At 34.0% G+C, this 72,089-nt stretch overlaps 1 pseudogene; it reads left to right on the top strand.

Annotated features, from left to right (window-relative positions):
- The first annotated feature begins 42,858 nt into the window (after positions 1–42,858).
- On the top strand, positions 42,859–58,502 carry LOC128126926 (uncharacterized; annotated as a pseudogene).
- Positions 58,503–72,089: the final 13,587 nt, after the last annotated feature.

The raw sequence follows: 72,089 nt of genomic DNA, 5'->3' as shown, positions 1-72,089 counted from the left end.
CGGTGCAACAATTACTAGATGTAAGTCTTCCTAACTCGGGGGAGAATTGATCTCACGCTTCTATGCGTCAATAGGGTATCACATTCGAATCACGTCAAATTCTTGTCGATCAAACGCTACTTCTATTTCTACTATTGCTCGATTGAAGACGATTTTTTTTATTTCTTTTTCATCCATACAATTACTCGTGTGTATTTTTATTTAGTTGACGCCAACGTTTTTTTATTTGGTTTCTAGTTTGCTTTTTTGAAAAAGCCATTGCTCATAGGAATATTTTTTTGTTAATGGTTTGCGTAGATACTTTTTTATGGTACATAAGATTTCACATGGTTGTTTTAATATTGCAATAATTTGGAATTACAATGATTTCGACATAGGTCAAAGGTGTTTTAGTATGCATTAATTTTCGAATTTATATGTGCATTTTTATACGAATACCTATAAGTAATTTAGGTTTTCAACTTTTCATATTTCATTCAATAATAATACATATATGGCAAATGACATCAATTTTTTGTTAGGATTGTTGTCTTTTGTATTCATTATTTGGTGTGATAATATTATGTTTAATGGTTGAATTACTATTTCAAGCATCTACTGTAAATTTTTTTGTAGGCATGGCAGGGCAAAACAAACACACATGGACTACTGAAGAAGATGCAAAATTGATTGAAGCATTGTTGGAGTTACATGTATCCGAAAAGGATAGTGGTACTGACAACGGATTCAAACCTGGTTATTTGAAAGCGGTGCAACAATTACTAGATGTAAGTCTTCCTAACTCGGGGGAGAATTGATCTCACGCTTCTATGCGTCAATAGGGTATCACATTCGAATCACGTCAAATTCTTGTCGATCAAACGCTACTTCTATTTCTACTATTGCTCGATTGAAGACGATTTTTTTTATTTCTTTTTCATCCATACAATTACTCGTGTGTATTTTTATTTAGTTGACGCCAACGTTTTTTTATTTGGTTTCTAGTTTGCTTTTTTGAAAAAGCCATTGCTCATAGGAATATTTTTTTGTTAATGGTTTGCGTAGATACTTTTTTATGGTACATAAGATTTCACATGGTTGTTTTAATATTGCAATAATTTGGAATTACAATGATTTCGACATAGGTCAAAGGTATTTTAATATGCATTAATTTTCAAATTTATATGTGCATTTTTATACGAATACCTATAAGTAATTTAGGTTTTCAACTTTTCATATTTCATTCAATAATAATACATATATGGCAAATGACATCAAATTTTTTATTAGGATTGTTGTCTTTTGTATTCATTATTTGGTGTGATAATATTATGTTTAATGGTTGAATTACTATTTCAAGCATCTACTGTAAATTTTTTTGTAGGCATGGCAGGGCAAAACAAACACACATGGACTAGTGAAGAAGATGCAAAATTGATTGAAGCATTGTTGGAGTTATATGTATCCGAAAAGGATGGTGGTACTGACAACGGATTCAAACCTGGGTATTTGAAAGCGGTGCAACAATTACTAGATGTAAGTCTTCCTAACTCGGGGGAGAATTGATCTCACGCTTCTATGCGTCAATAGGGTATCACATTCGAATGACGTCAAATTCTTGTCGATCAAACGCTACTTCTATTTCTACTCGTGTGTATTTTTATTTGGTTGACGCCAGCGTTTTTTTTATTTGGTTTCCAGTTTGCTTTTTTGAAAAAGCCATTGCTCATAGGAATACTTTTTTGTTAATGGTTTGCGTAGATACTTTTTTATGGTACATAAGATTTCACATGGTTGTTTTAATATTGCAATAATTTGGAATTACAATGATTTCGACATAGGTCAAAGGTGTTTTAGTATGCATTAATTTTCGAATTTATATGTGCATTTTTATACGAATACCTATAAGTAATTTAGGTTTTCAACTTTTCATATTTCATTCAATAATAATACATATATGGCAAATGACATCAATTTTTTGTTAGGATTGTTGTCTTTTGTATTCATTATTTGGTGTGATAATATTATGTTTAATGGTTGAATTACTATTTCAAGCATCTACTGTAAATTTTTTTGTAGGCATGGCAGGGCAAAACAAACACACATGGACTACTGAAGAAGATGCAAAATTGATTGAAGCATTGTTGGAGTTACATGTATCCGAAAAGGATAGTGGTACTGACAACGGTTTCAAACCTGGTTATTTGAAAGCGGTGCAACAATTACTAGATGTAAGTCTTCCTAACTCGGGGGAGAATTGATCTCACGCTTCTATGCGTCAATAGGGTATCACATTCGAATCACGTCAAATTCTTGTCGATCAAACGCTACTTCTATTTCTACTATTGCTCGATTGAAGGCGGTTTTTTTTTTATTTCTTTTTCATCCATACAATTACTTGTGTGTATTTTTATTTAGTTGACGCCAACGTTTTTTTATTTGGTTTCCAGTTTGCTTTTTTGAAAAAGCCATTGCTCATAGGAATAATTTTTTGTTAATGGTTTGCGTAGATACTTTTTTATGGTACATAAGATTTCACATGGTTGTTTTAATATTGCAATAATTTGGAATTACAATGATTTCGACATAGGTCAAAGGTGTTTTAATATGCATTAATTTTCAAATTTATATGTGCATTTTTATACGAATATCTATAAGTAATTTAGGTTTTCAACTTTTCGTATTTCATTCAATAATAATACATATATGGCAAATGACATCAATTTTTTGTTAGGATTGTTGTCTTTTGTATTCATTATTTGGTGTGATAATATTATGTTTAATGGTTGAATTACTATTTCAAGCATCTACTGTAAATTTTTTTGTAGGCATGGCAGGGCAAAACAAACACACATGGACTAGTGAAGAAGATGCAAAATTGATTGAAGCATTGTTGGAGTTACATGTATCCGAAAAGGATAGTGGTACTGACAACGGATTCAAACCTGGTTATTTGAAAACGGTGCAACAATTAGTAGATGTAAGTCTTCCTAACTCGGGGGAGAATTGATCTCACGCTTCTATGCGTCAATAGGGTATCACATTCGAATCACGTCAAATTCTTGTCGATCAAACGCTACTTCTATTTCTACTATTGCTCGATTGAAGGCGATTTTTTTTTATTTCTTTTCCATCCATACAATTACTCGTGTGTATTTTTATTTGGTTGACGCCGGCGTTTTTTTATTTGGTTTCCAGTTTGCTTTTTTGAAAAAGCCATTGCTCATAGGAATACTTTTTTGTTAATGGTTTGCGTAGATACTTTTTTATGGTACATAAGATTTCACATGGTTGTTTTAATATTGCAATAATTTGGAATTACAATGATTTTGACATAGGTCAAAGGTGTTTTAATATGCATTAATTTTCAAATTTATATGTGCATTTTTTTACGAATACCTATAAGTAATTTAGGTTTTCAACTTTTCATATTTCATTAAATAATAATACATATATGGCAAATGACATCAATTTTTTGTTAGGATTGTTGTCTTTTGTATTCATTATTTGGTGTGATAATATTAAGTTTAATGGTTGAATTACTATTTCAAGCATCTACTGTAAATTTTTTTGTAGGCATGGCAGGGCAAAACAAACACACATGGACTACTGAAGAAGATGCAAAATTGATTGAAGCATTGTTGGAGGTACATGTATCCGAAAAGGATAGTGGTACTGACAACGGATTCAAACCTGTTTATTTGAAAGCGGTGCAACAATTATTAGATGTAAGTCTTCCTAACTCGGGGGAGAATTGATCTCACGCTTCTATGCGTCAATAGGGTATCACATTCGAATCACGTCAAATTCCTGTCGATCAAACGCTACTTCTATTTCTACTATTGCTCGATTGAAGGCGATTTTTTTTTATTTCTTTTTCATCCATACAATTACTCGTGTGTATTTTTATTTGGTTGACGCCAACGTTTTTTTATTTGGTTTCCAGTTTGCTTTTTTGAAAAAGCCATTGCTCATAGGAATACTTTTTTGTTAATGGTTTGCGTAGATACTTTTTTATGTACATAAGATTTCACATGGTTGTTTTAATATTGCAATAATTTGGAATTACAATGATTTCGACATAGGTCGAAGGTGTTTTAATATGCATTAATTTTCAAATTTATATGTGCATTTTTATACGAATACCTATAAGTAATTTAGGTTTTCAACTTTTCATATTTCATTCAATAATAATACATATATGGCAAATGACATCAATTTTTTGTTAGGATAGTTGTCTTTTGTATTCATTATTTGGTGTGATAATATTATGTTTAATGGTTGAATTACTATTTCAAGCATCTACTGTAAATTTTTTTGTAGGCATGGCAGGGCAAAACAAACACACATGGACTACTGAAGAAGATGCAAAATTGATTGAAGCATTGTTGGAGTTACATGTATCCGAAAAGGATAGTGGTACTGACAACGGATTCAAACCTGGTTATTTGAAAGCGGTGCAACAATTACTAGATGTAAGTCTTCCTAACTCGGGGGAGAATTGATCTCACGCTTCTATGCGTCAATAGGGTATCACATTCGAATCACGTCAAATTCTTGTCGATCAAACGCTACTTCTATTTCTACTATTGCTCGATTGAAGGCGATTTTTTTTTATTTCTTTTTCATCCATACAATTACTTGTGTGTATTTTTATTTAGTTGACGCCAACATTTTTTTATTTGGTTTCCAGTTTTCTTTTTTGAAAAAGCCATTGCTCATAGGAATACTTTTTTGTTAATGGTTTGCGTAGATACTTTTTTATGGTACATAAGATTTCACATGGTTGTTTTAATATTGCAATAATTTGGAATTACAATGATTTCGACATAGGTCAAAGGTGTTTTAATATGCATTAATTTTCAAATTTATATGTGCATTTTTATACGAATATCTATAAGTAATTTAGGTTTTCAACTTTTCGTATTTCATTCAATAATAATACATATATGGCAAATGACATCAATTTTTTGTTAGGATTGTTGTCTTTTGTATTCATTATTTGGTGTGATAATATTATGTTTAATGGTTGAATTACTATTTCAAGCACCTACTGTAAATTTTTTTGTAGGCATGGCAGGGCAAAACAAACACACATGGACTACTGAAGAAGATGCAAAATTGATTGAAGCATTGTTGGAGTTACATGTATCCGAAAAGGATGGTGGTACTGACAACGGATTCAAACCTGGTTATTTGAAAGCGGTGCAACAATTACTAGATGTAAGTCTTCCTAACTCGGGGGAGAATTGATCTCACGCTTCTATGCGTCAATAGGGTATCACATTCGAATGACGTTAAATTCTTGTCGATCAAACGCTACTTCTATTTCTACTCGTGTGTATTTTTATTTGGTTGACGCCAGCGTTTTTTTTATTTGGTTTCCAGTTTGCTTTTTTGAAAAAGCCATTGCTCATAGGAATACTTTTTTGTTAATGGTTTGCGTAGATACTTTTTTATGGTACATAAGATTTCACATGGTTGTTTTAATATTGCAATAATTTGGAATTACAATGATTTCGACATAGGTCAAAGGTGTTTTAGTATGCATTAATTTTCGAATTTATATGTGCATTTTTATACGAATACCTATAAGTAATTTAGGTTTTCAACTTTTCATATTTCATTCAATAATAATACATATATGGCAAATGACATCAATTTTTTGTTAGGATTGTTGTCTTTTGTATTCATTATTTGGTGTGATAATATTATGTTTAATGGTTGAATTACTATTTCAAGCATCTACTGTAAATTTTTTTGTAGGCATGGCAGGGAAAAACAAACACACATGGACTACTGAAGAAGATGCAAAATTGATTGAAGCATTGTTGGAGTTACATGTATCCGAAAAGGATAGTGGTACTGACAACGGATTCAAACCTGGTTATTTGAAAGCGGTGCAACAATTACTAGATGTAAGTCTTCCTAACTCGGGGGAGAATTGATCTCACGCTTCTATGCGTCAATAGGGTATCACATTCGAATCACGTCAAATTCTTGTCGATCAAACGCTACTTCTATTTCTACTATTGCTCGATTGAAGACGATTTTTTTTATTTCTTTTTCATCCATACAATTACTCGTGTGTATTTTTATTTAGTTGACGCCAACGTTTTTTTATTTGGTTTCTAGTTTGCTTTTTTGAAAAAGCCATTGCTCATAGGAATATTTTTTTGTTAATGGTTTGCGTAGATACTTTTTTATGGTACATAAGATTTCACATGGTTGTTTTAATATTGCGATAATTTGGAATTACAATGATTTCGACATAGGTCAAAGGTGTTTTAATATGCATTAATTTTCAAATTTATATGTGCATTTTTATACGAATACCTATAAGTAATTTAGGTTTTCAACTTTTCATATTTCATTCAATAATAATACATATATGGCAAATGACATCAATTTTTTTATTAGGATTGTTGTCTTTTGTATTCATTATTTGGTGTGATAATATTATGTTTAATGGTTGAATTACTATTTGAAGCATCTACTGTAAATTTTTTTGTAGGCATGGCAGGGCAAAACAAACACACATGGACTAGTGAAGAAGATGCAAAATTGATTGAAGCATTGTTGGAGTTATATGTATCCAAAAATGGTGGTACTGACAACGGATTCAAACCTGGTTATTTGAAAGCGGTGCAACAATTACTAGATGTAAGTCTTCCTAACTCGGGGGAGAATTGATCTCACGCTTCTATGCATCAATAGGGTATCACATTCGAATGACGTCAAATTCTTGTCGATCAAACGCTACTTCTATTTCTACTCGTGTGTATTTTTATTTGGTTGACGCCAACGTTTTTTTTATTTGGTTTCCAGTTTGCTTTTTTGAAAAAGCCATTGCTCATAGGAATACTTTTTTGTTAATGGTTTGCGTAGATACTTTTTTATGGTACATAAGATTTCACATGGTTGTTTTAATATTGCAATAATTTGGAATTACAATGATTTCGACATAGGTCAAAGGTGTTTTAGTATGCATTAATTTTCGAATTTATATGTGCATTTTTATACGAATACCTATAAGTAATTTAGGTTTTCAACTTTTCATATTTCATTCAATAATAATACATATATGGCAAATGACATCATTTTTTTGTTAGGATTGTTGTCTTTTGTATTCATTATTTGGTGTGATAATATTATGTTTAATGGTTGAATTACTATTTCAAGCATCTACTGTAAATTTTTTTGTAGGCATGGCAGGGCAAAACAAACACACATGGACTACTGAAGAAGATGCAAAATTGATTGAAGCATTGTTGGAGTTACATGTATCCGAAAAGGATAGTGGTACTGACAACGGATTCAAACCTGTTTATTTGAAAGCGGTGCAACAATTACTAGATGTAAGTCTTCCTAACTCGGGGGAGAATTGATCTCACGCTTCTATGCGTCAATAGGGTATCACATTCGAATCACGTCAAATTCTTGTCGATCAAACGCTACTTCTATTTCTACTATTGCTCGATTGAAGACGATTTTTTTTATTTCTTTTTCATCCATACAATTACTCGTGTGTATTTTTATTTAGTTGACGCCAACGTTTTTTTATTTGGTTTCTAGTTTGCTTTTTTGAAAAAGCCATTGCTCATAGGAATATTTTTTTGTTAATGGTTTGCGTAGATACTTTTTTATGGTACATAAGATTTCACATGGTTGTTTTAATATTGCGATAATTTGGAATTACAATGATTTCGACATAGGTCAAAGGTGTTTTAATATGCATTAATTTTCAAATTTATATGTGCATTTTTATACGAATACCTATAAGTAATTTAGGTTTTCAACTTTTCATATTTCATTCAATAATAATACATATATGGCAAATGACATCAATTTTTTTATTAGGATTGTTGTCTTTTGTATTCATTATTTGGTGTGATAATATTATGTTTAATGGTTGAATTACTATTTGAAGCATCTACTGTAAATTTTTTTGTAGGCATGGCAGGGCAAAACAAACACACATGGACTAGTGAAGAAGATGCAAAATTGATTGAAGCATTGTTGGAGTTATATGTATCCAAAAATGGTGGTACTGACAACGGATTCAAACCTGGTTATTTGAAAGCGGTGCAACAATTACTACATGTAAGTCTTCCTAACTCGGGGGAGAATTGATCTCACGCTTCTATGCATCAATAGGGTATCACATTCGAATGACGTCAAATTCTTGTCGATCAAACGCTACTTCTATTTCTACTCGTGTGTATTTTTATTTGGTTGACGCCAACGTTTTTTTTATTTGGTTTCCAGTTTGCTTTTTTGAAAAAGCCATTGCTCATAGGAATACTTTTTTGTTAATGGTTTGCGTAGATACTTTTTTATGGTACATAAGATTTCACATGGTTGTTTTAATATTGCAATAATTTGGAATTACAATGATTTCGACATAGGTCAAAGGTGTTTTAGTATGCATTAATTTTCGAATTTATATGTGCATTTTTATACGAATACCTATAAGTAATTTAGGTTTTCAACTTTTCATATTTCATTCAATAATAATACATATATGGCAAATGACATCAATTTTTTGTTAGGATTTTTGTCTTTTGTATTCATTATTTGGTGTGATAATATTATGTTTAATGGTTGAATTACTATTTCAAGCATCTACTGTAAATTTTTTTGTAGGCATGGCAGGGCAAAACAAACACACATGGACTACTGAAGAAGATGCAAAATTGATTGAAGCATTGTTGGAGTTACATGTATCCGAAAAGGATAGTGGTACTGACAACGGATTCAAACCTGGTTATTTGAAAGCGGTGCAACAATTACTAGATGTAAGTCTTCCTAACTCGGGGGAGAATTGATCTCACGCTTCTATGCGTCAATAGGGTATCACATTCGAATCACGTCAAATTCTTGTCGATCAAACGCTACTTCTATTTCTACTATTGCTCGATTGAAGACGATTTTTTTTATTTCTTTTTCATCCATACAATTACTCGTGTGTATTTTTATTTAGTTGACGCCAACGTTTTTTTATTTGGTTTCTAGTTTGCTTTTTTGAAAAAGCCATTGCTCATAGGAATATTTTTTTGTTAATGGTTTGCGTAGATACTTTTTTATGGTACATAAGATTTCACATGGTTGTTTTAATATTGCGATAATTTGGAATTACAATGATTTCGACATAGGTCAAAGGTGTTTTAATATGCATTAATTTTCAAATTTATATGTGCATTTTTATACGAATACCTATAAGTAATTTAGGTTTTCAACTTTTCATATTTCATTCAATAATAATACATATATGGCAAATGACATCAATTTTTTTTATTAGGATTGTTGTCTTTTGTATTCATTATTTGGTGTGATAATATTATGTTTAATGGTTGAATTACTATTTGAAGCATCTACTGTAAATTTTTTTGTAGGCATGGCAGGGCAAAACAAACACACATGGACTAGTGAAGAAGATGCAAAATTGATTGAAGCATTGTTGGAGTTATATGTATCCAAAAATGGTGGTACTGACAACGGATTCAAACCTGGTTATTTGAAAGCGGTGCAACAATTACTAGATGTAAGTCTTCCTAACTCGGGGGAGAATTGATCTCACGCTTCTATGTCCAATAGGGTATCACATTCGAATGACGTCAAATTCTTGTCGATCAAACGCTACTTCTATTTCTACTCGTGTGTATTTTTATTTGGTTGACGCCAACGTTTTTTTTATTTGGTTTCCAGTTTGCTTTTTTGAAAAAGCCATTGCTCATAGGAATACTTTTTTGTTAATGGTTTGCGTAGATACTTTTTTATGGTACATAAGATTTCACATGGTTGTTTTAATATTGCAATAATTTGGAATTACAATGATTTCGACATAGGTCAAAGGTGTTTTAGTATGCATTAATTTTCGAATTTATATGTGCATTTTTATACGAATACCTATAAGTAATTTAGGTTTTCAACTTTTCATATTTCATTCAATAATAATACATATATGGCAAATGACATCAATTTTTTGTTAGGATTGTTGTCTTTTGTATTCATTATTTGGTGTGATAATATTATGTTTAATGGTTGAATTACTATTTGAAGCATCTACTGTAAATTTTTTTGTAGGCATGGCAGGGCAAAACAAACACACATGGACTAGTGAAGAAGATGCAAAATTGATTGAAGCATTGTTGGAGTTATATGTATCCAAAAATGGTGGTACTGACAACGGATTCAAACCTGGTTATTTGAAAGCGGTGCAACAATTACTACATGTAAGTCTTCCTAACTCGGGGGAGAATTGATCTCACGCTTCTATGCATCAATAGGGTATCACATTCGAATGACGTCAAATTCTTGTCGATCAAACGCTACTTCTATTTCTACTCGTGTGTATTTTTATTTGGTTGACGCCAACGTTTTTTTTATTTGGTTTCCAGTTTGCTTTTTTGAAAAAGCCATTGCTCATAGGAATACTTTTTTGTTAATGGTTTGCGTAGATACTTTTTTATGGTACATAAGATTTCACATGGTTGTTTTAATATTGCAATAATTTGGAATTACAATGATTTCGACATAGGTCAAAGGTGTTTTAGTATGCATTAATTTTCGAATTTATATGTGCATTTTTATACGAATACCTATAAGTAATTTAGGTTTTCAACTTTTCATATTTCATTCAATAATAATACATATATGGCAAATGACATCAATTTTTTGTTAGGATTTTTGTCTTTTGTATTCATTATTTGGTGTGATAATATTATGTTTAATGGTTGAATTACTATTTCAAGCATCTACTGTAAATTTTTTTGTAGGCATGGCAGGGCAAAACAAACACACATGGACTACTGAAGAAGATGCAAAATTGATTGAAGCATTGTTGGAGTTACATGTATCCGAAAAGGATAGTGGTACTGACAACGGATTCAAACCTGGTTATTTGAAAGCGGTGCAACAATTACTAGATGTAAGTCTTCCTAACTCGGGGGAGAATTGATCTCACGCTTCTATGCGTCAATAGGGTATCACATTCGAATCACGTCAAATTCTTGTCGATCAAACGCTACTTCTATTTCTACTATTGCTCGATTGAAGACGATTTTTTTTATTTCTTTTTCATCCATACAATTACTCGTGTGTATTTTTATTTAGTTGACGCCAACGTTTTTTTATTTGGTTTCTAGTTTGCTTTTTTGAAAAAGCCATTGCTCATAGGAATATTTTTTTGTTAATGGTTTGCGTAGATACTTTTTTATGGTACATAAGATTTCACATGGTTGTTTTAATATTGCGATAATTTGGAATTACAATGATTTCGACATAGGTCAAAGGTGTTTTAATATGCATTAATTTTCAAATTTATATGTGCATTTTTATACGAATACCTATAAGTAATTTAGGTTTTCAACTTTTCATATTTCATTCAATAATAATACATATATGGCAAATGACATCAATTTTTTTTATTAGGATTGTTGTCTTTTGTATTCATTATTTGGTGTGATAATATTATGTTTAATGGTTGAATTACTATTTGAAGCATCTACTGTAAATTTTTTTGTAGGCATGGCAGGGCAAAACAAACACACATGGACTAGTGAAGAAGATGCAAAATTGATTGAAGCATTGTTGGAGTTATATGTATCCAAAAATGGTGGTACTGACAACGGATTCAAACCTGGTTATTTGAAAGCGGTGCAACAATTACTAGATGTAAGTCTTCCTAACTCGGGGGAGAATTGATCTCACGCTTCTATGTCCAATAGGGTATCACATTCGAATGACGTCAAATTCTTGTCGATCAAACGCTACTTCTATTTCTACTCGTGTGTATTTTTATTTGGTTGACGCCAACGTTTTTTTTATTTGGTTTCCAGTTTGCTTTTTTGAAAAAGCCATTGCTCATAGGAATACTTTTTTGTTAATGGTTTGCGTAGATACTTTTTTATGGTACATAAGATTTCACATGGTTGTTTTAATATTGCAATAATTTGGAATTACAATGATTTCGACATAGGTCAAAGGTGTTTTAGTATGCATTAATTTTCGAATTTATATGTGCATTTTTATACGAATACCTATAAGTAATTTAGGTTTTCAACTTTTCATATTTCATTCAATAATAATACATATATGGCAAATGACATCAATTTTTTGTTAGGATTGTTGTCTTTTGTATTCATTATTTGGTGTGATAATATTATGTTTAATGGTTGAATTACTATTTCAAGCATCTACTGTAAATTTTTTTGTAGGCATGGCAGGGCAAAACAAACACACATGGACTACTGAAGAAGATGCAAAATTGATTGAAGCATTGTTGGAGTTACATGTATCCGAAAAGGATAGTGGTACTGACAACGGATTCAAACCTGGTTATTTGAAAGCGGTGCAACAATTACTAGATGTAAGTCTTCCTAACTCGGGGGAGAATTGATCTCACGCTTCTATGCGTCAATAGGGTATCACATTCGAATCACGTCAAATTCTTATCGATCAAACGCTACTTCTATTTCTACTATTGCTCGATTGAAGACGATTTTTTTTATTTCTTTTTCATCCATACAATTACTCGTGTGTATTTTTATTTAGTTGACGCCAACGTTTTTTTATTTGGTTTCTAGTTTGCTTTTTTGAAAAAGCCATTGCTCATAGGAATATTTTTTTGTTAATGGTTTGCGTAGATACTTTTTTATGGTACATAAGATTTCACATGGTTGTTTTAATATTGCAATAATTTGGAATTACAATGATTTCGACATAGGTCAAAGGTATTTTAATATGCATTAATTTACAAATTTATATGTGCATTTTTATACGAATACCTATAAGTAATTTAGGTTTTCAACTTTTCATATTTCATTCAATAATAATACATATATGGCAAATGACATCAATTTTTTGTTAGGATTGTTGTCTTTTGTATTCATTATTTGGTGTGATAATATTATGTTTAATGGTTGAATTACTATTTCAAGCATCTACTGTAAATTTTTTTGTAGGCATGGCAGGGCAAAACAAACACACATGGACTACTGAAGAAGATGCAAAATTGATTGAAGCATTGTTGGAGTTACATGTATCCGAAAAGGATAGTGGTACTGACAACGGATTCAAACCTGGTTATTTGAAAGCGGTGCAACAATTACTAGATGTAAGTCTTCCTAACTCGGGGGAGAATTGATCTCACGCTTCTATGCGTCAATAGGGTATCACATTCGAATCACGTCAAATTCTTGTCGATCAAACGCTACTTCTATTTCTACTATTGCTCGATTGAAGGCGATTTTTTTTTTATTTCTTTTCCATCCATACAATTACTCGTGTGTATTTTTATTTGGTTGACGCCAACGTTTTTTTATTTGGTTTCCAGTTTGCTTTTTTGAAAAAACCATTGCTCATAGGAATACTTTTTTGTTAATGGTTTGCGTAGATACTTTTTTATGTACATAAGATTTCACATGGTTGTTTTAATATTGCAATAATTTGGAATTACAATGATTTCGACATAGGTCGAAGGTGTTTTAATATGCATTAATTTTCAAATTTATATGTGCATTTTTATACGAATACCTATAAGTAATTTAGGTTTTCAACTTTTCATATTTCATTCAATAATAATACATATATGGCAAATGACATCAATTTTTTGTTAGGATAGTTGTCTTTTGTATTCATTATTTGGTGTGATAATATTATGTTTAATGGTTGAATTACTATTTCAAGCATCTACTGTAAATTTTTTTGTAGGCATGGCAGGGCAAAACAAACACACATGGACTACTGAAGAAGATGCAAAATTGATTGAAGCATTGTTGGAGTTACATGTATCCGAAAAGGATAGTGGTACTGACAACGGATTCAAACCTGGTTATTTGAAAGCGGTGCAACAATTACTAGATGTAAGTCTTCCTAACTCGGGGGAGAATTGATCTCACGCTTCTATGCGTCAATAGGGTATCACATTCGAATCACGTCAAATTCTTGTCGATCAAACGCTACTTCTATTTCTACTATTGCTCGATTGAAAGCGATTTTTTTTTATTTCTTTTTCATCCATACAATTACTTGTGTGTATTTTTATTTAGTTGACGCCAACATTTTTTTATTTGGTTACCAGTTTGCTTTTTTGAAAAAGCCATTGCTCATAGGAATACTTTTTTGTTAATGGTTTGCGTAGATACTTTTTTATGGTACATAAGATTTCACATGGTTGTTTTAATATTGCAATAATTTGGAATTACAATGATTTCGACATAGGTCAAAGGTGTTTTAATATGCATTAATTTTCAAATTTATATGTGCATTTTTATACGAATATCTATAAGTAATTTAGGTTTTCAACTTTTCGTATTTCATTCAATAATAATACATATATGGCAAATGACATCAATTTTTTGTTAGGATTGTTGTCTTTTGTATTCATTATTTGGTGTGATAATATTATGTTTAATGGTTGAATTACTATTTCAAGCACCTACTGTAAATTTTTTTGTAGGCATGGCAGGGCAAAACAAACACACATGGACTACTGAAGAAGATGCAAAATTGATTGAAGCATTGTTGGAGTTACATGTATCCGAAAAGGATGGTGGTACTGACAACGGATTCAAACCTGGTTATTCGAAAGCGGTGCAACAATTACTAGATGTAAGTCTTCCTAACTCGGGGGAGACTTGATCTCACGCTTCTATGCGTCAATAGGGTATCACATTCGAATGACGTCAAATTCTTGTCGATCAAACGCTACTTCTATTTCTACTCGTGTGTATTTTTATTTGGTTGACGCCAGCGTTTTTTTTATTTGGTTTCCAGTTTGCTTTTTTGAAAAAGCCTTTGCTCATAGGAATACTTTTTTGTTAATGGTTTGCGTAGATACTTTTTTATGGTACATAAGATTTCACATGGTTGTTTTAATATTGCAATAATTTGGAATTACAATGATTTCGACATAGGTCAAAGGTGTTTTAGTATGCATTAATTTTCGAATTTATATGTGCATTTTTATACGAATACCTATAAGTAATTTAGGTTTTCAACTTTTCATATTTCATTCAATAATAATACATATATGGCAAATGACATCAATTTTTTGTTAGGATTGTTGTCTTTTGTATTCATTATTTGGTGTGATAATATTATGTTTAATGGTTGAATTACTATTTCAAGCATCTACTGTAAATTTTTTTGTAGGCATGGCAGGGCAAAACAAACACACATGGACTACTGAAGAAGATGCAAAATTGATTGAAGCATTGTTGGAGTTACATGTATCCGAAAAGGATAGTGGTACTGACAACGGATTCAAACCTGGTTATTTGAAAGCGGTGCAACAATTACTAGATGTAAGTCTTCCTAACTCGGGGGAGAATTGATCTCACGCTTCTATGCGTCAATAGGGTATCACATTCGAATCACGTCAAATTCTTGTCGATCAAACGCTACTTCTATTTCTACTATTGCTCGATTGAAGGCGATTTTTTTTTATTTCTTTTTCATCCATACAATTACTTGTGTGTATTTTTATTTAGTTGACGCCAACATTTTTTTATTTGGTTTCCAGTTTGCTTTTTTGAAAAAGCCATTGCTCATAGGAATACTTTTTTGTTAATGGTTTGCGTAGATACTTTTTTATGGTACATAAGATTTCACATGGTTGTTTTAATATTGCAATAATTTGGAATTACAATGATTTCGACATAGGTCAAAGGTGTTTTAATATGCATTAATTTTCAAATTTATATGTGCATTTTTATACGAATATCTATAAGTAATTTAGGTTTTCAACTTTTCGTATTTCATTCAATAATAATACATATATGGCAAATGACATCAATTTTTTGTTAGGATTGTTGTCTTTTGTATTCATTATTTGGTGTGATAATATTATGTTTAATGGTTGAATTACTATTTCAAGCACCTACTGTAAATTTTTTTGTAGGCATGGCAGGGCAAAACAAACACACATGGACTACCCAAGAAGATGCAAAATTGATTGAAGCATTGTTGGAGTTACATGTATCCGAAAAGGATGGTGGTACTGACAACGGATTCAAACCTGGTTATTTGAAAGCGGTGCAACAATTACTAGATGTAAGTCTTCCTAACTCGGGGGAGAATTGATCTCACGCTTCTATGCGTCAATAGGGTATCACATTCGAATGACGTCAAATTCTTGTCGATCAAACGCTACTTCTATTTCTACTCGTGTGTATTTTTATTTGGTTGACGCCAGCGTTTTTTTTATTTGGTTTCCAGTTTGCTTTTTTGAAAAAGCCATTGCTCATAGGAATATTTTTTTGTTAATGGTTTGCGTAGATACTTTTTTATGGTACATAAGATTTCACATGGTTGTTTTAATATTGCAATAATTTGGAATTACAATGATTTCGACATAGGTCAAAGGTGTTTTAGTATGCATTAATTTTCGAATTTATATGTGCATTTTTATACGAATACCTATAAGTAATTTAGGTTTTCAACTTTTCATATTTCATTCAATAATAATACATATATGGCAAATGACATCAATTTTTTGTTAGGATTGTTGTCTTTTGTATTCATTATTTGGTGTGATAATATTATGTTTAATGGTTGAATTACTATTTCAAGCATCTACTGTAAATTTTTTTGTAGGCATGGCAGGGCAAAACAAACACACATGGACTACTGAAGAAGATGCAAAATTGATTGAAGCATTGTTGGAGTTACATGTATCCGAAAAGGATAGTGGTACTGACAACGGATTCAAACCTGGTTATTTGAAAGCGGTGCAACAATTACTAGATGTAAGTCTTCCTAACTCGGGGGAGAATTGATCTCACGCTTCTATGCGTCAATAGGGTATCACATTCGAATCACGTCAAATTCTTGTCGATCAAACGCTACTACTATTTCTACTATTGCTCGATTGAAGACGATTTTTTTTATTTCTTTTTCATCCATACAATTACTCGTGTGTATTTTTATTTAGTTGACGCCAACGTTTTTTTATTTGGTTTCCAGTTTGCTTTTTTGAAAAAGCCATTGCTCATAGGAATATTTTTTTGTTAATGGTTTGCGTAGATACTTTTTTATGGTACATAAGATTTGACATGGTTGTTTTAATATTGCAATAATTTGGAATTACAATGATTTCGACATAGGTCGAAGGTGTTTTAATATGCATTAATTTTCAAATTTATATGTGCATTTTTATACGAATACCTATAAGTAATTTAGGTTTTCAACTTTTCATATTTCATTCAATAATAATACATATATGGCAAATGACATCAATTTTTTTATTAGGATTGTTGTCTTTTGTATTCATTATTTGGTGTGATAATATTATGTTTAATGGTTGAATTACTATTTCAAGCATCTACTGTAAATTTTTTTGTAGGCATGGCAGGGCAAAACAAACACACATGGACTAGTGAAGAAGATGCAAAATTGATTGAAGCATTGTTGGAGTTATACGTATCCGAAAAGGATGGTGGTACTGACAACGGATTCAAACCTGGTTATTTGAAAGCGATGCAACAATTACTAGATGTAAGTCTTCCTAACTCGGGGGAGAATTGATCTCACGCTTCTATGCGTCAATAGGGTATCACATTCGAATGACGTCAAATTCTTGTCGATCAAACGCTACTTCTATTTCTACTCGTGTGTATTTTTATTTGGTTGACGCCAGCGTTTTTTTTATTTGGTTTCCAGTTTGCTTTTTTGAAAAAGCCATTGCTCATAGGAATACTTTTTTGTTAATGGTTTGCGTAGATACTTTTTTATGGTACATAAGATTTCACATGGTTGTTTTAATATTGCAATAATTTGGAATTACAATGATTTCGACATAGGTCAAAGGTGTTTTAGTATGCATTAATTTTCGAATTTATATGTGCATTTTTATACGAATACCTATAAGTAATTTAGGTTTTCAACTTTTCATATTTCATTCAATAATAATACATATATGGCAAATGACATCAATTTTTTGTTAGGATTGTTGTCTTTTGTATTCATTATTTGGTGTGATAATATTATGTTTAATGGTTGAATTACTATTTCAAGCATCTACTGTAAATTTTTTTGTAGGCATGGCAGGGCAAAACAAACACACATGGACTACTGAAGAAGATGCAAAATTGATTGAAGCATTGTTGGAGTTACATGTATCCGAAAAGGATAGTGGTACTGACAACGGATTCAAACCTGGTTATTTGAAAGCGGTGCAACAATTACTAGATGTAAGTCTTCCTAACTCGGGGGAGAATTGATCTCACGCTTCTATGCGTCAATAGGGTATCACATTCGAATCACGTCAAATTCTTATCGATCAAACGCTACTTCTATTTCTACTATTGCTCGATTGAAGACGATTTTTTTATTTCTTTTTCATCCATACAATTACTCGTGTGTATTTTTATTTAGTTGACGCCAACGTTTTTTTATTTGGTTTCTAGTTTGCTTTTTTGAAAAAGCCATTGCTCATAGGAATATTTTTTTGTTAATGGTTTGCGTAGATACTTTTTTATGGTACATAAGATTTCACATGGTTGTTTTAATATTGCAATAATTTGGAATTACAATGATTTCGACATAGGTCGAAGGTGTTTTAATATGCATTAATTTTCAAATTTATATGTGCATTTTTATACGAATACCTATAAGTAATTTAGGTTTTCAACTTTTCATATTTCATTCAATAATAATACATATATGGCAAATGACATCAATTTTTTGTTAGGATAGTTGTCTTTTGTATTCATTATTTGGTGTGATAATATTATGTTTAATGGTTGAATTACTATTTCAAGCATCTACTGTAAATTTTTTTGTAGGCATGGCAGGGCAAAACAAACACACATGGACTACTGAAGAAGATGCAAAATTGATTGAAGCATTGTTGGAGTTACATGTATCCGAAAAGGATAGTGGTACTGACAACGGATTCAAACCTGGTTATTTGAAAGCGGTGCAACAATTACTAGATGTAAGTCTTCCTAACTCGGGGGAGAATTGATCTCACGCTTCTATGCGTCAATAGGGTATCACATTCGAATCACGTCAAATTCTTGTCGATCAAACGCTACTTCTATTTCTACTATTGCTCGATTGAAGGCGATTTTTTTTTATTTCTTTTTCATCCATACAATTACTCGTGTGTATTTTTATTTAGTTGACGCCAACGTTTTTTTATTTGGTTTCTAGTTTGCTTTTTTGAAAAAGCCATTGCTCATAGGAATATTTTTTTGTTAATGGTTTGCGTAGATACTTTTTTATGGTACATAAGATTTCACATGGTTGTTTTAATATTGCAATAATTTGGAATTACAATGATTTCGACATAGGTCAAAGGTGTTTTAGTATGCATTAATTTTCGAATTTATATGTGCATTTTTATACGAATACCTATAAGTAATTTAGGTTTTCAACTTTTCATATTTCATTCAATAATAATACATATATGGCAAATGACATCAATTTTTTGTTAGGATTGTTGTCTTTTGTATTCATTATTTGGTGTGATAATATTATGTTTAATGGTTGAATTACTATTTCAAGCATCTACTGTAAATTTTTTTGTAGGCATGGCAGGGCAAAACAAACACACATGGACTACTGAAGAAGATGCAAAATTGATTGAAGCATTGTTGGAGTTACATGTATCCGAAAAGGATAGTGGTACTGACAACGGATTCAAACCTGGTTATTTGAAAGCGGTGCAACAATTACTAGATGTAAGTCTTCCTAACTCGGGGGAGAATTGATCTCACGCTTCTATGCGTCAATAGGGTATCACATTCGAATCACGTCAAATTCTTGTCGATCAAACGCTACTACTATTTCTACTATTGCTCGATTGAAGACGATTTTTTTTATTTCTTTTTCATCCATACAATTACTCGTGTGTATTTTTATTTAGTTGACGCCAACGTTTTTTTATTTGGTTTCCAGTTTGCTTTTTTGAAAAAGCCATTGCTCATAGGAATATTTTTTTGTTAATGGTTTGCGTAGATACTTTTTTATGGTACATAAGATTTGACATGGTTGTTTTAATATTGCAATAATTTGGAATTACAATGATTTCGACATAGGTCGAAGGTGTTTTAATATGCATTAATTTTCAAATTTATATGTGCATTTTTATACGAATACCTATAAGTAATTTAGGTTTTCAACTTTTCATATTTCATTCAATAATAATACATATATGGCAAATGACATCAATTTTTTTATTAGGATTGTTGTCTTTTGTATTCATTATTTGGTGTGATAATATTATGTTTAATGGTTGAATTACTATTTCAAGCATCTACTGTAAATTTTTTTGTAGGCATGGCAGGGCAAAACAAACACACATGGACTAGTGAAGAAGATGCAAAATTGATTGAAGCATTGTTGGAGTTATACGTATCCGAAAAGGATGGTGGTACTGACAACGGATTCAAACCTGGTTATTTGAAAGCGATGCAACAATTACTAGATGTAAGTCTTCCTAACTCGGGGGAGAATTGATCTCACGCTTCTATGCGTCAATAGGGTATCACATTCGAATGACGTCAAATTCTTGTCGATCAAACGCTACTTCTATTTCTACTCGTGTGTATTTTTATTTGGTTGACGCCAGCGTTTTTTTTATTTGGTTTCCAGTTTGCTTTTTTGAAAAAGCCATTGCTCATAGGAATACTTTTTTGTTAATGGTTTGCGTAGATACTTTTTTATGGTACATAAGATTTCACATGGTTGTTTTAATATTGCAATAATTTGGAATTACAATGATTTCGACATAGGTCAAAGGTGTTTTAGTATGCATTAATTTTCGAATTTATATGTGCATTTTTATACGAATACCTATAAGTAATTTAGGTTTTCAACTTTTCATATTTCATTCAATAATAATACATATATGGCAAATGACATCAATTTTTTGTTAGGATTGTTGTCTTTTGTATTCATTATTTGGTGTGATAATATTATGTTTAATGGTTGAATTACTATTTCAAGCATCTACTGTAAATTTTTTTGTAGGCATGGCAGGGCAAAACAAACACACATGGACTACTGAAGAAGATGCAAAATTGATTGAAGCATTGTTGGAGTTACATGTATCCGAAAAGGATAGTGGTACTGACAACGGATTCAAACCTGGTTATTTGAAAGCGGTGCAACAATTACTAGATGTAAGTCTTCCTAACTCGGGGGAGAATTGATCTCACGCTTCTATGCGTCAATAGGGTATCACATTCGAATCACGTCAAATTCTTATCGATCAAACGCTACTTCTATTTCTACTATTGCTCGATTGAAGACGATTTTTTTATTTCTTTTTCATCCATACAATTACTCGTGTGTATTTTTATTTAGTTGACGCCAACGTTTTTTTATTTGGTTTCTAGTTTGCTTTTTTGAAAAAGCCATTGCTCATAGGAATATTTTTTTGTTAATGGTTTGCGTAGATACTTTTTTATGGTACATAAGATTTCACATGGTTGTTTTAATATTGCAATAATTTGGAATTACAATGATTTCGACATAGGTCGAAGGTGTTTTAATATGCATTAATTTTCAAATTTATATGTGCATTTTTATACGAATACCTATAAGTAATTTAGGTTTTCAACTTTTCATATTTCATTCAATAATAATACATATATGGCAAATGACATCAATTTTTTGTTAGGATAGTTGTCTTTTGTATTCATTATTTGGTGTGATAATATTATGTTTAATGGTTGAATTACTATTTCAAGCATCTACTGTAAATTTTTTTGTAGGCATGGCAGGGCAAAACAAACACACATGGACTACTGAAGAAGATGCAAAATTGATTGAAGCATTGTTGGAGTTACATGTATCCGAAAAGGATAGTGGTACTGACAACGGATTCAAACCTGGTTATTTGAAAGCGGTGCAACAATTACTAGATGTAAGTCTTCCTAACTCGGGGGAGAATTGATCTCACGCTTCTATGCGTCAATAGGGTATCACATTCGAATCACGTCAAATTCTTGTCGATCAAACGCTACTTCTATTTCTACTATTGCTCGATTGAAGGCGATTTTTTTTTATTTCTTTTTCATCCATACAATTACTCGTGTGTATTTTTATTTAGTTGACGCCAACGTTTTTTTATTTGGTTTCTAGTTTGCTTTTTTGAAAAAGCCATTGCTCATAGGAATATTTTTTTGTTAATGGTTTGCGTAGATACTTTTTTATGGTACATAAGATTTCACATGGTTGTTTTAATATTGCAATAATTTGGAATTACAATGATTTCGACATAGGTCGAAGGTGTTTTAATATGCATTAATTTTCAAATTTATATGTGCATTTTTATACGAATACCTATAAGTAATTTAGGTTTTCAACTTTTCATATTTCATTCAATAATAATACATATATGGCAAATGACATCAATTTTTTTATTAGGATTGTTGTCTTTTGTATTCATTATTTGGTGTGATAATATTATGTTTAATGGTTGAATTACTATTTCAAGCATCTACTGTAAATTTTTTTGTAGGCATGGCAGGGCAAAACAAACACACATGGACTAGTGAAGAAGATGCAAAATTGATTGAAGCATTGTTGGAGTTATACGTATCCGAAAAGGATGGTGGTACTGACAACGGATTCAAACCTGGTTATTTGAAAGCGGTGCAACAATTACTAGATGTAAGTCTTCCTAACTCGGGGGAGAATTGATCTCACGCTTCTATGCGTCAATAGGGTATCACATTCGAATGACGTCAAATTCTTGTCGATCAAACGCTACTTCTATTTCTACTCGTGTGTATTTTTATTTGGTTGACGCCAGCGTTTTTTTTATTTGGTTTCCAGTTTGCTTTTTTGAAAAAGCCATTGCTCATAGGAATACTTTTTTGTTAATGGTTTGCGTAGATACTTTTTTATGGTACATAAGATTTCACATGGTTGTTTTAATATTGCAATAATTTGGAATTACAATGATTTCGACATAGGTCAAAGGTGTTTTAGTATGCATTAATTTTCGAATTTATATGTGCATTTTTATACGAATACCTATAAGTAATTTAGGTTTTCAACTTTTCATATTTCATTCAATAATAATACATATATGGCAAATGACATCAATTTTTTGTTAGGATTGTTGTCTTTTGTATTCATTATTTGGTGTGATAATATTATGTTTAATGGTTGAATTACTATTTCAAGCATCTACTGTAAATTTTCTTGTAGGCATGGCAGGGCAAAACAAACACACATGGACTACTGAAGAAGATGCAAAATTGATTGAAGCATTGTTGGAGTTACATGTATCCGAAAAGGATAGTGGTACTGACAACGGATTCAAACCTGGTTATTTGAAAGCGGTGCAACAATTACTAGATGTAAGTCTTCCTAACTCGGGGGAGAATTGATCTCACGCTTCTATGCGTAAATAGGGTATCACATTCGAATCACGTCAAATTCTTGTCGATCAAACGCTACTTCTATTTCTACTATTGCTGGATTGAAGACGATTTTTTTTTATTTCTTTTTCATCCATACAATTACTCGTGTGTATTTTTATTTAGTTGACGCCAACGTTTTTTTATTTGGTTTCTAGTTTGCTTTTTTGAAAAAGCCATTGCTCATAGGAATATTTTTTTGTTAATGGTTTGCGTAGATACTTTTTTATGGTACATAAGATTTCACATGGTTGTTTTAATATTGCAATAATTTGGAATTACAATGATTTCGACATAGGTCGAAGGTGTTTTAATATGCATTAATTTTCAAATTTATATGTGCATTTTTATACGAATACCTATAAGTAATTTAGGTTTTCAACTTTTCATATTTCATTCAATAATAATACATATATGGCAAATGACATCAATTTTTTTATTAGGATTGTTGTCTTTTGTATTCATTATTTGGTGTGATAATATTATGTTTAATGGTTGAATTACTATTTCAAGCATCTACTGTAAATTTTTTTGTAGGCATGGCAGGGCAAAACAAACACACATGGACTAGTGAAGAAGATGCAAAATTGATTGAAGCATTGTTGGAGTTATACGTATCCGAAAAGGATGGTGGTACTGACAACGGATTCAAACCTGGTTATTTGAAAGCGGTGCAACAATTACTAGATGTAAGTCTTCCTAACTCGGGGGAGAATTGATCTTACGCTTCTATGCGTCAATAGGGTATCACATTCGAATGACGTCAAATTCTTGTCGATCAAACGCTACTTCTATTTCTACTCGTGTGTATTTTTATTTGGTTGACGCCAGCGTTTTTTTTATTTGGTTTCCAGTTTGCTTTTTTGAAAAAGCCATTGCTCATAGGAATACTTTTTTGTTAATGGTTTGCGTAGATACTTTTTTATGGTACATAAGATTTCACATGGTTGTTTTAATATTGCAATAATTTGGAATTACAATGATTTCGACATAGGTCAAAGGTGTTTTAGTATGCATTAATTTTCGAATTTATATGTGCATTTTTATACGAATACCTATAAGTAATTTAGGTTTTCAACTTTTCATATTTCATTCAATAATAATACATATATGGCAAATGACATCAATTTTTTGTTAGGATTGTTGTCTTTTGTATTCATTATTTGGTGTGATAATATTATGTTTAATGGTTGAATTACTATTTCAAGCATCTACTGTAAATTTTCTTGTAGGCATGGCAGGGCAAAACAAACACACATGGACTACTGAAGAAGATGCAAAATTGATTGAAGCATTGTTGGAGTTACATGTATCCGAAAAGGATAGTGGTACTGACAACGGATTCAAACCTGGTTATTTGAAAGCGGTGCAACAATTACTAGATGTAAGTCTTCCTAACTCGGGGGAGAATTGATCTCACGCTTCTATGCGTAAATAGGGTATCACATTCGAATCACGTCAAATTCTTGTCGATCAAACGCTACTTCTATTTCTACTATTGCTGGATTGAAGACGATTTTTTTTTATTTCTTTTTCATCCATACAATTACTCGTGTGTATTTTTATTTAGTTGACGCCAACGTTTTTTTATTTGGTTTCTAGTTTGCTTTTTTGAAAAAGCCATTGCTCATAGGAATACTTTTTTGTTAATGGTTTGCGTAGATACTTTTTTATGGTACATAAGATTTCACATGGTTGTTTTAATATTGCAATAATTTGGAATTACAATGATTTCGACATAGGTCAAAGGTGTTTTAATATGCATTAATTTTCAAATTTATATGTGCATTTTTATACGAATACCTATAAGTAATTTAGGTTTTCAACTTTTCATATTTCATTCAATAATAATACATATATGGCAAATGACATCAATTTTTTGTTAGGATTGTTGTCTTTTGTATTCATTATTTGGTGTGATAATATTATGTTTAATGGTTGAATTACTATTTCAAGCATCTACTGTAAACTTTTTTGTAGGCATGGCAGGGCAAAACAAACACACATGGACTAGTGAAGAAGATGCAAAATTGATTGAAGCATTGTTGGAGTTATATGTATCCGAAAAGGATGGTGGTACTGACAACGGATTCAAACCTGGTTATTTGAAAGCGGTGCAACAATTACTAGATGTAAGTCTTCCTAACTCGGGGGAGAATTGATCTCACGCTTCTATGCGTCAATAGGGTATCACATTCGAATGACGTCAAATTCTTGTCGATCAAACGCTACTTCTATTTCTACTCGTGTGTATTTTTATTTGGTTGACGCCAGCGTTTTTTTATTTGGTTTCCAGTTTGCTTTTTTGAAAAAGCCATTGCTCATAGGAATACTTTTTTGTTAATGGTTTGCGTAGATACTTTTTTATGGTACATAAGATTTCACCTGGTTGTTTTGATATTGCAATAATTTGGAATTACAATGATTTCGACATAGGTCAAAGGTGTTTTAGTATGCATTAATTTTCGAATTTATATGTGCATTTTTATACGAATACCTATAAGTAATTTAGGTTTTCAACTTTTCATATTTCATTCAATAATAATACATATATGGCAAATGACATCAATTTTTTGTTAGGATTGTTGTCTTTTGTATTCATTATTTGGTGTGATAATATTATGTTTAATGGTTGAATTACTATTTCAAGCATCTACTGTAAATTTTTTTGTTGGCATGACAGGGCAAAACAAACACACATGGACTAGTGAAGAAGATGCAAAATTGATTGAAGCATTGTTGGAGTTACATGTATCCGAAAAGGATAGTGGTACTGACAACGGATTCAAACCTGGTTATTTGAAAGCGGTGCAACAATTACTAGATGTAAGTCTTCCTAACTCGGGGGAGAATTCATCTCACGCTTCTATGCGTCAATAGGGTATCACATTCGAATCACGTCAAATTCTTGTCGATCAAACGCTACTTCTATTTCTACTATTGCTCGATTGAAGACGATTTTTTTATTTCTTTTTCATCCATACAATTACTCGTGTGTATTTTTATTTAGTTGACGCCAACGTTTTTTTATTTGGTTTCTAGTTTGCTTTTTTGAAAAAGCCATTGCTCATAGGAATATTTTTTTGTTAATGGTTTGCGTAGATACTTTTTTATGGTACATAAGATTTCACATGGTTGTTTTAATATTGCAATAATTTGGAATTACAATGATTTCGACATAGGTCGAAGGTGTTTTAATATGCATTAATTTTCAAATTTATATGTGCATTTTTATACGAATACCTATAAGTAATTTAGGTTTTCAACTTTTCATATTTCATTCAATAATAATACATATATGGCAAATGACATCAATTTTTTGTTAGGATAGTTGTCTTTTGTATTCATTATTTGGTGTGATAATATTATGTTTAATGGTTGAATTACTATTTCAAGCATCTACTGTAAATTTTTTTGTAGGCATGGCAGGGCAAAACAAACACACATGGACTACTGAAGAAGATGCAAAATTGATTGAAGCATTGTTGGAGTTACATGTATCCGAAAAGGATAGTGGTACTGACAACGGATTCAAACCTGGTTATTTGAAAGCGGTGCAACAATTACTAGATGTAAGTCTTCCTAACTCGGGGGAGAATTGATCTCACGCTTCTATGCGTCAATAGGGTATCACATTCGAATCACGTCAAATTCTTGTCGATCAAACGCTACTTCTATTTCTACTATTGCTCGATTGAAGGCGATTTTTTTTTATTTCTTTTTCATCCATACAATTACTCGTGTGTATTTTTATTTAGTTGACGCCAACGTTTTTTTATTTGGTTTCTAGTTTGCTTTTTTGAAAAAGCCATTGCTCATAGGAATATTTTTTTGTTAATGGTTTGCGTAGATACTTTTTTATGGTACATAAGATTTCACATGGTTGTTTTAATATTGCAATAATTTGGAATTACAATGATTTCGACATAGGTCGAAGGTGTTTTAATATGCATTAATTTTCAAATTTATATGTGCATTTTTATACGAATACCTATAAGTAATTTAGGTTTTCAACTTTTCATATTTCATTCAATAATAATACATATATGGCAAATGACATCAATTTTTTTATTAGGATTGTTGTCTTTTGTATTCATTATTTGGTGTGATAATATTATGTTTAATGGTTGAATTACTATTTCAAGCATCTACTGTAAATTTTTTTGTAGGCATGGCAGGGCAAAACAAACACACATGGACTAGTGAAGAAGATGCAAAATTGATTGAAGCATTGTTGGAGTTATACGTATCCGAAAAGGATGGTGGTACTGACAACGGATTCAAACCTGGTTATTTGAAAGCGGTGCAACAATTACTAGATGTAAGTCTTCCTAACTCGGGGGAGAATTGATCTCACGCTTCTATGCGTCAATAGGGTATCACATTCGAATGACGTCAAATTCTTGTCGATCAAACGCTACTTCTATTTCTACTCGTGTGTATTTTTATTTGGTTGACGCCAGCGTTTTTTTTATTTGGTTTCCAGTTTGCTTTTTTGAAAAAGCCATTGCTCATAGGAATACTTTTTTGTTAATGGTTTGCGTAGATACTTTTTTATGGTACATAAGATTTCACATGGTTGTTTTAATATTGCAATAATTTGGAATTACAATGATTTCGACATAGGTCAAAGGTGTTTTAGTATGCATTAATTTTCGAATTTATATGTGCATTTTTATACGAATACCTATAAGTAATTTAGGTTTTCAACTTTTCATATTTCATTCAATAATAATACATATATGGCAAATGACATCAATTTTTTGTTAGGATTGTTGTCTTTTGTATTCATTATTTGGTGTGATAATATTATGTTTAATGGTTGAATTACTATTTCAAGCATCTACTGTAAATTTTTTTGTAGGCATGGCAGGGCAAAACAAACACACATGGACTACTGAAGAAGATGCAAAATTGATTGAAGCATTGTTGGAGTTACATGTATCCGAAAAGGATAGTAGTACTGACAACGGATTCAAACCTGGTTATTTGAAAGCGGTGCAACAATTACTAGATGTAAGTCTTCCTAACTCGGGGGAGAATTGATCTCACGCTTCTATGCGTAAATAGGGTATCACATTCGAATCACGTCAAATTCTTGTCGATCAAACGCTACTTCTATTTCTACTATTGCTGGATTGAAGACGATTTTTTTTTATTTCTTTTTCATCCATACAATTACTCGTGTGTATTTTTATTTATTTGACGCCAACGTTTTTTTATTTGGTTTCTAGTTTGCTTTTTTGAAAAAGCCATTGCTCATAGGAATACTTTTTTGTTAATGGTTTGCGTAGATACTTTTTTATGGTACATAAGATTTCACATGGTTGTTTTAATATTGCAATAATTTGGAATTACAATGATTTCGACATAGGTCAAAGGTGTTTTAGTATGCATTAATTTTCGAATTTATATGTGCATTTTTATACGAATACCTATAAGTAATTTAGGTTTTCAACTTTTCATATTTCATTCAATAATAATACATATATGGCAAATGACATCAATTTTTTGTTAGGATTGTTGTCTTTTGTATTCATTATTTGGTGTGATAATATTATGTTTAATGGTTGAATTACTATTTCAAGCATCTACTGTAAATTTTTTTGTTGGCATGACAGGGCAAAACAAACACACATGGACTAGTGAAGAAGATGCAAAATTGATTGAAGCATTGTTGGAGTTACATGTATCCGAAAAGGATAGTGGTACTGACAACGGATTCAAACCTGGTTATTTGAAAGCGGTGCAACAATTACTAGATGTAAGTCTTCCTAACTCGGGGGAGAATTCATCTCACGCTTCTATGCGTCAATAGGGTATCACATTCGAATCACGTCAAATTCTTGTCGATCAAACGCTACTTCTATTTCTACTATTGCTCGATTGAAGACGATTTTTTTATTTCTTTTTCATCCATACAATTACTCGTGTGTATTTTTATTTAGTTGACGCCAACGTTTTTTTATTTGGTTTCTAGTTTGCTTTTTTGAAAAAGCCATTGCTCATAGGAATATTTTTTTGTTAATGGTTTGCGTAGATACTTTTTTATGGTACATAAGATTTCACATGGTTGTTTTAATATTGCAATAATTTGGAATTACAATGATTTCGACATAGGTCGAAGGTGTTTTAATATGCATTAATTTTCAAATTTATATGTGCATTTTTATACGAATACCTATAAGTAATTTAGGTTTTCAACTTTTCATATTTCATTCAATAATAATACATATATGGCAAATGACATCAATTTTTTGTTAGGATAGTTGTCTTTTGTATTCATTATTTGGTGTGATAATATTATGTTTAATGGTTGAATTACTATTTCAAGCATCTACTGTAAATTTTTTTGTAGGCATGGCAGGGCAAAACAAACACACATGGACTACTGAAGAAGATGCAAAATTGATTGAAGCATTGTTGGAGTTACATGTATCCGAAAAGGATAGTGGTACTGACAACGGATTCAAACCTGGTTATTTGAAAGCGGTGCAACAATTACTAGATGTAAGTCTTCCTAACTCGGGGGAGAATTGATCTCACGCTTCTATGCGTCAATAGGGTATCACATTCGAATCACGTCAAATTCTTGTCGATCAAACGCTACTTCTATTTCTACTATTGCTCGATTGAAGGCGATTTTTTTTTATTTCTTTTTCATCCATACAATTACTCGTGTGTATTTTTATTTAGTTGACGCCAACGTTTTTTTATTTGGTTTCTAGTTTGCTTTTTTGAAAAAGCCATTGCTCATAGGAATATTTTTTTGTTAATGGTTTGCGTAGATACTTTTTTATGGTACATAAGATTTCACATGGTTGTTTTAATATTGCAATAATTTGGAATTACAATGATTTCGACATAGGTCGAAGGTGTTTTAATATGCATTAATTTTCAAATTTATATGTGCATTTTTATACGAATACCTATAAGTAATTTAGGTTTTCAACTTTTCATATTTCATTCAATAATAATACATATATGGCAAATGACATCAATTTTTTTATTAGGATTGTTGTCTTTTGTATTCATTATTTGGTGTGATAATATTATGTTTAATGGTTGAATTACTATTTCAAGCATCTACTGTAAATTTTTTTGTAGGCATGGCAGGGCAAAACAAACACACATGGACTAGTGAAGAAGATGCAAAATTGATTGAAGCATTGTTGGAGTTATACGTATCCGAAAAGGATGGTGGTACTGACAACGGATTCAAACCTGGTTATTTGAAAGCGGTGCAACAATTACTAGATGTAAGTCTTCCTAACTCGGGGGAGAATTGATCTCACGCTTCTATGCGTCAATAGGGTATCACATTCGAATGACGTCAAATTCTTGTCGATCAAACGCTACTTCTATTTCTACTCGTGTGTATTTTTATTTGGTTGACGCCAGCGTTTTTTTTATTTGGTTTCCAGTTTGCTTTTTTGAAAAAGCCATTGCTCATAGGAATACTTTTTTGTTAATGGTTTGCGTAGATACTTTTTTATGGTACATAAGATTTCACATGGTTGTTTTAATATTGCAATAATTTGGAATTACAATGATTTCGACATAGGTCAAAGGTGTTTTAGTATGCATTAATTTTCGAATTTATATGTGCATTTTTATACGAATACCTATAAGTAATTTAGGTTTTCAACTTTTCATATTTCATTCAATAATAATACATATATGGCAAATGACATCAATTTTTTGTTAGGATTGTTGTCTTTTGTATTCATTATTTGGTGTGATAATATTATGTTTAATGGTTGAATTACTATTTCAAGCATCTACTGTAAATTTTTTTGTAGGCATGGCAGGGCAAAACAAACACACATGGACTACTGAAGAAGATGCAAAATTGATTGAAGCATTGTTGGAGTTACATGTATCCGAAAAGGATAGTGGTACTGACAACGGATTCAAACCTGGTTATTTGAAAGCGGTGCAACAATTACTAGATGTAAGTCTTCCTAACTCGGGGGAGAATTGATCTCACGCTTCTATGCGTAAATAGGGTATCACATTCGAATCACGTCAAATTCTTGTCGATCAAACGCTACTTCTATTTCTACTATTGCTGGATTGAAGACGATTTTTTTTTATTTCTTTTTCATCCATACAATTACTCGTGTGTATTTTTATTTAGTTGACGCCAACGTTTTTTTATTTGGTTTCTAGTTTGCTTTTTTGAAAAAGCCATTGCTCATAGGAATACTTTTTTGTTAATGGTTTGCGTAGATACTTTTTTATGGTACATAAGATTTCACATGGTTGTTTTAATATTGCAATAATTTGGAATTACAATGATTTCGACATAGGTCAAAGGTGTTTTAATATGCATTAATTTTCAAATTTATATGTGCATTTTTATACGAATACCTATAAGTAATTTAGGTTTTCAACTTTTCATATTTCATTCAATAATAATACATATATGGCAAATGACATCAATTTTTTGTTAGGATTGTTGTCTTTTGTATTCATTATTTGGTGTGATAATATTATGTTTAATGGTTGAATTACTATTTCAAGCATCTACTGTAAACTTTTTTGTAGGCATGGCAGGGCAAAACAAACACACATGGACTAGTGAAGAAGATGCAAAATTGATTGAAGCATTGTTGGAGTTATATGTATCCGAAAAGGATGGTGGTACTGACAACGGATTCAAACCTGGTTATTTGAAAGCGGTGCAACAATTACTAGATGTAAGTCTTCCTAACTCGGGGGAGAATTGATCTCACGCTTCTATGCGTCAATAGGGTATCACATTCGAATGACGTCAAATTCTTGTCGATCAAACGCTACTTCTATTTCTACTCGTGTGTATTTTTATTTGGTTGACGCCAGCGTTTTTTTATTTGGTTTCCAGTTTGCTTTTTTGAAAAAGCCATTGCTCATAGGAATACTTTTTTGTTAATGGTTTGCGTAGATACTTTTTTATGGTACATAAGATTTCACCTGGTTGTTTTGATATTGCAATAATTTGGAATTACAATGATTTCGACATAGGTCAAAGGTGTTTTAGTATGCATTAATTTTCGAATTTATATGTGCATTTTTATACGAATACCTATAAGTAATTTAGGTTTTCAACTTTTCATATTTCATTCAATAATAATACATATATGGCAAATGACATCAATTTTTTGTTAGGATTGTTGTCTTTTGTATTCATTATTTGGTGTGATAATATTATGTTTAATGGTTGAATTACTATTTCAAGCATCTACTGTAAATTTTTTTGTTGGCATGACAGGGCAAAACAAACACACATGGACTAGTGAAGAAGATGCAAAATTGATTGAAGCATTGTTGGAGTTACATGTATCCGAAAAGGATAGTGGTACTGACAACGGATTCAAACCTGGTTATTTGAAAGCGGTGCAACAATTACTAGATGTAAGTCTTCCTAACTCGGGGGAGAATTCATCTCACGCTTCTATGCGTCAATAGGGTATCACATTCGAATCACGTCAAATTCTTGTCGATCAAACGCTACTTCTATTTCTACTATTGCTCGATTGAAGACGATTTTTTTATTTCTTTTTCATCCATACAATTACTCGTGTGTATTTTTATTTAGTTGACGCCAACGTTTTTTTATTTGGTTTCTAGTTTGCTTTTTTGAAAAAGCCATTGCTCATAGGAATATTTTTTTGTTAATGGTTTGCGTAGATACTTTTTTATGGTACATAAGATTTCACATGGTTGTTTTAATATTGCAATAATTTGGAATTACAATGATTTCGACATAGGTCGAAGGTGTTTTAATATGCATTAATTTTCAAATTTATATGTGCATTTTTATACGAATACCTATAAGTAATTTAGGTTTTCAACTTTTCATATTTCATTCAATAATAATACATATATGGCAAATGACATCAATTTTTTGTTAGGATAGTTGTCTTTTGTATTCATTATTTGGTGTGATAATATTATGTTTAATGGTTGAATTACTATTTCAAGCATCTACTGTAAATTTTTTTGTAGGCATGGCAGGGCAAAACAAACACACATGGACTACTGAAGAAGATGCAAAATTGATTGAAGCATTGTTGGAGTTACATGTATCCGAAAAGGATAGTGGTACTGACAACGGATTCAAACCTGGTTATTTGAAAGCGGTGCAACAATTACTAGATGTAAGTCTTCCTAACTCGGGGGAGAATTGATCTCACGCTTCTATGCGTCAATAGGGTATCACATTCGAATCACGTCAAATTCTTGTCGATCAAACGCTACTTCTATTTCTACTATTGCTCGATTGAAGGCGATTTTTTTTTATTTCTTTTTCATCCATACAATTACTCGTGTGTATTTTTATTTAGTTGACGCCAACGTTTTTTTATTTGGTTTCTAGTTTGCTTTTTTGAAAAAGCCATTGCTCATAGGAATATTTTTTTGTTAATGGTTTGCGTAGATACTTTTTTATGGTACATAAGATTTCACATGGTTGTTTTAATATTGCAATAATTTGGAATTACAATGATTTCGACATAGGTCGAAGGTGTTTTAATATGCATTAATTTTCAAATTTATATGTGCATTTTTATACGAATACCTATAAGTAATTTAGGTTTTCAACTTTTCATATTTCATTCAATAATAATACATATATGGCAAATGACATCAATTTTTTTATTAGGATTGTTGTCTTTTGTATTCATTATTTGGTGTGATAATATTATGTTTAATGGTTGAATTACTATTTCAAGCATCTACTGTAAATTTTTTTGTAGGCATGGCAGGGCAAAACAAACACACATGGACTAGTGAAGAAGATGCAAAATTGATTGAAGCATTGTTGGAGTTATACGTATCCGAAAAGGATGGTGGTACTGACAACGGATTCAAACCTGGTTATTTGAAAGCGGTGCAACAATTACTAGATGTAAGTCTTCCTAACTCGGGGGAGAATTGATCTCACGCTTCTATGCGTCAATAGGGTATCACATTCGAATGACGTCAAATTCTTGTCGATCAAACGCTACTTCTATTTCTACTCGTGTGTATTTTTATTTGGTTGACGCCAGCGTTTTTTTTATTTGGTTTCCAGTTTGCTTTTTTGAAAAAGCCATTGCTCATAGGAATACTTTTTTGTTAATGGTTTGCGTAGATACTTTTTTATGGTACATAAGATTTCACATGGTTGTTTTAATATTGCAATAATTTGGAATTACAATGATTTCGACATAGGTCAAAGGTGTTTTAGTATGCATTAATTTTCGAATTTATATGTGCATTTTTATACGAATACCTATAAGTAATTTAGGTTTTCAACTTTTCATATTTCATTCAATAATAATACATATATGGCAAATGACATCAATTTTTTGTTAGGATTGTTGTCTTTTGTATTCATTATTTGGTGTGATAATATTATGTTTAATGGTTGAATTACTATTTCAAGCATCTACTGTAAATTTTTTTGTAGGCATGGCAGGGCAAAACAAACACACATGGACTACTGAAGAAGATGCAAAATTGATTGAAGCATTGTTGGAGTTACATGTATCCGAAAAGGATAGTGGTACTGACAACGGATTCAAACCTGGTTATTTGAAAGCGGTGCAACAATTACTAGATGTAAGTCTTCCTAACTCGGGGGAGAATTGATCTCACGCTTCTATGCGTAAATAGGGTATCACATTCGAATCACGTCAAATTCTTGTCGATCAAACGCTACTTCTATTTCTACTATTGCTGGATTGAAGACGATTTTTTTTTATTTCTTTTTCATCCATACAATTACTCGTGTGTATTTTTATTTATTTGACGCCAACGTTTTTTTATTTGGTTTCTAGTTTGCTTTTTTGAAAAAGCCATTGCTCATAGGAATACTTTTTTGTTAATGGTTTGCGTAGATACTTTTTTATGGTACATAAGATTTCACATGGTTGTTTTAATATTGCAATAATTTGGAATTACAATGATTTCGACATAGGTCAAAGGTGTTTTAATATGCATTAATTTTCAAATTTATATGTGCATTTTTATACGAATACCTATAAGTAATTTAGGTTTTCAACTTTTCATATTTCATTCAATAATAATACATATATGGCAAATGACATCAATTTTTTGTTAGGATTGTTGTCTTTTGTATTCATTATTTGGTGTGATAATATTATGTTTAATGGTTGAATTACTATTTCAAGCATCTACTGTAAACTTTTTTGTAGGCATGGCAGGGCAAAACAAACACACATGGACTAGTGAAGAAGATGCAAAATTGATTGAAGCATTGTTGGAGTTATATGTATCCGAAAAGGATGGTGGTACTGACAACGGATTCAAACCTGGTTATTTGAAAGCGGTGCAACAATTACTAGATGTAAGTCTTCCTAACTCGGGGGAGAATTGATCTCACGCTTCTATGCGTCAATAGGGTATCACATTCGAATGACGTCAAATTCTTGTCGATCAAACGCTACTTCTATTTCTACTCGTGTGTATTTTTATTTGGTTGACGCCAGCGTTTTTTTATTTGGTTTCCAGTTTGCTTTTTTGAAAAAGCCATTGCTCATAGGAATACTTTTTTGTTAATGGTTTGCGTAGATACTTTTTTATGGTACATAAGATTTCACCTGGTTGTTTTGATATTGCAATAATTTGGAATTACAATGATTTCGACATAGGTCAAAGGTGTTTTAGTATGCATTAATTTTCGAATTTATATGTGCATTTTTATACGAATACCTATAAGTAATTTAGGTTTTCAACTTTTCATATTTCATTCAATAATAATACATATATGGCAAATGACATCAATTTTTTGTTAGGATTGTTGTCTTTTGTATTCATTATTTGGTGTGATAATATTATGTTTAATGGTTGAATTACTATTTCAAGCATCTACTGTAAATTTTTTTGTTGGCATGACAGGGCAAAACAAACACACATGGACTAGTGAAGAAGATGCAAAATTGATTGAAGCATTGTTGGAGTTACATGTATCCGAAAAGGATAGTGGTACTGACAACGGATTCAAACCTGGTTATTTGAAAGCGGTGCAACAATTACTAGATGTAAGTCTTCCTAACTCGGGGGAGAATTCATCTCACGCTTCTATGCGTCAATAGGGTATCACATTCGAATCACGTCAAATTCTTGTCGATCAAACGCTACTTCTATTTCTACTATTGCTCGATTGAAGGCGATTTTTTTTATTTATTTTCCATCCATACAATTACTCGTGTGTATTTTTATTTGGTTGACGCCGGCGTTTTTTTATTTGGTTTCCAGTTTGCTTTTTTGAAAAAGCCATTGCTCATAGGAATATTTTTTTGTTAATGGTTTGCGTAGATACTTTTTTATGGTACATAAGATTTCACATGGTTGTTTTAATATTGCAATAATTTGGAATTACAATGATTTCGACATAGGTCAAAGGTGTTTTAATATGCATTACTTTTCAAATTTATTTGTGCATTTTTATACGAATACCTATAAGTAATTTAGCTTTTCAACTTTCCATATTTCATTCAATAATAATACATATATGGCAAATGACATCAATTTTTTGTTAGGATTGTTGTCTTTTGTATTCATTATTTGGTGTGATAATATTATCTTTAATGGTTGAATTACTATTTCAAGCATCTACTGTAAATTTTTTTGTAGGCATGGCAGGGCAAAACAAACAAACATGGACTACTGAAGAAGATGCAAAATTGATTGAAGCATTGTTGGAGGTGCATGTATCCGAAAACGATAGTGGTACTGACAACGGATTCAAACCTGGTTATTTGAAAGCGGTGCAACAATTATTAGATGTAAGTCTTCCTAACTCGGGGGAGAATTGATCTCACGCTTCTATGCGTCAATAGGGTGTCACATTTGAATCATGTCAAATTCTTGTCGATCAAACGCTACTTCTATTTCTACTATTGCTCGATTGAAGGCGATTTTTTTTATTTCTTTTTCATCCATACAATTACTCGTGTGTATTTTTATTTGGTTGACGCCAACGTTTTTTTATTTGGTTTCCAGTTTGCTTTTTTGAAAAAGCCATTGCTCATAGGAATACTTTTTTGTTAATGGTTTGCGTAGATACTTTTTTATGTACATAAGATTTCACATGGTTGTTTTAATATTGCAATAATTTGGAATTACAATGATTTCGACATAGGTCAAAGGTGTTTTAATATGCATTAATTTTCAAATTTATATGTGCATTTTTATACGAATACCTATAAGTAATTTAGGTTTTCAACTTTTCATATTTCATTCAATAATAATACATATATGGCAAATGACATCAATTTTTTGTTAGGATTGTTGTCTTTTGTATTCATTATTTGGTGTGATAATATTATGTTTAATGGTTGAATTACTATTTCAAGCATCTACTGTAAATTTTTTTGTAGGCATGGCAGGGCAAAACAAACACACATGGACTACTGAAGAAGATGCAAAATTGATTGAAGCATTGTTGGAGTTACATGTATCCGAAAAGGATAGTGGTACTGACAACGGATTCAAACCTGGTTATTTGAAAGCGGTGCAACAATTACTAGATGTAAGTCTTCCTAACTCGGGGGAGAATTGATCTCACGCTTCTATGCGTCAATAGGGTATCACATTCGAATCACGTCAAATTCTTGTCGATCAAACGCTACTTCTATTTCTACTATTGCTCGATTGAAGGCGATTTTTTTTTATTTCTTTTTCATCCATACAATTGCTTGTGTGTATTTTTATTTAGTTGACGCCAACGTTTTTTTATTTGGTTTCCAGTTTGCTTTTTTGAAAAAGCCATTGCTCATAGGAATACTTTTTTGTTAATGGTTTGCGTAGATACTTTTTTATGGTACATAAGATTTCACATGGTTGTTTTAATATTGCAATAATTTGGAATTAGAATGATTTCGACATAGGTCAAAGGTGTTTTAATATGCATTAATTTTCAAATTTATATGTGCATTTTTATACGAATACCTATAAGTAATTTAGGTTTTCAACTTTTCATATTTCATTCAATAATAATACATATATGGCAAATGACATCAATTTTTTGTTAGGATTGTTGTCTTTTGTATTCATTATTTGGTGTGATAATATTATGTTTAATGGTTGAATTACTATTTCAAGCATCTACTGTAAACTTTTTTGTAGGCATGGCAGGGCAAAACAAACACACATGGACTAGTGAAGAAGATGCAAAATTGATTGAAGCATTGTTGGAGTTATATGTATCCGAAAAGGATGGTGGTACTGACAACGGATTCAAACCTGGTTATTTGAAAGCGGTGCAACAATTACTAGATGTAAGTCTTCCTAACTCGAGGGAGAATTGATCTCACGCTTCTATGCGTCAATAGGGTATCACATTCGAATGACGTCAAATTCTTGTCGATCAAACGCTACTTCTATTTCTACTCGTGTGTATTTTTATTTGGTTGACGCCAGCGTTTTTTTTATTTGGTTTCCAGTTTGCTTTTTTGAAAAAGCCATTGCTCATAGGAATACTTTTTTGTTAATGGTTTGCGTAGATACTTTTTTATGGTACATAAGATTTCACATGGTTGTTTTAATATTGCAATAATTTGGAATTACAATGATTTCGACATAGGTCAAAGGTGTTTTAGTATGCATTAATTTTCGAATTTATATGTGCATTTTTATACGAATACCTATAAGTAATTTAGGTTTTCAACTTTTCATATTTCATTCAATAATAATACATATATGGCAAATGACATCAATTTTTTGTTAGGATTGTTGTCTTTTGTATTCATTATTTGGTGTGATAATATTATGTTTAATGGTTGAATTACTGTTTCAAGCATCTACTGTAAATTTTTTTGTACGCATGGCAGGGCAAAACAAACACACATGGACTACTGAAGAAGATGCAAAATTGATTGAAGCATTGTTGGAGTTACATGTATCCGAAAAGGATAGTGGTACTGACAACGGATTCAAACCTGGTTATTTGAAAGCGGTGCAACAATTACTAGATGTAAGTCTTCCTAACTCGGGGGAGAATTGATCTCACGCTTCTATGCGTCAATAGGGTATCACATTCGAATCACGTCAAATTCTTGTCGATCAAACGCTACTTCTATTTCTACTATTGCTCGATTGAAGGCGATTTTTTTTATTTCTTTTCCATCCATACAATTACTCGTGTGTATTTTTATTTGGTTGACGCCGGCGTTTTTTTATTTGGTTTCCAATTTGCTTTTTTGAAAAAGCCATTGCTCATAGGAATACTTTTTTGTTAATGGTTTGCGTAGATACTTTTTTATGGTACATAAGATTTCACATGGTTGTTTTAATATTGCAATAATTTGGAATTACAATGATTTCGACATAGGTCAAAGGTGTTTTAATATGCATTAATTTTCAAATTTATATGTGCATTTTTATACGAATACCTATAAGTAATTTAGGTTTTCAACTTTCCATATTTCATTCAATAATAATACATATATGGCAAATGACATCAATTTTTTGTTAGGATTGTTGTCTTTTGTATTCATTATTTGGTGTGATAATATTATGTTTAATGGTTGAATTACTATTTCAAGCATTTACTGTAAATTTTTTTGTAGGCATGGCAGGGCAAAACAAACACACATGGACTACTGAAGAAGATGCAAAATTGATTGAAGCATTGTTGGAGGTACATGTATCCGAAAAGGATAGTGGTACTGACAACGGATTCAAACCTGGTTATTTGAAAGCGGTGCAACAATTATTAGATGTAAGTCTTCCTAACTCGGGGGAGAATTGATCTCACGCTTCTATGCGTCAATAGGGTGTCACATTCGAATCACGTCAAATTCTTGTCGATCAAATGCTACTTCTATTTCTACTATTGCTCGATTGAAGGCGATTTTTTTTATTTCTTTTTCATCCATACAATTACTCGTGTGTATTTTTATTTGGTTGACGCCAACGTTTTTTTATTTGGTTTCCAGTTTGCTTTTTTGAAAAAGCGATGGCTCATAGGAATACTTTTTTGTTAATGGTTTGCGTAGATACTTTTTTATGTACATAAGATTTCACATGGTTGTTTTAATATTGCAATAATTTGGAATTACAATGATTTCGACATAGGTCAAAGGTGTTTTAATATGCATTAATTTTCAAATTTATATGTGTATTTTTATACGAATACCTATAAGTAATTTAGGTTTTCAACTTTTCATATTTCATTCAATAATAATACATATATGGCAAATGACATCAATTTTTTGTTAGGATAGTTGTCTTTTGTATTCATTATTTGGTGTGATAATATTATGTTTAATGGTTGAATTACTATTTCAAGCATCTACTGTAAATTTTTTTGTAGGCATGGCAGGGCAAAACGAACACACATGGAATACTGAAGAAGATGCAAAATTGATTGAAGCATTGTTGGAGTTACATGTATCCGAAAAGGATAGTGGTACTGACAACGGATTCAAACCTGGTTATTTGAAAGCGGTGCAACAATTACTAGATGTAAGTCTTCCTAACTCGGGGGAGAATTGATCTCACGCTTCTATGCGTCAATAGGGTATCACATTCGAATCACGTCAAATTCTTGTCGATCAAACGCTACTTCTATTTCTACTATTGCTCGATTGAAGGCGATTTTTTTTTATTTCTTTTTCATCCATACAATTACTTGTGTGTATTTTTATTTAGTTGACGCCAATGTTTTTTTATTTGGTTTCCAGTTTGCTTTTTTGAAAAAGCCATTGCTCATAGGAATACTTTTTTGTTAATGGTTTGCGTAGATACTTTTTTATGGTACATAAGATTTCACATGGTTGTTTTAATATTGCAATAATTTGGAATTAGAATGATTTCGACATAGGTCAAAGGTGTTTTAATATGCATTAATTTTCAAATTTATATGTGCATTTTTATACGAATACCTATAAGTAATTTAGGTTTTCAACTTTTCGTATTTCATTCAATAATAATACATATATGGCAAATGACATCAATTTTTTGTTAGGATTGTTGTCTTTTGTATTCATTATTTGGTGTGATAATATTATGTTTAATGGTTGAATTACTATTTCAAGCATCTACTGTAAATTTTTTTGTAGGCATGGCAGGGCAAAACAAACACACATGGACTACTGAAAAAGATGCAAAATTGATTGAAGCATTGTTGGAGTTACATGTATCCGAAAAGGATGGTGGTACTGACAACGGATTCAAACCTGGTTATTTGAAAGCGGTGCAACAATTACTAGATGTAAGTCTTCCTAACTCGGGGGAGAATTGATCTCACGCTTCTATGCGTCAATAGGGTATCACATTCGAATGACGTCAAATTCTTGTCGATCAAACGCTACTTCTATTTCTACTCGTGTGTATTTTTATTTGGTTGACGCCAGCGTTTTTTTTATTTGGTTTCCAGTTTGCTTTTTTGAAAAAGCCATTGCTCATAGGAATACTTTTTTGTTAATGGTTTGCGTAGATACTTTTTTATGGTACATAAGATTTTCACATGGTTGTTTTAATATTGCAATAATTTGGAATTACAATGATTTCGACATAGGTCAAAGGTGTTTTAGTATGCATTAATTTTCGAATTTATATGTGCATTTTTATACGAATACCTATAAGTAATTTAGGTTTTCAACTTTTCATATTTCATTCAATAATAATACATATATGGCAAATGACATCAATTTTTTGTTAGGATTGTTGTCTTTTGTATTCATTATTTGGTGTGATAATATTATGTTTAATGGTTGAATTACTATTTCAAGCATCTACTGTAAAATTTTTTGTAGGCATGGCAGGGCAAAACAAACACACATGGACTACTGAAGAAGATGCAAAATTGATTGAAGCATTGTTGGAGTTACATGTATCCGAAAAGGATAGTGGTACTGACAACGGATTCAAACCTGGTTATTTGAAAGCGGTGCAACAATTACTAGATGTAAGTCTTCCTAACTCGGGGGAGAATTGATCTCACGCTTCTATGCGTCAATAGGGTATCACATTCGAATCACGTCAAATTCTTGTCGATCAAACGCTACTTCTATTTCTACTATTGCTCGATTGAAGGCGATTTTTTTTATTTCTTTTTCATCCATAAAATTACTCGTGTGTATTTTTATTTAGTTGACGCCAACGTTTTTTTATTTGGTTTCCAGTTTGCTTTTTTGAAAAAGCCATTGCTCATAGGAATACTTTTTTGTTAATGGTTTGCGTAGATATTTTTTTATGGTACATAAGATTTCACATGGTTGTTTTAATATTGCAATAATTTGGAATTACAATGATTTCGACATAGGTCAAAGGTGTTTTAATATGCATTAATTTTCAAATTTATATGTGCATTTTTATACGAATACCTTTAAGTAATTTAGGTTTTCAACTTTTCATATTTCATTCAATAATAATACATATATGGCAAATGACATCAATTTTTTGTTAGGATTGTTGTCTTTTGTATTCATTATTTGGTGTGATAAAATTATGTTTAATGGTTGAATTACTATTTCAAGCATCTACTGTAATTTTTTTTGTAGGCATGGCAAGGCAAAACAAACACACATGGACTACTGAAGAAGATGTAAAATTGATTGAAGCATTGTTGGAGTTACATGTATCCGAAAAGGATAGTGGTACTGACAACGGATTCAATCCTGGTTATTTGAAAGCGGTGCAACAATTACTAGATGTAAGTCTTCCTAACTCGGGTTTGAAAGCAGAGCCTCATATTAAATCGAGGATGATGACATGGAAAAACCATTTCAACATCGTACACGATATGGTATATGGAACAAACACGAGTGGATTCGGCTGAGATATGGATAAATGTTGTGTTACAGCCGATGCTGAAGTTTGGGATGAGTACATAAAGGTAATATAATGATTATGTTTAAAAAGACGGCGTTTGAAGTTTTCCGGCGTTGACTTCTGATTTTTGGTGGATTTTCAAGTCGATTCTAATATGGTTCGACGTGGGGAGTCTGCTGGGGTGGGGGTGGGGTTTTATACGGTTATCTGAGTAGTTGTGAATGAAGCTTTAGTTGGAATAGTGTCTAAGGCTACAACTATATTAGGCAAGTATTTGACCCGATTGTGCATGGTCCTTTTGGGTTGCCTTCACCATAGCAAGTTGGTAAGATGATTTATTATGAGAGAATAAATATAATTAATATATTATGAGAATAATATAAGGAATAATAATATTGTTATTTGATTAATATAAGTCATAAATTAATTAGGATTAATTTGGTGACTTAAAGAGATTAATAAAATAAGAGGGTATAAACTGTCAATTGTTTGATAGTTACACTTGAGACTGTAAATCCTTATTGGATGAAGGGTGGACGGATTCTAGGGCTAGGGATAGCCTCAAATCGTCCAATGCTTATCTAAGGAAAGGATTTGGATTGCTTTAAGGAAAGATTATCCAACTAGGGTTTAAGGTGAAATCCTTAAGGAGTCTACAAGTATAAATAGACCCCATGGCCAAGGGAAATCGGCATCTCATCTAAAGTAGAGAACCCCTGGCCAATTTCCTACTACCCTCTCTCTCTCAAATCATCTTCTTTGCTATTTGGTGTTTGTAAGCCATTAGAGGAGTGACAATTGTGACTCTAGAGCTCCAAGACAACAAGATCAAAACAAGAGATTCAAAGGTAAACTTCTAGATCTGATTTTGTATTGTTCTTATACTTAATTAGTTGTTAGAAGTCTTGGATTCAAAGCATGTTTAATTAGAAAGCCTAGATCCAAGCATTAGGGTTTTGCATGCGCACATAGGAAAGTTCTTATGGCTAAAACCCATCAGTGGTATCAGAGCCTAGATTGGTTTTTATTAAATTGTTGCTTGTTTGTTTGAATCTTGTTTGCAAAATTCGAATTTTGTGTCTCTGTTTCATGAACTCGACGAGTCCCATGGTGGACTCGACGAGTTGGCCTGACTCGACGAGTCTAGTTGGGAACTCGACGAGTTCGAGCGTCAGGAAGGGCCAGATTCAGGATTTTTTCATATTTATCTTATGGAAACTTGCCTTTATCATATTAGATCAATCTTAATCCGATTTTCTGATATATATATATATATATATATATATATATATATATATATATATATGACTATAATCTTGATCTAATTAAAGATATTTATCAACCAATAAAATATTTAATTTCCTTATGTGATAATTAATTAATTATTTTGATTAAATTGGTAATTATCTTGCAAGAAATCTTTAAATAAATCAAATATGGATAATTATGGAATTAATTGTTAATAAAGATTATTTCATATTTGATCCTCCATGTTTTAAATGTTTAAAACTTGTCCTCAAGTTTTGAAATTTATGTTTTGTGATTAAAAGTTTTAATTTAGACAATTTAAATTTCAAACCCTAGATTTTTTAAAAGTTTAAAATACAACCCTATACTAATATAATGTTACAAGATTAATATATATATATATATATACATATATATATATATATATATATATATATATATATATATATATATATATATATGTATAACTAAAATGCTAGTCTTACCGTTAGTAGGCCTCATTCACAAAGCCGATCTATAAGGTGGGTATAAGGTTACGACCTATAAAATGGCGCTTAATGGGTGTACACTCACACCCACCGCTTGCTTGATCGGTGGAGGGTCGTTAGCCGAATGGGTAGGATAGGGCAACCTCATCCTCTCATTAAAAGTATAATATGAAATACAAAGTAACTACATATTTTTAAAAAAATTTCCCAATCTTAGTTACTTTAGGAAAAGTGAATTGATGCAATCCCATGAAATTACACTTTGCACCCTTGCTAATAAGTTAGTGGAGTTTGTGTGGTTTACCGGCACACGAATTGGTTCTAAGCAAAGGTGGCAAAGGGTGATTCATTGTTTATCATAGTTCGATGGAGCGTGTGTGGTTTACCGGCACATCGAATAGGTGATCGTTACAATGAAGGAACCATGTGAATTTGCATGGTAATTCACACCCGCTTTATGATCCTTGGTATCCCAGTCACAAACAAGAGGGGCATATCAGGATTTAAACATGCCATTGAATAGTTTCAATGAATCTCATCCGAACCTAGGAATTCTCAATACATTTAGGACTTAAAGTTATGTTTTGATGGTGGAGAATTAGTGAATCATCATTCACTTACCTTCATATTATTTGCATGTTGGATTACGGCATCCCTTTTCTAATATGTAAATATTGTTGTTGGATCCTAGCCCTAATTTTTCTTATTGGGTGATAATTAGGGATTAATATTCTAATCTATCTTTGTCCTTTCTATTTGTAGATGTCGAACGCAAACAACGCTGCTCCTAGTTCTTTCACATTGATGAGCCTTTGTCAAAAGGTCACTTTCAATGGGACAAAATTTAGCGAATGGATAAGATACATTCACACCATTGCTTGCTATGAGGATAAGGAGTATGTCCTCGATGAGAAGCTCGAGAAAATCAACCCTGAAATCGCTACTCCGGCTGAAATGACCGCTTTTGTAACTCATGAGCGAGATGCAACGAAGGTACATTGCATCATGATAGCCACCATGAACTCCAAATTCCAAAAGTCCTATGAGGACATGTACCCGTACGAGATGCATCAACACTTATTGGAGAGATACCACCAAAACGCGAGGCAAGAGCGTTATGATATTTTCACTAACATGATTTCTGCTAAGATGGGTCATGGAGAGTCTCTTACCGTGCACCTGCAAAAGATGCAAAGGTATGTCGACCGCCTTCGCAAGTTATATGTTGACTTTGGGGAAGACTTGGCGATCGACATGGTGATTGACTCTTTGCCTCAGAGCTACAATCAATTTAGGATGATCTACCACATAAACAAAGAGGAGGTCACCCTAAGCAAACTCCAAGGTCTCTTGAGGGTCGCTGAGAGCAACTTCAAGGACAAGTCTGTTGCACCAACTCCCAATCTGCCCACTGCTCCTGTCTTGGCTATTGGACAAGGAAAGGGAAAGAAGAGGAAGGCTTCGTCTAAGAACTATCGTAAGGTTAAAGCCCGAGATGGTGCCTCTTCTAGTGGGACCAAGGTTGATCCTGCTAAGCCCTGCCCTAACCCAAAGGAGGCAGAGTGCCACCACTGCCACAAGATAGGACATTGGAAGAGAAGCTGCCCAGAGTACCTGCAAGCCATCAAGGAAGGAAAGATCAAGCCGTCTTTCGCAGGTATATACACAATCAAATCTAACGATTCATCTCATGCTATTTCTTGGGTTCTTGATACCGGTTGTGGTTACCACATTTTTTCTAATGTGTAGGGACTAAAAAGAAGTAGGGATGTGAAGGCTGGAAGAATAAATCTAATCATGGGGAACAGAAGATCGTCGCCTGTGACCAAGATTGGAGTGTATTCTTTAGTGCTTAGGGATAGTTTAAGTTTAGATTTGAACAATTGTTGCTATTCGCCAGAAATGGCTAGAAACATCATTTCATTTCATGGTTTGTTTAGACAAGGTTTTAGATTTTCTTTTAATAATGAGAATGGTTCTATTTTAGCTTATCTAAATGGTGTCTTTTATTTTGAAGCTATACCATGTAATGGAATATATGAAACTATTATGATTGTTGATAACTTAGGAAATGATGTTTTGAACATAGATTCTTCCAATAGTATGGATAGAGCATCCTTGTGGCATTGTCGTCTTGGACATGTCAACAAGAAACGCATAGCCCAACTCCAAAAAGATGGAGTGTTGGAGTCATTCGATCTTAGGGAAGATGACACGTGCGAGTCTTGTTTACTTGAAAAGATGACTTAGTCACCCTTCACAAGTACTTGCGAAAGGGGTGAGGGTCTATTGGACCTAATACATACCGATGTATGTGGACCGTTTAGATCAACCACGAAGGATGGGAACCGCTTCTACGTGACTTTTACCGATGACTATAGTAGATATGGGTATATCTATTTAATCAAGCAAAAGTCAGAAACTTTTGAAAAGTTCAAAGAGTTCAAGAATGAAGTGGAGAATCAATTGGGCAGGAAAATCAGGATGCTTCGATCCGATCGCGGAGGAGAGTACCTAAGTCTTGAATTCCACGATTATCTCAAGGAGTGTGGAATAGTTTCATAATTGACGCCACCTAGGAAACCACAATTGAATGGTGTGGCAGAAAGGCATAATCGAACCTTGCTGGACATGGTTCGCTCTATGATGAGTCATGCTTCACTACCTATCTCTTTTTGGGGGTATGCCTTAGAGACTGTCGCCCATATCCTTAACCGAGTCCCTACTAAGAAGGTTGCCAAAACACCACACGAGATATGGACAGGGAAAGCTCCCTCATTAGCACATATCAAGGTTTGGGGTTGCGAGGCTTTCGTAAGACGAGATACTCACGACAAGCTCGAACCTTGAAGTGAGCGATGTATTTTCATCGGCTACCCGCAGAAATCCTTTGGATATCTCTTCTATAGACCGAAGGACAATATTGTCTTTGTTGCAAGGAGAGGGGTTTTCCGAGAGCGAGAACTCATAGGCCAAGGAGACAGTGGGAGGCAAATCGAGCTTGAAGAGATTCAAGAGTCGATAGATGAAGGAACCTCTACCGCTGGCACTCAACCCGAGGAGGAAACTCCGGTTGAACCGATTGACGAGTCCTTACCTCTTAGACTTTCCGATAGAGTTAGAGTTCAACCCCAGTTTTATGGTTTTCATATTACTACCAAAGGGGACAGGTGTATTAGTGATGGTACACTAATAAACCTTGATGAACCTAATAGCTATAAGGAAGCCATGGCAGGCCCGGTGTCTGTGAAATGGAAAGAGGCAATGGATAGCGAGATCCAATCCATGTATGATAACCAAGTTTGGAATTTGGTTGATTATGTGCCTGGACGTAAGACCGTTGGGTGCAAATGGATCTTCAAGAAGAAGACCGACGTGGATGGAAACGTACACACATATAAAGCGCGATTGGTCGCGAAGGGCTTTACTCAAACTCCCGGAGTTGACTATGATGAGACCTTCTCACCAGTTGCGAAGATAAAATCTATTAGAGTGATGCTAGCGATTGCTGCATTTCATGATGATGAGATTTGGCAAATGGATGTCAAGACCGCTTTCCTTAATGGGAAGTTGGCTGAGGATGTTTACATGGCTCAGCCAGAGGGGTTTGTGGATCCGAAGCATCCGAATAGAGTGTGTAAGCTTGAGAAGTCCATTTATGGACTTAAGCAAGCGTCTCGCAGATGGAATCTTTGCTTCGATGAGAAAGTCAAAGAGTTTGGATTTGTACGAAGCGAAGATGAATCGTGTGTATATGTCAAAGCCAGTGGGAGTATATTAAGCTTTCTCATCCTATATGTCGATGACATATTACACATAGGAAACGACATCCCAACTCTGCAGGAGGTTAAGTCCTGGCTCGGGAAGTGCTTCACTATGAAGGACCTCGGAGAGGCTTCTTACATTTTCGGAATAAGGATAGTAAGAGAGAGAAGTAAGAGACTAATAGGACTTAGTCAGAACACTTACTTAGAGAAGGTACTGAAACGTTTTAGTATGGAAAACTCGAAGAAGGGAGAATTACCGATACAAAGTAATGCCAAGTTGAGTAAGACTCAAAGTCTGAGTACCGAAGCAGAAATAGAAGAAATGAGCCAAGTACCATATGCTTCCGCAGTTGGCTCAATCATGTACGCTATGACTTGTACTCGCCCTGATGTAGCCTTTGCTTTGAGCATGGTTAGTAGATATCAAGGGAACCCTGGCAGAGCTCATTGGATTGCGGTGAAGAATATCCTTAAGTACCTTCGGAGGACGAAGGAATGGTTCTTAGTCCTCGGAGGGAGTGATGACTTGAAGGTGCGAGGGTATAGTGACGCCAGCTTTCAGACCGACAGGGACAACTACCGTTCGCAGTCGGGCTGGGTCTTTACCCTGAATGGAGGAGCAGTGACATGGAAAAGTTCCAAACAGGAAACCGTAGCTGATTCAACGTGTGAATCAGAGTACATTGCAGCGAGCGAAGCGTCAAAGGAGGCAATATGGCTGAAGAACTTCATCGGTGATCTTGGAGTTGTAACTGCCATAAAGGAGCACATATACATTTTCTGTGATAATGAAGGAGCAGTTGCCTTGACCAAGGAACCGAGGGATCATGGTAGATCTAGACATATCGACAGAAAATATCACTTTATTAGGCATCGTGTAGAAGAAGGACAACTCGTAGTGAAGAGGATATCATCAGAAGATAACCCAGCAGATCCACTTACGAAAGGACTGAGTAGAGTTAAGTAGGGGTGAGCATTTGGACCAGCCCAGACCAAACCGGACCAAACCGGCTCTTGGACCGGACCGGTTATGGAGAATTTTGCGGACCATGGACCGGACCGGATGAGTCGTGTTCGTGTCCGGGTCCAGGTCCGGGTTTTCCGGTTTTCCGACCCGTTTGGACCGGTACAACTTTAATTGCATAGAGTATAATAAGTAATCTACATTGATGTATAATATTATAACTTGCAAAATTAATATGTTTTCGTTTCATGCCTAACTAATCTACATTGATGTATAATATTATAACTTGCAATTTGCAAAAATTAATTTTCCAAATAAAAGCAACTAACATATAAATCAAGTTCACCAACAAAAGTTAAACAATTTTAAGACAAACATACAAAAGTATTACCGTAACAACAAAAATCATAGTTTAAACTTTAAAATCAATCAAACTAACAAATTTCATAAACTCATAATCTAATCTTCCATTAGCCTCTTCCCCATATCATTGTCATCCATATGTAACATATTTAAAGCTTGTGCAATCTCTATATAAACACAAATGAAAATGTTGTTAGTATTTAATAAAAAGTAATAATTGTATAAAAAAAGAATAAAGATTGTAATTTTTTTACCCAAAGCTATATCATCATCGTACAAGATGTCACCAATGTTGTTAACTATCGGATTTGTAAACTTTATCACCCAATCGTAGGTGCATAACAAAGCTTCAACTATCAATGTCGATAAACTAGTTTGATACTCACTTACAACTCTACCACAAGTGCTAAACGCGGACTCGGAATTATAGTATAAAATAATACTAAAAAGCTGAAATATTTCAGCTTTGATAGCTCTACTTTGAAGGATTGTAACTCAATGAATATAACACCAAAATAAACAAAATTATAGTCTAAATTCATCTACAAATTGTAAACTAAATGTTGGAAAAAACCGTAGGTCAATCCGACTTAAAACGAATGAGTTATGGGTCTTTAAATAGCATCACAGATTATAAAATCTTGCTAAAAAGCTGAATTTTTTCAACTTTGATAGCTCTACTTTAAAGGATTGTAGCTCAGTGAATATAATACCAAAATAAACAAAATTATAGTCTAAACTCATCTACAAACTGTAAACTAAATGTTGGAAAAAATCGGAGGTCAATCCGACTTAAAACGAATGAGTTATGGGTGTTTAAAAAACGTCACAGCTTACAAAATGTTGCTGAAAAGCTGAATTTTTTCAGCTTTGATAGCTCTACTTTGAAGGATTGTAACACGGTGAATATAATACCAAAATAAACAAAATTATAGTCTAAATTCATCTACAAATTATAAACTAAATGTTGGAAAAAACCGCAGGTCAATCCGACTTAAAACGAATGAGTTATGTGCGTTTAAAAAACGTCACAAAAATCTTAATCATGTCCAACTGGTTCTAAACCCGGTAAAAACTGGACCAGACCGGGAAAAAAACCAGACCGGACCGGAGAGAAATCTTAGAACCGAGAACCGGCCCGGGGGTTCAAAAAAACTGTCCGGTCCGGTCCGTTCCACCGGTCCAAATGCCCACCCCTAGAGTTAAGCACTTGCAGCATGCTAGGAGTATTGGGCTGAAGGATGATATTAGCATAGATTAGATAGTAGTAGAAACGTGTAATAGATAAATGTAATTAACATTTGATGATTAAATAAAGGAGTTTTATTTATGAGTAATGTTACTGTCTTATGTTAATTGTTTAACTATTGTTTCATTTTTGCATGTTTTGACTTCTAGAATAATTGAGTTTATTAAGAATAATCGAATTATTCAAATTGTCCACAATCGTTCATATGTTGGAAGTAGGTATGAATGAAGATTGTCGTGAATTGGTGCGTAGATTGTCTAAATGGTATTAGACATAGCAAGAGATTGCTGCGACGTTCATGAGTGCTTATGAACTAGTTTTGAGCATTGGAACAAACCCGCGCTTGCTGGAATCACCTTATGGAATATGATATAAAAGGGTGATCGCAAGACGATAATATCATATAGTCTTAAAACCTAAATATATGGTTTGTTATTTGTTAATTGGTTGTACATTGATGATGCGAAAACGCATCAGTAACTCGGTGTTATAAAACGCATTGTTGTATATAGTTGATCAATGAATAAGTAAATGCATATAAGTCGAAGTTTATCTGTAACTTTTATCCTAAGAAGGTAAAAGCGATATCTTGGCCGCTCGATGATTTGATTTGACTTATGTGTCGGGCCCGGTCAAAACTGAATTGATGTGTTCGATTAAGTTCTATGTCAAATAAATCGGAGATCGAGAAACCTAAATGCTTGACTAATCATTCCATAGAATTGTCAGCATGATATCTAATAGATGACTATACGATCCCTTATCTAAAGGACAAGATTGATTAGATCAGAATTTGACAGCGTCTTTGAGAGCTACGATTGCAAATCGAATTGTACTTGTGCATATAATTGCTAGACTTATCCAAGTGGGAGACTGTTGGAATAGTGTCTAAGGCTGCAACTATATTAGGCAAGTATTTGACCCGATTGTGCATGGTCCTTTTGGGTTGCCTTCACCATAGCAACTTGGTAGGATGATTTATTATGAGAGAATAAATATTATTAATATATTATGAGAATAATATAAGGAATAATAATATTGTTATTTGATTAATATAAGTCATAAATTAATTAGGATTAATTTGGTGACTTAAAGAGATTAATTAAATAAGAGGGTATAAACTGTCAATTGTTTGATAGTTACAATTGAGACTGTAAATCCTTAATGGATGAAGGGTGGACGGATTCTAGGGCTAGGGATAGCCTTAAATCATCCAATGCTTATCTAAGGAAAGGATTTGGATTGCTTTAAGGAAAGATTATCCAACTAGGGTTTAAGGTGAAACCCTTAAGGAGTCTACAAGTATAAATAGACCCCATGGCCAAGGGAAATCGGCATCTCATCTAAAGTAGAGAACCCCTGGCCGATTTCCTACTACCCTCTCTCTCTCTCTCTCTCAAATCATCTTCTTTGCTATTTGGTGTTTGTAAGCCATTAGAAGAGTGACAATTGTGACTCTAGAGCTCCAAGACAACAAGATCAAAACAAGAGATTCAAAGGTAAACTTCTAGATCTGATTTTGTATTGTTCTTATACTTAATTAGTTGTTAGAAGTCTTGGATTCAAAGCATGTTTAATTAGAAATCCTAGATCCAAGCATTAGGATTTTGCATGCGCACATAGGAAAGTTCTTATGGCTAAAACCTATCAGCTTTGACAGTATGTCCAGACAACGTGAGGAACAATGGAGGAATGTAGGAAGAAGGAACGATAGAAGAGTAGGGTTCTTTTCAGATAGTGAGAGAGATCGAATGAATGGTAGAGGCGGAGGCTAACAATCAAATGCAGAGTCAGTAAGTGAAGTTACTATCTCATTCTATGTTGCTAACCTCCCTCCTGACCTACAACCAAGGGAATTACGGCATGCCTGTGAGAAACTTGGGAATGTAGTAGATGTGTATATTGACCAGAAGCGTTCTAGACTGGGGAGACGGTTTGGTTTTGTATGTTTCATTAAGGTTAAACACAATTAGGAATTGGAGAGGAGATTGTCTGAGTTATGGTTTGGAAACTATCATGTTTTTGCCTCGATTTCTAAGTTCACTAGAAAAAATCAAAGCAAATATGATACAGGTTATGGGAAACAATACCAGAAAAAGAAGACGAGTGAATTGAAAGATAGAGATGGACAGAAATAGAAATCTTATGCCAAGGTTGTTGTGGGGGAAGGGACTAGTACTCATAAAGATACTAGTATGGGTCGAAAGGTCATAATTAGGGGTAGAGAATTAACTGGTATGACCGAGGTTCAGTCTACAGTGCTTGCTGAAGTAAGGGAAGCTGCTTTGATTCCGAATCTAATTAACTTATGCTCCGAGGAAGGATTTTCTAATATCAAAATCAGGTATGTCGGTGGATTGTGGGTAGTGGTGTCATTTGAATATGCTAAAGCCTGTAATAATTTTTCATCTAATGCTGGTATCCAAAATATAATTTTGTAAGTTTCGTGGTATAACTAAAGATTTTGTTATCTCGCAAAGAGCTGTTTGGTTGGAAATTCTTGGGTTGCCTATGTGTGCATGGAATCCATGTGTTTTCAAGAAGATTGCTTCGGTATGGGGATCAGTACTGTTTTCAGATGATGATGAGAATAATTGCATGTCAACCGGAAAAGTATGTGTGTTTACTGGGATTATGGCAAGTATTCAAGAATCGTTATGGGTAACTATTGAAGCTACAGATTACCAGGTATATGTGAAAGAAGTGGCACTGTGGGAACTTGATGTGGCACAAGATGGGAGTTTTGTAGAGGAAGACAATAATTTCGTTGGATCGTTTGACGAAGGAGAAGGTGAGTCTTTTGGCTTCAATTCAGATAAAGAAAATGAGGAGCATGATCAGAACCGTGAGGATGCTAATGTTAATGAAGTGAATAGCGAACCTGATTTTATATAGGAAGTGGAGAAAATTAATGCTGCTGGTAATGATGAAATAGGAAATAATAATAGGCCTCACAATGTTCCTGTGCAATCGATGGGTATTGGTCATGGTTCAACTTCGCAAGTTGAGTTTAATAAAATGGAGAATGTGTAGTCGGAGGATCAAAGGAGTAGTGCTAGTATCTCGAAGCCAACAGGTTTCGTGGGTAAAGTTTTCAAAGAAACTCATAGGCCTTTTCAATATTCAGAGGATAATCTTAGGAAGTCATGGAGTATAGGATCAGTAAAGATTTTGAAGAAAGCTATCCCATTGGTGGGGGCTAACTCATGTGAAGAAGTGAGTAAGTTTATTGAGCAAGGAAAAATCCTTGGTTATGACGTCGAGAATGCTAAGGCGGGTTTGAAAAATCGTCTAGTCGGTATGGGAGTGCTTCAGTCTTTATGAATTGTGTATCCCTTAATGTTTGTGGCCTAAATACGTCTAAAAACGTAGATGGGTTAAAGAGATTTGCAATAGTAACATGGTGAATTTTATTGGTCTTCAAGAAACGCGTTTGACTCGGGTAGACCTTTTTAAAATAAGGTCTCTTTGTGGTAATTCGGCTTTTGATTTTGCTTGTAGTACGACTAGGGGATGCTCAGGTGGTATTTTGTCGGTGTGGGATACTTCGGTGTTTAAGAAGGAGAGGATACATTGTCATGAAAATGTGGTGATTGTTGAAGGCTGCTGGATTAGAAAAACTATTAAATGTACTATGTTCAATGTGTATGCTCCTCAAGATGTTGGAAAGAAAAGGGATCTATGGCAATATGTGATCTCGTATATGTCCATAGTAAATGGTGATTTTATAGTCTTTGGTGATTTCAATGTGGTTAGATCTTCTAATGAGAGACGTGGGTCTTTGTTCTCTGTCTCGCAGACTGCTGATTTTAATAATTTCATTTATGAGGCAGATCTTTTTGACATTCCTATGGAGGGAAGGAAATTCACCCGGATGGACAAGGATAGTGTGAAACTAAGTCGGTTGGATAGATTCCTTATTTCTGAGAGTTTGTTAGATGCTATTCCAGATATCTCGTGTATTGCTTTGGATAGGAAGTGGTCAAACCATTGCCCGTTACTTTTGAAGGAAGATCATAATAATTATGGTCCAATTTCGTTTAAGATTTTTAATTCGTGGCTTCAAATGGATGGTTTTTCTGATGTAGTTTCTCAAGCAGTTAAAGAATTTGTTCCAGACTGTACTTTAAATGAGTGTATTAACCTGAAGAATAAGCTCAAACTCGTTAAAGACAAGATTAAGGAATGGCAAGCTGATATGCGTAAGTTGAAAGGGGAGCAAAGAAAAGAGTTTATTAATCGCTTGCTTGATATTGATAAGTTGATTGATAGTGGGACTGTTTCGGCTGATGACATGGTCGAGAGGAATAATATTCTTCAACAGGTTTCAGATATTGACAAGGCGGGGAGTATAGACTATGCTCAAAAGGCTAAGGTTAAATAGGCGGTAGAAGGAGACGAGAATTCAAATTTCTTTCATGGCATGTTAAAAAGACAAAGAAAACATATGGCCATTAAAGGAATCTCTCAAGATGGTACTTGGGTGACTAATCCAAGTTTAGTTAAGGAGGCGTTTTTAAAATTTTACAAAAATAAATTCAAGCATTCTAAGGTGGTCAGGATGGGTACCCCTAGCTCTCAGTTTCGAAAACTAAATGAAGAACAGGCGGAGTCCTTACAAGCTTATTTTTCGAATGATGAAGCCAGGGAGGCGGTGTGGTCATGTGGGAGTGATAGGGCTCCGGGGCCCGACGGGTTTACATTCCGGTTCTTGAAACAATTTTTGAGTCCGTTTGAGAAGGATGTGTATGACTTCATGAGGGAGTTTTTTATACCGGTATCATTTCGCCAGGGTGTAACTCTTCTTTTATTACGTTAATTCCTAAAGTTGAAAATCCAACCGAGATCAAAGATTATAGGCTGATTAGTCTAATTGGGTTGCAGTATAAGATTGTTGCAAAGTTATTGGCTAATAGATTGGCTAAGGTGGTAGAGTATTTAGTCAATCCAGTTTAGTCTGCCTTTATAAAAGGAAGGCAAATTTTAGACGGGTCTCTTATGGTTAATGAAATCGTTAGATGGTCCAAGTTGAAAAAAAAGAAAATGTTGTTATTTAAAGTAGACTTTGAAAAAGCCTATGACTCAGTCTCATGGGTGTATTTAGATAAGATTATGGAGGTAATGGGTTTTGGTGAGAAATGGCGCATGTGGATTAGGGGTTTCCAACAGTCTACTAGGTCTTTGGTCCTTCTGAATGGTAATCTGACAGCTGAGTTTCAACTGCAACGTGGTCTTCGTCAAGGAGATCCGTTATCTCCGTTTTTGTTTATACTGATTATGGAAGGTTTCCATGTGTGTATGGAAGATGCTACTCACAATTCGATTTTTAAAGGTGTTACTATTGGAGAATAGAACTTGCATATCTCACACTTGTTTTTGCAGATGATGTAATCTTTCTTGGAGAATGGGATGCCGAGAATATCAAGAATTTAATTCGAATTCTTAGGGTTTTCTATATGGCGTATGGGCTTCAGATTAATCTTCATAAGTCAAAATTGTATGGGGTTGGTGTTGAGCAGGACGATATTGCGCAATTAGTTGCATGTATAGGGTGTGGTGCAGAATCGATTCCTTTTCTTATCTTGGGCCTCCTGTTGGCCAGCTTATGCATAGGAAGTTGGCGTGGGACTCAATTTTTACCAGGTTCCGTAAAAAACTTTCGGGTTGGAAATCAAAGATGTTATCTATTGAAGGCAGATTAAATTTAGTTAGATCATTGCTGGGCAACTTGGGAATTTATTTTCTTTCCATGTTTCGGATGCCTAATTCGGTTTGTAAGGATTTGGAAAGAAGTAAAGCTAGATTCTTTTGGGAAGGTGATGATTGTCAAAGATTCTTACATTGGGTTAAATGGGAGATGGTGTTAAATGATAAAAAAAATGTTGGACTTTCCATTGGTAGTTTGGAGTCGTTTAACTACTCCTTGCTTTATAAATGGCATTGGCGGTTTTTGAATAGCTCTAATCTTCTTTGGGTGGACCTCATTAAAAGTTGTTACGGGAGTGATGGAGGGTTTTGCATGGCCTCTCGGTCCAAACCAAAGAAAGGAGTTTGGTTGGGGATTGTTAATAAAGTTTGGGATATGCATTATAGAGGCTTAATTCTGTTCGAATCTATATGTAGGAGGGTGGGGAATGGCCAAAGTATTAGCTTCTGGAATGATGTTTGGTGTGGTGACATTATTCTTAGAGCTAGATTTCTTCGTTTATGTGTTGTAGCTAGTAATGTTAATGCGTTGGTTAGTGACTATTGGGATGGGATGATTGGAGGTTTTAATGGGTTCGGATGTTTGATGGTGGGGTTTTGGCTGATCAGCTTCTTCAACTGATGACGTTGTTGCAGTCGGTGCGCCTTTCAACTAGTAGGGATTCTTGGCGGTGGGTTATTGGGGACGAAGATACGTATTTGGTGAAAGAGACTCGACTGCTTTTAGATCGGCTTAGTCTTCCTTTAGTTGGTGTGGAGACTAGATGGAATACGTGGCTCCCAATAAAAATTAATATTTTTATTTGGAGAGTGGTGCTAAATAGACTTCCTACGAGAGATAATTTGGATAGAATGGGGCTAGACATTACTTCGATGTTGTGTCCGGTGTGTCAACAAGCACGGGAAAGCGTGAATCATTTGTTCTTTAGTTGTACAGTGGCTTTTCATCTTTGGCTTAAGGTCGCAAAGTGGGTGGACCTACATATTCCTTCGTTTTCAAGTGTTAAAGAGTAGTTATAGTGGGTCGATGGGTTGACGACGGTGTGGTTTAAAAGGTTGATTATGGATTCAGTTTGCTCCACTTTGCTTTGGGTGATGTGGACGTTTCGAAATGATATCCTGTTTGGGAACAAGAAGATGAAAAAGGAAGTTTTGTTTGATTCCATTGTTTCTTTCTCTATTAATTGGTATAGTGATAGGAATCGTAAGGCTAGCATAAAGTGGACTGATTGGTTGAAAAACCCTGTCTTGAACTAATTGTTTTGTTTTGGTTTAGCTAGTTTTTAGCTAGCTTTTAATTCAATTTGCCGTTCGAAAAAAAATATAATGATTATGTTTGTAGTATTTTTAGCGTCATTAATATAGATTGTCAAATTATACTAACCAATTAATTTTTTATATTTCTTGTAGAATCATAAAGGTGCTGCATGTTTTCGCGATAAACCATTTCCCCAATTCGATAACCTCTATAAAATCTTTGGTAAGGATAGAGTTACTGGTAATGGAGCTACCGATCTTGGAGAAGAAGATGTAACTGAAGAGACACAAAGAAACTCACATGTTGATGTGGAAGGGTTGGAATATTATTGAAGAGACACAACAAACTGCTCGTGTCAATAGTAAATGCAAAAGGCCTCCATTTGATGATACCGATAGCTCTTATAAGGAAGCAGCGAAAGAAATGAAAGATACTTTCAAGGAGGTTGGTGATAAACTTACTGAAACAATATACAATATAGGAAGACAAGAAAATAAGGAAGCATATGATATGATAGATAAAGTTATCGAAGATATACAACACATGCCAAATATCAATGTCAAATAGTGAATTAAGACGATTGGCATATTTAGTAAAGATAAATTTCGCGCCCGATCATTTTATAAGATAACGGAAGAATAAAAGATTTGTTACATGGAAATTATTGCGGATGGCTCAATATCATGATTAGACGATTTTAAGTTATGTTTTTTTTTTAAAATTTTTTTTTACGAATATTGAAGTTGACCATTTTCACATTCTATAGTAGACATAGTTATCTTCTTTTAGTTGTTAGGAATATTGAATTTTACTTTTCTGCATATAATATGTTGGACATAGTTTTTGAATAGTATGATTTTCATATTTCTTTAAAATCTATTTGTAAGTTATTTATTTATATTAGAAATATGTTTTCCAATACAAGATGTATATAAAATAATATTAATTGATTAGAAAATAAATTATTTGGTAGCAATTAATGTTAAAATGAAAATTTAAAATCATAAAAGATGCATATTTTGACTAATTAAGATGTAAATCATAATCCATTTTTACAAAAAATGTTGTTTGAAAATGAAAAAACAAGGTAAAAAACTCATTTCCATTTCATTACTTAATACAATCAAACAAGAGAAATGATTATCAAAAACATTTCTCTAGTGGATTCTCAGTTCTACCAAACAAGGGAGTCAATTCCCTTTCTCTAGCTTAATTCTCTTTCTCTGCATTTCCTTTCTCCGTTGCAATTCCATTTCTCTGTACCAAACGCACCCTTAAAGTAAACACAATAATTTTTAGTTATATTGCTAGGTATTTAATACTTGGTAAATAAAATGTTTCATAAAGTGGGGTAACATAACAATGACTCTTAGATATATGTAGAAAGAACAAAATCACATTTATTTACTCATGCCAACTTAATTCGTAAGAAAAGACCATGTAAAAAGAGAAATCACCTACTCAGTTTATTAACCTAAGGAAAATGTCAAAAAGATCGTATATTTTATAAAAATGAATAATTATGTCCTAAAGCTTTCAAATCAAGATAAAATCACCTCTAATACCTTTTTTTGTTTCTTCAATTAGCCTTCACTTTTACATTCTTTGTTGTTCATTTCCAAGTCTCCATATGTTTGTACTATCTGATAGGTTTTATAGGTTATAATTCATACCATGAAATGAAATAACTTAACCCTTAAGTTCACATGCAACTTATTTGGATCTAAGTTTTCTCTATTGATAACAATAGTCTATGAACATCAAGAACCTTAAGAAACCCTACAATAATCGAAAATTACAAGGTATTAGGGTTTACATACATTTTGATTATTATAGAAAATAATCAAGTTGATTCCTTTCTTCAAATGTCTTGGAAAGCAAGCACTAGAAATCCAATGCCTCTAATGGTTTGTAGCAAACCCTATTTAATTAGAAAACTTGAAGAGAGAGAGAGAGAGAGAGAGAGAGAGAGAGGAGATTTTTGGCTATTCTCTTGGTACAAGTAGTGGACGAAAATGAGGATCCCAATGGTCCTATTTATAGCTGATACAAGGAGCGTTGGAAACCTTAATTTGAATATAATACTATTATTTCAAATTTGGTAATTATCCAACTCCTTAGTTATCTTTAATGATTAATCTAAAACCCTTAAAAGACTTCCAAAAACAGTCCATGACCGATGGAAGGTTCTGGAACCTCTCTTGTTCAACTATTGAATAATTACAGCTTAAGTCCCTACACTTTTAATTAATCTCAAAATTAATTCTAATTAATTTTTGATTAATTTTTAATTAAGTAATACTATTTCTAACTAATATATTAATCTCATAATATATTAACAAATTATTTATTGCTATTTATTAATCATATATGTAACACTTCTCCCAAGTATTATTTGATTTTTTCCAAGTTTTAGGAATTTGATGATGGGACTCGACGAGTTGTATCACCGACTCGTCGAGTAGAGGACTTTTCAAGGACGCGGGTGTTGGAATAGTGTCTAAGGCTGCAACTATATTAGGCAAGTATTTGACCCGATTGTGCATGGTCCTTTTGGGTTGCCTTCACCATAGCAACTTGGTAGGATGATTTATTATGAGAGAATAAATATTATTAATATATTATGAGAATAATATAAGGAATAATAATATTGTTACTTGATTAATATAAATCATAAATTAATTAGGATTAATTTGGTGACTTAAAGAGATTAATTAAATAAAAGGGTATAAACTGTGAATTGTTTGATAGTTACACTTGAGACTGTAAATCCTTATTGGATGAAGGGTGGACGGATTCTAGGGCTAGGGATAGCCTCAAATCGTCCAATGCTTATCTAAGGAAAGGATTTGGATTGCTTTAAGGAAAGATTATCCAACTAGGGTTTAAGGTGAAACCCTTAAGGAGTCTACAAGTATAAATAGACCCCATGGCCAAGGGAAATCGGCATCTCATCTAAAGTAGAGAACCCCTGACCGATTTCCTACTACCCTCTCTCTATCAAATCATCTTCTTTGCTATTTGGTGTTTGTAAGCCATTAGAGGAGTGACAATTGTGACTCTAGAGCTCCAAGACAACAAAATCAAAACAAGAGATTCAAAGGTAAACTTCTAGATCTGATTTTGTATTGTTCTTATACTTAATTAGTTGTTAGAAGTCTTGGATTCAAAGCATGTTTAATTAGAAACCCTAGATCCAAGCATTAGGGTTTTGCATGCGCACATAGGAAAGTTCTTATGGCTAAAACCCATCAGTGGTATCAGAGCCTAGATTGGTTTCTATTAAATTGTTGCTTGTTTGTTTGAATCTTGTTTGCAAAATTCGAATTTTGTGTCTCTATGTCATGAACTCGACGAGTTGGTCAGACTCGACGAGTCCAGTTGGGAACTCGACGAGTTCGAGCGTCAGGAAGGGCCAGATTCGGGATTTTTTCATATTTATCTTATGGAAACTTGCCTTTATCATATTAGATCAATCTTAATCCGATTTTCTGATATATATGACTATAATCTTGATCTAATTAAAGATATTTATCAAATAATAAAATATTTAATTTCCTTATGTGATAATTAATTAATTATTTTGATTAAATTGGTAATTATCTTGCAAGAAATCTTTAAATAAATCAAATATGGATAATTATGGAATTAATTGTTAATAAAGATTATTTGATATTTGATCCTCCATGTTTTAAATGTTTAAAACTTGTCCTCAAGTTTTGAAATTTATGTTTTGTGATTAAAAGTTTTAATTTAGACAATTTAAATTTCAAACCCTAGATTTTTCAAAAGTTTAAAATACAACCCTATACTAATATAATATTACAAGATTAATATATATATATATATATATATATATATATATATATATATATATATATATATATATATATATATATATATGTATGTATGTATGTATAACTAAAATGCTAGTCTTACCGTTGGTAGGCCTCATTTACGAAGCCGATCTATAAGGTGGGTATAAGGTTGCGGCCTATAAAATGGTGCTTAATGGGTGTACACTCACACCCACCGCTTGCTTGATCGGTGGAGGGTCGTTAGCCGAACGGGTAGGATAGGGCAACCTCATCCTCTCATTAAAAGTATAATATGAAATACAAAGTAACTACATATTTTTAAAAAAATTTCCCAATCTTAGTTACTTTAGGAAAAGTGAATTGATGCAATCCCATGAAATTACACTTTGCACCCTTGCTAAGAAGTTAGTGGAGCGTGTGTGGTTTACCGGCACACTAATTGGTTCTAAGCAAAGGTGGCAAAGGGTGATTCATTGTTTATCATAGTTCGATGGATCGTGTGTGGTTTACCGAATAGGTGATCGTTACAATGAAGGCACCATGTGAATTTGCATGGTAATTCACACCCGCTTTGTGATCCTCGGTATCCCAGCCACAAACAAGAGGGGCATATCGAGATTTAAACATGCCATTGAATAGTTTCAATGAATCTCATCCGAACCTAGGAATTCTCAATACATTTAGGACTTAAAGTTATGTTTTTATGGTGGAGAATTAGTGAATCGTCATTCACTTACCTTCATATTATTTGCATGTTGGATTACGGCATCCCTTTTCTAATATGTAAATATTGTTGTTGGATCCTAGCCCTAATTTTTCTTATTGGGTGATAATTAGGGATTCATATTCTAATCTATCTTTGTCCTTTCTATTTGTAGATGTCGAACGCAAACAACGCTGCTGCTAGTTCTTTCACATTGATGAGCCTTTGTCAAAAGGTCACTTTCGATGGGATGAACTTTAGCGAATGGATAAGATACATTCACACCATTGCTCGCTATGAGGATAAGGAGTATGTCCTCGATGAGAAGATCGAGAAAATTAACCCTGAAATCGCTACTCCGGCTGAAATGACCGCTTTTGAAACTCATGAGCGCGATGCAACGAAGGTACATTGCATCATGATAGCCACCATGAACTCCGAATTCCAAAAGTCCTATGAGGACATGTACCCGTACGAGATGCATCAAGACTTATTGGAGAGATACCACCAAAACGCGAGACAAGAGCGTTATGAGATTTTCACTAACATGATTTCCGCTAAGATGGGTCATGGAGAGTCTCTTACCGTGCACCTGCAAAAGATGCAAAGGTATGTCGACCGCCTTCGCAAGTTAAATGTTGACTTTGGGGAAGACTTGGTGCGACATCCCTAATTTCACGGCCAGAAAAGACCGATTTGTTTATGCTTTGTTTTTTTTAAAATCAGAGTAATCGTTTAAAGAAAACTGTTGCGGAATTTGTTCCCAAAAACAAAAAATATGATAACCATTTATCCAAACATTTCTCAAAGAGAATGTATTTTCATTAAATAATAAAACCTTGGGATGTCATGTTCGATACAGACCAAAAGCATAAACAATATAAAATAGACCTTACAATAGCTATTTATGACTACTGATCTATAATCCAAAATCTCTCGTTAAGTCCACGAACTTATACCCTTGTGCCATTACCTGTAATGAAAAGAAAACTGAGTGGGTCAGGCTTGGGAGCCTGGTGAGCATATAGGGTTTTCAACCCACAATAATATAATTATTATATTTAATCAGCAAACAATCAACCCAATTACCCATCCCCATTATCTTCTTAAGGTTTTACCCTAAGAACCAACTATCCTTCATTCATTTATTCGTAAGGAATTGGCACGAATTCCATTGCTGCCAAAGTTTATTTATCAAGTACTAAATCCATAGTTATCAGGTGCTAACTCCATAGTCACCAAGGTTCACTTAACAAGCGCTAACTCCATAGTCGCCAAGGCTTACTTAACAAGCGCTAACTCCATAGTCGCCAAGGTTTACTCAACAAGCGCTAACTCCATAGTCGCCAAGATTCATCAAATAGGCACGAAGTCACATCGTCGCCAAGGTTTATACAATAGGCGCTAACTCCATAGTCACCAACTATCCCATCTACCCAAGTTCTACTCAACATTTTCATAGATATAAATACTTACACAGTTTAAATCATTTAACACTTGTATAAAACATCAATTCCACGCCCATCTCAAATAGACAAATAATATATAAACACATAGCACGTATTTCATAGCAAATACTTCATATTTATGTGTTAGAAGAAAGTAACTACACACTCACGCATATAAACAACAATATACTTAATACACTCAAACCATACTTGTATTATTATCGTGTTTATGAAAGGTAGTATACACTCACTTGATCAGAAGATGATCAGACAACACTACGGCTTGCAGAAGTAGTATATCTCCGCAGATCTGGAAGATCTTCACAAATATTGAACTTCTCGCGGGCAGAGCTTCGGCTCGGGAATCACGCTCTTCGGGATTCTCGGGGCTTCAGATCTTGCATCGGGACTCGGGATTGATACCGGGGCTTCGGGACACTTCGGGCACGCAAAACGATGCAAAACGGGAGAGAGAAGAGAGAAAAAGAGCAAACGAGCCGGCTGCCCTCGCATCATATTTATAGGAGGCTGGAGCCTCGGAGTGCGCGGGGCGTACGTGTCCGAAACGTCACTGCATGCGTCATCCGAAGAACTCGAGTGCGAAGGTCGTCATACTTCGCTGTACGCGGGGCGTACTTCGGATGAGTCCGATGACTCGTCTTCGGATAATACCGGGATTTAATAATTAAATTTAATTATTAATTATTTAATAAACTTCGAAAATTCATATCTTCTTCATACGAACTTCGTTTTCAACGTTCTTTATATCCACGCGTAGGTGAGACTACGCTCTACGACTTTCGTTTAGACTCCGTTGGCTAATTTTGACTTTTATTTTTATTATTTATTTTTAATAGGCCGGGACAGAAAATTTCGTTATAAATTCATAACTTCTTCGTTTGACGTCCGTTCTTGCCTAACTTTTCGTCGTTTCGCTACTAACAACGAGATCTTCGATTCTCGTTTAGATCGCTAAGGCTAAATATCACTCTAACGTAAATTCACTTTTTACGTCATTCAACGTTGTGCCGGTTCTGTCGCGAAACTTCCACAAGTCATAACTTCTTCGTTGTAACTCGGATTTTGGCGTTCATTATACGCACGCAAACCTTGTAACATATACTACAACTTAGTTAGGATTATTCATCCTAAATAATCTTCAATCAAAAAGTCATTTTTGACGCTTATCGTCTCTAAATTGACTAGCCCTGATCTACGGGCGTTATACTTGGTGATCGACATGGTGCTTCACTCTTTGCCTTCGAGCTACAATCAATTTAGGATGACCTACCACATGAACAAAGAGGAGGTCACCCTAAGCAAACTCCAAGGTCTCTTGAGGGTCGCTGAGAGCAACTTCAAGGACAAGTCTATTGCACCAACTCCCAATCCGCCCGCTGCTCCTGTCTTGGCTATTGGACAAGGAAAAGGAAAGAAGAGGAAGGCTTCATCTAAGAACTATCGTAAGGTTAAAGCCCAAGATGGTGCCTCTTCTAGTGGGACCAAGGTTGATCCTGCTAAGCCTTGCCCTAACCCAACGGAGTCAGAGTGCCACCACTGCCACAAGATAGGACATTGGAAGAGAAGCTGCCCAGAGTACCTGCAAGCCATCAAGGAAGGAAAGATCAAGCCGTCTTTCGCAGGTATATACACAATCAAATCTAACGATTCATCTCATGCTATTTCTTGGGTTCTTGATACTGGTTGTGGTTACCACATTTGTTCTAATGTGCAGGGACTAAAAAGAAGTAGGGATGTGGAGGCTGGAAGAATAAATCTAATCATGGGGAACAGAAGATCGTCGCCTGTGACCAAGATTGGAATGTATTCTTTAGTGCTTAGGGATAATTTAAGTTTAGATTTGAACAATTGTTGCTATTCGCCAGATATGGCTAGAAACATCATTTCATTTCATGGTTTGTTTAGACAAGGTTTTAGATTTTCTTTTAATAATGAGAATGGTTCTATTTTAGCTTATCTAAATGGTGTCTTTTATTTTGAAGCTATACCATGTAATGGAATATATGAAACTGTTATGATTGTTGATAACTTAGGAAATGATGTTTTGAACATAGATTCTTCCAATAGTATGGATAGAGCATCCTTGTGGCATTGTCGTCTTGGACATGTCAACAAGAAACGCATAGCCCAACTCCAAAAGGATGGAGTGTTGGAGTCATTCGACCTTAGGGAAGATGACACATGCGAGTCTTGTTTACTTGAAAAGATGACTAAGTCACCTTCACAAGTACTTGCGAAAGGTGTGAGGGTCTATTGGACCTAATACATAGCGATGTATGTGGACCGTTTAGATCAACCACGAAGGATGGGAACCGCTTCTACGTGACTTTTACCGATGACTATAGTAGATATGGGTATATCTATTTAATCAAGCAAAAGTCAGAAACTTTTGAAAAGTTCAAAGAGTTCAAGAATGAAGTGGAGAATCAATTGGGCAGGAAAATCAAGATGGTTCGATCCGATCGAGGAGGAGAGTACCTAAGTCTTGAATTCCACGATTATCTCAAGGAGTGTGGAATAGTTTCACAATTGACGAAACCTAGGACACCACAATTGAATGGTGTAGCAGAAAGGCGTAATCGAACCTTGTTGGACATGGTTCGCTCTATGATGAGTCGTGCTTCACTACCTATCTCTTTTTGAGGGTATGCCTTAGAGACTGCCGCCCAGATCCTTAACCGAGTCCCTACTAAGAAGGTTGCCAAAACACCTCACGAGATGTGGACAGGGAAAGCTCCCTCGTTTGCACATATCAAGGTTTGGGGTTGCGAGGCTTTCGTAAGACGAGATGCTCACGACAAGCTCGAATCTCGAAGTGAGCGATGTATTTTCATTGGCTACCCGCAAAAATCCTTTAGATATCTCTTTTATAGACCGAAGGACAATGTTGTCTTTGTTGCAAGGAGAGGGGTTTTCCGAGAGCGAGAACTCATAGGCCAAGGAGACAGTGGGAGGCAAATCGAGCTTGAAGAGATTCAAGAGTCGATAGATGAAGGAACCTCTACCGCTGGCACTCAACCCGAGGAGGAAACTCCGGTTGAACCGATTGACGAGTCCTTACCTCTTAGACGTTCCAATAGAGTTAGAGTTCAACCCCAGTTTTATGGTTTAATATTACTACCGAAGGGGACACGTATATTAGTGATGGTACACTAATAAACCTTGATGAACCTAATAGCTATAAGGAAGCCATGGCAGGCCCGGAGTCTGTGAAATGGAAAGAGGCAATGGATAGCGAGATCCAATCCATGTATGATAACCAAGTTTGGAATTTGGTTGATTATGTGCCCGGATGTAAGACCGTTGGGTGCAAATGGATCTTCAAGAAGAAGACCGACGTGGATGGAAACGTACACACATATAAAGCGCGACTGGTCATGAAGGGCTTTACTCAAACTCCCGGAGTTGACTATGATGAGACCTTCTCACCAGTTGCGAAGATAAAATCTATTTGAGTGATGCTAGCGATTGCCGCATTTCATGATTATGAGATTTGGCAAATGGATGTCAAGACCGCTTTCCTTAACGGGAAGTTGGCTGAGGATGTTTACATGGCTCAGCCAGAGGGGTTTGTGGATTCGAAGCATCCGAATAGAGTGTGTAAGCTTGAGAAGTCCATTTATCGACTTAAGCAAGCGTCTTGCAGATGGAATCTTTGCTTCGATGAGAAAGTCAAAGAGTTTGGATTTGTACGAAGCGAAGATGAATCGTGTGTATATGTCAAAGCCAGTGGGAGTATAGTAAGCTTTCTCGTCCTATATGTCGATGACATATTACTCATAGCAAACGACATCCCGACTCTACAGGAGGTTAAGTCCTGGCTCAGGAAGTGCTTTGCTATGAAGGACCTCAGAGAGGCTTCTTACATTTTGGGAATAAGGATAGTAATAGAGAGAAGTAAGAGACTAATAGGACTTAGTCAGAACACTTACTTTGAGAAGGTACTAAAATGTTTTAGTATGGAAAACTCGAAGAAGGGAGAATTACCGATACAAAGTAATGCCAAGTTGAGTAAGACTCAAAGTCCGAGTACCGAAGCAGAAATAGCAGAAATGAGCCGAGTACCATACGCTTCCGCAGTTGGCTCAATCATGTACGCTATGACTTGTACTCGCCCTGATGTAGCCTTTGCTTTGAGCATGGTTAGTAGATATCAAGGGAACCCTGGCAGAGCTCACTGGATTGCGGTGAAGAATATCCTTAAGTACCTTCGGAGGACGAAGGAATGGTTCTTAGTCCTCGGAGGGAGTGATGACTTGAAGGTGCGAGGGTATAGTGACGCCAACTTTCAGACCGACAGGGACAACTACCGTTCGCAGTTGGGCTGGGTCTTTACCCTGAATGGAGGAGCAGTGACATGGAAAACTTCCAAACACGAAACCGTAGCTAATTCAACGTGCGAATCAGAGTACATTGTAGCGAGCGAAGCGTCGAAGGAGGCAATATGGCTGAAGAACTTCATCGGTGATCTTGGAGTTGTACCTGCCATAAAGGAGCCCATGGAGATTTTCTGTGATAATGAAGGAGCAGTTGCCTTGACCAAGGAACCGAGGGATCATGGTAGATCTAGACATATCGACAGAAAATATCACTTTATTAGGCATCGTGTAGAAGAAGGACAACTCGTAGTGAAGAGGATATCATCAGAAGATAACTCAGCAGATCCGCTTACGAAGGGACTGAGTAGAGTTAAGCACTTGCAGCATGCTAGGAGTATTGGGCTGAAGGATGATATTAGCATAGATTAGATAGTAGTAGAAACGTGTAATAGATAAATGTAATTAACATTTGATGATTAAATAAAGGAGTTTTATTTATGAGTAATGTTACTGTCTTATGTTAATTGTTTAACTATTGTTTCATTTTTGCATGTTTTGACTCCAGAATAATTGAGTTTATTAAGAATAATCGAATTATTCAAATTTTCCACAATCGTTCATATGTTGGAAGTAGGTATGAATGAAGATTGTCGTGAATTGGTGCGTAGATTGTCTAAATGGTATTAGACATAGCAAGAGATTGTTGCGACGTTCATGAGTGCTTATGAACTAGTTTTGAGCATTGGAACAAACCCGCGCTTGCTGGAATCACCTTATGGAATATGATATAAAAGGGTGATCGCAAGACGATAATATCATATAGTCTTATAACCTAGATATATGGTTTTTTATTTGTTAATTGGTTGTACATTGGTGATGCAAAAACGCATCAGTAACTCGGTGTTATAAAACGCATTGTTGTGTATAGTTGATCAATGAATAAGTAAATGCATTAAGTCGAAGTTTATCTGTAACTTTTATCCTAAGAAGGTAAAAGCGATATCTCGGCCGCTCGATGATTTGATTTGACTTATGTGCCGGGCCCTGTCAGAACTGAATTGATGTGTTCGATTAAGTTCTATGTCAAATAAATCGGAGATCGAGAAACTTAAATGCTTGACTAATCATTCCATAGAATTGTCAGCATGATATCTAACAGAGGACTGTATGATCCCTTATCTAAAGGACAAGATTGATTAGATCAGAGTTTGATAGCGTCTTTGAGAGCTATGATTACAAATCGAATTGTACTTGTGCATATAATTGCTAGACATATCCAAGTGGGAGACTGTTGGAATAGTGTCTAAGGCTGCAACTATATTAGGCAAGTATTTGACCCGATTGTGCACGGTCCTTTTGGGTTGCCTTCACCATAGCAACTTGGTAGGATGATTTATTATGAGAGAATAAATATTATTAATATATTATGAGAATAATATAAGGAATAATAATATTGTTATTTGATTAATATAAGTCATAAATTAATTAGGATTAATTTGGTGACTTAAAGAGATTAATTAAATAAGAGGGTATAAACTGTCAATTGTTTGATAGTTACACTTGAGACTGTAAATCCTTATTGGATGAAGGGTGGACAGATTCTAGGGCTAGGGATAGCCTCAAATCGTCCAATGCTTATCTAAGGAAAAGATTTGGATTGCTTTAAGGAAAGATTATCCAACTAGGGTTTAAGGTGAAACCCTTAAGGAGTCTACAAGTATAAATAGAACCCATGGCCAAGGGAAATCGGCATCTCATCTAAAGTAGAGAACCCCTGGCCGATTTCCTACTACCCTCTCTCTCTCAAATCATCTTCTTTGCTATTTGGTGTTTGTAAGCCATTAGAGGAGTGACAATTGTTACTCTAGAGCTCCAAGACAACAAGATCAAAACAAGAGATTCAAAGGTAAACTTCTAGATCTGATTTTGTATTGTTCTTATACTTAATTAGTTGTTAGAAGTCTTGGATTCAAAGCATGTTTAATTAGAAAGCCTAGATCCAAGCATTAGGGTTTTGCATGTGCACATAGGAAAGTTCTTATGGCTAAAACCCATCAGCGGGATCTACACCCTACTCGACGAGTTGGAAGGCCAACTCGATGAGTAGGCGTTGTAAGGGAAAAACCCGAATTTTAGGGTCTTTACCCTATATAATCTCCTTAAGAGCCTTAAGGTTGACCTTCCATCAACCTCCAAACCCTAAGAACGTATATGATAAACCCTAATCCCCGTTCTCTTTCATTTTGTGAGCTAGAGTGACTTTTGAAGCTTAAGAAGAAGGAGATAGTGAGAAGAAGGAGAATATCCAGAAAACCAAGCCCTCACTCTTGAGCTTGACCATCTTGTGGACTGTTGTAAGTCTTCAAGATTCGATTTTTATCTTAGAATATGGCTAGATCTTGAGTTTACTCTTCATTTCCTATCCTTCTTGTTGATTGCATACATAGGGTTCATAAAGTTTGCAACTTTATGGATCTCTAGGTCAAAATGGTCCCAAGGTGGGCTAGATCTAGCCTTTGGTCAAGCAAGGACGCCATGCAAGGGTTTTTAGGACTTATTTCCCTCTTTTTGGCCATTTTGACCTAAGGTCATGCATTGGAAATGCATGTCCATAAAGCCTCCATCTTTGGAACGTTTTGAGGACTAGAAACTCTTTTGGAAAGGAGGGATTCCAGATCCCTAGAGTTTTGGACCTTATGGAAAAGCTTTAGATCTTTCCGACCTTTGATAAGGGCCTTAGAGCATTTAGAATGGTTCTGGAGGGGAAAGTTGGAAACTTTATCCTTCAAGACACCTTAGGGCTTCAGATCCAAGCCGTGGAGTCCCTGCATTCAGTGTATCATCATAACAAGCAAACAGGAAGGGGGACTCGGCGATTTGCCCTAGAAACTCGACGATTCGGATTCAGTTTTCCCCGCCTTCTGGTTATCAAGTGAACTCGTCGATTTGATGAAATAACTCGACGAGTTGGCCAGGGTTTAAGCAAGTTTTCTGGACTCAATAGGAACTCGACAAGTTGCTAGATGAACTCGATGAGTTGAGGTATGGACTATTGACCTTGACTTTGACCAAGGTTGACTCTGAGGGTAATTTTGGGATGATGACAAGTCTATCTTATGATGCTTATAGGCAATTGAGTTGGAGCAGCACATGGGACGTATCTGATTCTAGCTTGTCAGTTCAGCATTCGTGAGAGGTGAGTCTTCTCACCATACCAATGGGTCTAAGGAACCAAGTCCATCCCATTTTATGTAATGTGATGCACTAGCTGTAGTAGAGATATGTGGTATGATAGTTTGCTTTAGCTAAGTGGTATGCTAGTGATTATATGATATTTTTATGGAAGACCCCAGGAGGAGCCCGTGACAATTGGATATAAGACCATGTGGGGGAGCCCATGACATTCCTAGGTAAAGACCAAGTGGGGGAGCCCATGACATGATGTTATAAGACCCGGGGGGGGGGGGGGGGGGGGGGGGGGAGCACGACATCCTTATATGTTTATGTATGTGTTATGTAGTATGATAGAAACTTCTGTGATATATGATATGCTAGTTGTTTGTGTATGTTATTGCATGGAAGACCCCAGGGGGAGCCCATGGCAATTGGA

Source organism: Lactuca sativa, chromosome 6 (genome assembly GCF_002870075.4).
Source record: "Lactuca sativa cultivar Salinas chromosome 6, Lsat_Salinas_v11, whole genome shotgun sequence".
Classification (NCBI taxonomy): Eukaryota; Viridiplantae; Streptophyta; class Magnoliopsida; order Asterales; family Asteraceae; genus Lactuca; species Lactuca sativa.
This window is presented reverse-complemented; position numbering and strand designations above follow the sequence as displayed.